The following is a 70,785-nucleotide window of genomic DNA, read 5'->3' as shown; positions in this document are numbered from 1 at the left end:
TCACTGGCTCTGCAAATGGATCCCGGCCGTGTGCTGGCAAGTGGGAGAGCCTGCCCAGAGCCAGCGTTCAGGAATGTGACTCCTGGGCAGTGCTGGATGGTGGGCTCATCCCTGGCTCCCCCCACACAGAAGGCAGCCCTGGGCTGGGGACAGGGGCAATATCGCACAGAGAAAGTCTTTCTTTGGACCAGGCACAACCAACTCCCCCCCTGGTATTGCTGCTACTGCTTTATTAAAATGCATAAAGCAGCCAGAAGCAAAGACACCAATAAATTCTTCTGTAAAAGCAGAAATGTTTTTTTCAAATGGCTCCCCTAACACTAATAATCACAGCTCTCTTATGTGTACTTGACTCTGGTTAACCTTTTTCTGGCACTTTTTAACTTCTCCAAGTCAGGTACTAATATGGAACTAATGTGGGGTTTATTTTCCCTATAGGAATAGCAGAAAGAGCACTGCACATTAGCGTAATCACACCGGCTCCTTCCAGAAACTGCAGGACTTTACATCAAAGCAGCCGCATTATGGCACAGGAAAAGAATTTAATAACAATTGGGGGACTAAGCATTTTTTTAATGTTAAGGGGGTTTTATTGAATATTAATCCTATAAAATGCTCCTGAAAGTTGGCAGAAGGAAAACTGATGTCCCAAATAGTTACCGCAGCCTTCCACGGTGTTGGGATGCAACTGCAGAGTAATCAGAATTCATCATGCCATTAGCAGGAGGACAACATGAAAGGAGACGCTTCCTCCCGCATCCTGCTGCTCAGAACAACCAGAGCTGTGAGAACAGGCTCATCACTGGCAACCTCAGCCAAGCTCTCAAAGTTTGCACTATTTGGGGTTCAGAGCTCGCAGTTTCTTTTAATACAAGTCAATATTTGCACTCTCAGTTTTATCTTTCTGTTAAAGATTTGCATTATATTTTCCTTTCTGAGGGGCTTGGAGATGCTGGGAACAGGTCTGCTGTGAAGAGGAACAAGAGGCACACAGAGTTTTTCCCCCGTTTCTAACTGCTGGATACTTTCCTTTTCCTTTTTGCTTTCTTTTTCCAGGACGTCACTCCTCTGCCCAACACGGCTGCAGCCGTGCTCCAGCCGTATTAATCCCCGCCCTGCTGAGCTGCTGGAGAAACAGGAATTCATCTGGCACCAGCAGGGGAAAGACAGAAGGAAAAATGAAAGGGGAAAAATGAATAAATAAATAATTCAAGCAAAGAATGAATACTTGAACAAAGCAGGGCCTGTGCACGACGGACCGTCAGGCTGCTCCGGAACAGGGAAGAGCACCAGCCCCCAAAGGTGCACGTTATCAAAGCAAAGCCAGGTCACCTGCCAGGGCACAGAGTAGAGCTGTCCCCAGGCATCACCTGGACACACACTCGGTGCCAGGGGGAACCTGCTGCCTGATGGCAGGAACCACCCTGGAGTGCCTGGCACAGCCCCTCCCACTGGCATGTGCCCAGGTTTGTGCCAGTCGGGTCAGCTGCTCCTGCTTAGAGACACTCGGCACAACTCCTCCTTTTAGAAGTGCCCAGTGGCCCCTGAACCAGGCCTTAGGATGTTCAGGGTAGCTTCTGAGGGCCACCCCTGAGGGCTGGGTAAAGGATCCACATGTGCAAAAGGCCCTGTGCTTTGACCTCCATCTCAAATACCCCTTTCCTCTCTCATTCCCAAGCTCACCTCTGAATGGGTGGTTTCATTCATTGCACATGCCAGAACAGGTTAGGGACACAGAAGCCACTGGTGTAGAGCCTGATGCTGCAGAGCAGGGCAGCACAGAGCTGCACCCCACAGGGGCTCCCCACACTGAGGCAGTGTCTTAAGGCAGACTTGGTATTAGCACTTTGTTCTGGGATGCCTCTGGCTTCTCCTTTACTGGAAAAGGAAACTCGTTCATTATGTATCACAGCACTGTGTTAACAGCTCACAGCCTGAAATGAAGCAAGTGCAGAAAACACTTTCATCACTGTTTCCGTCTCATCACTTGGGAGTTTGCTGCACTCCCTGGAGACGTTTTCCCACCTGTTTATCATAGAGATACTCCAAAACAATAAGTGGAAGAGTGATGAACCAGGTCCCATGCCAGAGTCTGTGCTGTAAATGCTGTTGTCACCCATGAGCTGCTGCAGTGGTGCCTTGGAGCCGCCCCGGCCCTGCTGTGCCTGATTTACCTGTCAGGAGCATCGAGGGCAGGGCTGAGCAAAAAACACATTAATAAATCTTGATATCAGTGTTTTATCAATGCAGCCTTGTAAGTTTATGAGCATTTGGCTTTATTTTACACCAGACAACTCCAGGCCAGCCTAGAGCAGGCTGCCAGATGTGCAGCATTTACCTCTGCAGCCTCATTGCCTGTGACGGGTCAAGTCCAACAGAAACCTCCTGGGGAGGAAAATCCAACAGAAACCTCCCCAGCTGCCCCACAGCAACACCCTCCCAACAGGCTGACCACGTTTGTGACCTCTCTGGGAGTTATTGCACAGACAGGGTGGTGACACTGCCCAGCATCTGGGCCTGGGATGCAAAATTACAGTTGAAACATCTTAAGGACCAAGGAGGCAGGTGCTGCAGTGGAGAGTGAAGGCGTGACCTCCATGCGGACCCCGAGAGCTCCAGAGGAAGTTTTCATCCATATCCACATACAGGTTTCTCAAGATAAAAATGTTAAGGTTGCACCTATATAATACCAAAGAATCTGTGTGCTATGAGGTGCCTCCAGGAATCTCTGCACTTTTGGCATTTGGGAATGGTGAGGACATCAAATGGTTGTAGACATCTTAGCGAGATCCAGCATTTCACTGTACTCTGTAATCTGCTGTTTTAAAACTCCCTAAAACCTGAGTTTTCTCCTGTCTTTGAGAGACTTTTGCTTAGTTTTAAAGATTTCATTATTGGTTGCTTTTCTCCTACCATTGTCTAAAAGTGTCTCTTGTTAAATTCAGCCCCTCACCTTGGGTTGGTAAGGTGGGCATCCTGCTGGAACCCAGACCCCATGGCTGCTTACAGCCGAGGGCATCCTTGCATGCTTATGTGGCTGCTTAGTCACTGTGGAGCCAGGCTGCAACAATTGACCTCTCTTAATCTCTTCTCATAAATCAATTCTTCCAGGTCCCCAGTTCTCTTTGTTGCTTTTCTGTGAACTTGTTCCAGTTTGTGAGCAGAGAGCCACTGACGTGTTGCCAGGACGGAGCATGATTTTCCCAGATGCAGCCACGGGGCACTAGGGGGGTCACTATGATTTTCCTGCTCTTTGCCATGATGGTTTAGTGCAGGCAACCCCAAACTGTTCATTTTTCCTACATGATACTGCAAACTCTTGTCTCACTCGGTGTCTGTTGTTACCCTGAAACGTCTCTGAGCATCGCTGCCGCTCGAGTCCCTTCCCCTGGAACGTGCCTGTGATGGATTAGTACTTTCATACGCAGGCAGCTACATCATCTGTATTTTTCAAGGCTGAATTTCATTTTCCCCCTTTCCTAACTTCTATAAATAACCTGGTATTGTACCTGTATAAAACCCCTCAAGACTCATCATTCTCCAGAGTTAGTCTGATGAGGTTTCCTTCATCTCCCAAGTTGTTAAAAGTTATTAAGAAGTTGTTGCCCAGAGAAGCTGTGGCTGCCCCATCCCTGGAAGTATTCAAGGCCAGGTTGGATGGAGCTTGGAGCAACCTGGGATAGTGGAAGGTGTCCCTGCCCATGGCAGGGAGTGGAATGAGATGGGTTTTAAGGTCTCTTCTCACCCAAACTATTCTGTGATGCCATGATTAAAGAATATGCATAGTATTAACCCAGGACCAGCCACGTGGCAGTGATAACCCACCCCCACAATATTTAATGTTTTGTCTTTATGGTTGTTCTTAGTCTCTACTCTTTTATTGAGTTTTCTGTTTGGCAGGCAGAGCTGCCACCTGTCCCACCACAATTCACTCTTCAGACATGAGTCCATGGGCAGACGAGGGCTGTTTCACTCAAACCCACCACAGGGAATCTGCTGCCTTCACAGAACCACACAGAATCATCAGGGTTGGAAGAGACCTTTGAGATCAAGTCCAATCATCACACCAACACCACCATAACCACCCCTAAACTATATCCCCAAGTGCCAAATCCAGATGGCTCCTGAACACTTCCAGAGACGGTGACTCCACCACCTCCTTGGGCAACTTATTCCAAGGTGAAGATCTGGGAGTGACCTTCAAAGAACTCAATTATCTGTATTTCTAATGAGGCTGCAAGCTCCAATCCCCAGCACAGGGATAATTATCAGTGCCTGGGCCACCTTCTAAAGACTGACCCGACTCTGTTCCCACTGTTGCTGTTGGGAATTGTTTGAAAGTTGGGAAGGCACATGAAGCAAACATGACTTCTCCTGCCATATCTCCTGCAATCACCTAATGAATTCTGTATCAGTCTCATAAAAAATGCTGGGATAGGACTCGGGTGAGGTCACAGCCCTTAGCTACAACCCCCACATCTATGGGGCTGCTTTGAACCTGCCTCAGTTTTATCACAGCAGCATCTTTTCCCCACCAAAGAGCACTCAGGGAACTCTGAGGTGCTGGTGGAAAGCCAATCAAGTCCCCTGTTTGCAGCTAAGCCCAGCAATCTTCCCCATGCAGGAGATACACGCACCCTGCCCGGAGCCGTGCCCATGGGCTTTGTCCAGATCTGAAGGAAGCCAGCACATTGCACACTGAACCCTCCAATTTCAGACTGTGATAGTTCTGTGTTATCTTTTAAACATTCAAAGAGAAAACTTCAGAGCAACCTAAAGGTGGACATTTTACTGTAGTGGGAAAAAGTCCTCCAAAGGGAAATGGTCATCTTGACAATTTGTTCCAAAACTCAGCCCAAGGGAGAGCCCATGCCTGTGTCCCTGTTCCAGCTGCTGCACAGCCCAGCTGAGTTACAGAAACAGCACACCCTCAAAACCTGTCAATGGCTGAGGAGCTTTAAGTTGCTATAAGGCAGTTTTTTGGCAAGTGATCCTATATTTGTTCTGGAGACTCTGCATTGACTGCAGGAGTAGTGAACACAAGATTGTAGGAGTTTTGTTTGAACATGGAGCAGAAGGAAGTGAGTACTCTCTGTTTCCCAGCAGTCTGTCCCAGCTTGGCCTCAACCACAAGAAATCTCTATTGGCAGAAATAAACTTTAGTCTTATGGCAGGTGGCTTAAGGGAAGAGCTCGTGACTATTGCCCTTTTCATAAGACCTTTGGAGATGTCCAATCTCAGGCTACCAAACACCTTGAGGAGAGTGAGAAGACCCTGGAGGGGGGCAGGGACAAGCCTCCACAAATACCTGCTCTATGGAATGCCAGCATCTCAAAAGTGCCTTTTCTAGTGAGAGCTCCAGACCAACTTTGTGTTACAATAAGGGAAAAGAAACAGGAATTAATACAGTTGTTGATGTTTTGAGGTGTTGGTCACTGACAGAAGGCAGATGTCAAAGTCTGGGCTGCCCAGACTCTGGACAGAAAGGAGGAGTGTGTTCAGCATAGAAGGACCAAAAGAAATTCCAAGAACTGGTTAATTATTGGGTGGAGATGATTATATTATTAATAAAGGAGCAGACAGGGCAGGAGTGGTCAATAAACATTTTGTTAGGAAAGACTCAACCAGCACACTCAAATCAGATGAAGCCAACGAACCACTCTGAGGATTTCTAGGCACAGGGAGTAATAAACAATCTAAAATCTAACAGCCTCTGGGTGCCCTGTGCTCCTGCATCGTAAGAGAGTTGCTAGGAGAGATCCCTCATCTGTCAATAGGAACAGAGAAAAGTTACCAGAGCAGGGAAATCACAGAACACTGGAAAAGCTGCAGATTATCTCCACATTCACCCAGAGCAAGTGGGACTTGTAACTACAGGTTACTTAACCTGACATCAATCCTCAGCAGAAAGTCATGGAAGTTAATACAGAATTTGATCAATAAAATATTAGAGGATGGGAATAAAATTAACTCAAGTCACAAATGTTTTCTACAGAGTCTTGTTGAGCAAACATTGATTTTTTTTTTTAGGTTTCACAGTGTTGTTTCAATTGACTGACTCTGAGTCAGAGCCTTTGGGCAAACAGGGCTGCCCCATGCAGCAAAGCCCTCCCGAGGCTTTCCCTGCCCTGGCACCAGATGACCAGAGACAGCAGGTGACTGTCAGCAGTGCAGGGGCTGAGATATGGCCACCAGGCAGCACACGGGTTATCACAGCCCAACCAGACCTTCGCTACCACAGCCAGCTACTTCCCGTTGGTTTAAGGGCAACAAATCCCACCCTTGACTTAAGCTGACCCTCTCACAGAATCACAGGATGGGTCAGGTTGAAAGGGACCACAGTGAGTCACCTGGTCCAACCTCCCTGCTCTAGCAAGGTCATCCTAGAGCTCATGGCACAGGATTGTGTCCAGAGGGCTCTGGAATCTCTCCAATGAGGGAGACTCCACATCCTCTCTGGGCAACCTATTCCAGACTCAAGTAGACCTTGGAGTCCTGTGTCACACCACTGACAGAAAAACATGGCAAAGTCCAATAAAATTCGAGTATTATCACCTAATGGCAGTAGGAAAGCCTCTCCCCCCAAAGAACACATGATGGTGGAGACACTCTCACAGCCACTGCTACCGTCTCAGCCGCCCCTTGGACAGAAACGCCACCACAGCCAATTCTGCGGAGAAAACAAGAAAGCCAAACGGAAGTTTGGCCTCGATCCACTGAAAGCAGGGGCTCATCTTTAAGTGTTACAAGGTGTTCCCATCCCACGTTATGGCTGGACTCCAAATTGTGCAGAAGCTGAAATAATGGCTTTTATTAAAGGGGCTGAGGCCAGTCCTTGGCTCACTCCTGCGCCAGCTTCCGGAGGAGCAGCGGCTTTACGCTCGCTCAGAGGAGACTGGAGCTGATGTATCCTCCCAGTTGCTCAGGTAAACCCAACTTGAGGCTAATTTTTATTAGTTAAATAAGTTCTCCTTGCACAGATTTACAACACATGTGACCGACACAAAACTTTAATTACAAACAGAGAATGATTAAGCTGCTTATTTGGAAGGAAAGACGGAGCGAGCCTGGTGGCCCTCTCTTAGCACTCCATAACGGCATGGAGAGGCCTGGGCCAGCACCCGGCTCTGCAGCCTCGCCAGTGGGGCAGCACAGGAAGGATAAGCAGCTCCTGGAAGGGCTCCAGTACTCGTCTGGGCCTCCAAAGCCATTACTGCCTGGAACACAGGGAAAGCTGGGAGGAAGCCGGGGTCCCTGCACACACCAAGAGCAGGTACCACGCTCACCACGCTCTTTCCAAAGGGAGAGAAGAGTAGGCAAGGGCTGAGTTTTGGGTGGATTTTCTTATTTAAGAGCATTTTCTGATGCTGCAAGGTCATAAAGTCATTTCAACCGTGGCACTTTCACTGCACTCACTATTGCCAGTCTATTTGTAAATTACTTAATAATAATTAAAAAAAAACCTCCAACCTGCCTCTGCAAACTCCACCACTTCACACCCCCCCTCTACTGCCAGCCTGACGCAGGACACCCACCCCCAAACAGGCACAAGCCCCCCAGATAACGAGATCCAGCAACTGAAAGATTCAACTTCAAAGACATTAAAAGACATAACATTTTATTTGCCTTCTGCTTTTTAACTTTTGGGGTCCACTCAGGTAATGCTTTTGAATTTTTAATTAAAAATAAAAGCAAGGCTGTTTCTGCTGTCATTTCTCTTTGAAGTTGGACATTTAAGTACAAAATCTGTTACCTGAAGACTTTGCTAAAGCTACGAGTTTAGGAAAACTCTGCCCAAAACATATGTCTCAGCAGATCTGGACACTTATTTTGGTGTGAGCTAGTTTTATTTTGCCTAAAACTCTTCCCATACATTCTTTCAGCAATTTTAAAGTAATTTTGAATTCCATGCAGTTTTTCTTTTTGCATTTTAAATTTAAATTAGAATCGTGGAATGGTTTGGGTTGGAAAGGACATTAAAGCTCATTCTGTTCCAGTCCCTGCCATGGGCAGTGACACCTTCCACTAGACCAGGTTGCTCCAGCGTGGCCTTGAGCACTTCCAGGGATGGGGCAGCCACAGCTTCTTTGGGCAATCTGTGCCAGGGCCTCACCACCCTCACTGGAAAGAATTTCTACCCAGTATCTTAATTATAGTGCATGTTTTTGGTATCATCACGACAAATTGCCTCCATTTCCATGCAGTCCTGACCCCTTCCCGCTGTTGCTGTGACAGTTCCATGTCCAGACTGACCATGTGAGGAGACAGTTCCATTGACACTTGATTGAAGAGCAGGGCCAGGGGCTCTGCCTTCATAACACCTTTTCTTCCAGGTGGGATCGGTGCCCACTTCAACAAATCCCCTGCAATTCACACGGAGCCTTCTCCAGGCGAGCAGCAGCGAGAGAGCAGCACAGGCCTCCAGGCTTTAGTTCCCTCCTAACCACAAAAGTGCACCAACATCCGACAGCACCCGCTGTAATGGGATCCAGCATCAAAATACTCTTTCTACTGGAGGACTGTTATATTTCACTGCTGAAAGAACTCAAACTTTTGAAGCCTCTCCTTAATTTTCAATGAAAAGCATTTGGTTCCAGGGTGACAGACGAGGCTCTTAAGAGCTGTTACCACCTCGGGTAATTATAAAATGACGGAAGGGAAAGAAAAAAAAGTGAGGGAGCGCCAGATTAACACTCAGTGTGTTTGTGCAGGGCTACAAAGGCACTTCCACGGCTGCCTGTGCTGAGAGCTCAGCTACAACAGCTTCCAGTTGGAAAGAAAATTGAAGAAGGATGGAAGTGAGGAAAGAAGAAATTGCAATTAAAAACTGAAATGAATTCCAAAATAACATATGAACTGGAACACTACAAAATACTTTCAGGAAAAAAAAAAAAAGAAGAAAAAAGAGGCTTTTGTTGCAAACCAAACCCAGCCCAGATTGGAAAGAAGAGTCAAAAAACTCTTGTGCAAGCTTGGGGCTGGCTCATGCCCTGGGAGCTGGAGGAGGGCTGTCCTTTCCCTGGGAAGCAGGTAAATCTCAGCAAATTGGAATTTCATTTTGCCACTTAATGTACTCTGAGTATACTGGGAAAAAAAAAAAACAAACAAAGCAAGACAAAACCAGGCAAACAGGCTGAGCAAAGCCCTATGAAATTAAATGGTTCCAGCAGTAATAATTAGTTCTTTAATCCCAGAATGGTTTGGGTTGGCAGGGACCTTAAAGCCCACCTCATTCCACCCTCTGCCATGGGCAGGGACACCTTCCACTATCCCAGGTTGCTCCAAGACCTGTCCAACCTGGCCTTGAACATTTCCAGGGATGGGGCAATATGGTGAAACTCAGATTTGTAACAACACATAGACCATACAAGAAACACAGGACTAGAGGCACAGTCCCTTGGAATGGGATAAAACACAGCAGCTCTTAGTGAGCAGAGCTGAGCCCCGAGGTGCAGCCACGCACCGTGTGACTGAGCAGGGCAAAAGCAGGAGACCAGGGGTGTCACTGAGGTTCAGTAGCCTTCAACGTCTGATACTCTGCCCCTAAATCTAAATTAAACCAGACTAAAATGCAGGATTACTAGCCTATAGGTCCACATAATAAATTCCTCCCAAATTTTGCCTCCTGCCAGCAAAGCGTTTATAGCCCTACACGGGGAAAAGCTCGGAAAATGTGTCTTTGGAGTGGCCGCGCTCGGTGCCAGCCGCCAGCGCCACGGACACAGCTGTGCCCGGCCCGGACTGGCGCGCAAAGGGGCTGATGGCAAAGAAAGGGCCTTTAATAAACCAGCAGCATAATCCAGGACTCTGTCCTCTTTATTTTTTAATAGAAGCCTTTCACGATATGGAACTAATTATCGCCATCTGCCGTCCCCGGTCTTATATTTCCTCTCTCACAGCTCATTCTTCAAAAACTCAGTAGCTTCCTCCCTTTACATTTGTAAATGCTGTTGACTATGGATAAAATCCATGTTTACTTTGTATTCAGGGCCCATAGGAAAGCTTGTTTTAATCATCAACAGATGTTACATTCTGCTCTGCTGTGCTTGGCACACAACTTCAGAGGGAAATAAAAGAAAAATCTTTATTTTAAATTTAAATTGTAGATTGTTACAGACTAAATAAAATGCCAAATTGTTATTGGAAACAACATGGCCACTGTAATAACTGTAACTGACATTTACTTTTTACAATTAGGTTTTTTTTCTGGTGCTGTTTAACACAAGATGGTTTCCACATTTTGCAAAGGACTTTCTTTCCCTTTGCTCTGAAATGATTTGCAATCAAGCCACAGACATTTGTAATTTATTTTTATTTAATACTTTCCTACGAGTTTATGAAATACTGGGATTATTATGCCATATACAGTAGATAGTTTTTGAATACGTACTCTCCCTCTGGACTCGTATTTCAATACACATTATCCCCTTGAACTCATTTATAAACACCCATTATTCCCCCAGACCCTGCTATAAACATGGAATATCTCCGTGGACTGTTCCAGCCTTATGGTCCTTTTTATCTCTGGCTTCTTTCCTATTTATATCCACCTTTGATGTCTGATCCTGCTCCCCTGCTGTGCCCTGGGGGTGCGGGTGCCCTCCCGTGCCGGTGGCAGCAGGACCCCGCAGGTACGGCCGCCACTTCCGTTACTCCTTCTCCAGCTGCCAGAGAAACTGAGCTGGAGACAGGGCTGGCTCGGGCACCTGCTGCACGTGTGGGGATTGCGGCGTCCCAGCATTCCCTGCTTGTGGCATCCACTGGTTCTTTTCCAGGCACTGGGTGAGAATATGATCCTCAAGCCTCCAGCACCCAAGTGTTCACCCTCCACCCTCACCAGGTACCAAACTGGTGCTTTCTTTGAGTGTTAATTGCTCATTTTGGTTTTATTTCCACACCGCTGCAGAACCTAATTGTGAAATTAGTTAGAGGTTTAGTATTGCTCAGAAGCAAAATGAAATAAAATATTTTGCCAGTCTTTGCTTGATATTGAATATTTGAACATAATATTTGTACACTTTACTCCTACAGTAACAAAATACAGGAAAAAAAAATCACAGAATCACGGAATGGTTTGGGTTGGAAGAGACATTAAAGTTCATCCCATTCCACCCCCTGCCATGGGGCAGAGCCACCTTCCACTAGACCAGGTGCTTCAAGCCCTGTCCAACCTGGCCTTGAACACTTCCAGGAATGGGGAGGACGGATTCCTCCAAAAGATGCCAAAAGATGTTTCATGGCAGAAGTTTCATGGCTTTATACATCAGAGCATCCAAGAGTTTTTCAAGCAAGTCCATAAGGGAGCTGAAAGAGCTGTGCTGGACCTGAAGGACATGTGACACCACTGTAGCTTTAAGGATGGGGGTTTAGTTGTAAGATAATTCGTTTATAAAACACAACAATGCACACTAAATTACTTACAGTCAGATGCTGCACACATTTGGGCAAATATTAACCACAACCAAGTTTAAAAATTTCTTCTTAGGAAATTTTGAGATCTAAAAAGGAAATCTCAGAAGGAAATAAATCCTTTTCCTTTAAAAATTGCAAACTCCAGCACAATGCAAACCAGCTTGGAAAGCAGCAGACAGCTATTTTACATCGCTGCTGAATACTGTTATGAATTAACAGCTCATTAAGCAAAAAAACTTTGCAAACCATGAATCTCAAAAGAAAGTCAGAGAAACTGTCATCTGCAATTTCCAGTGTGTGAATAAATCTAAAAGCCGTCAGGGGACAGAGCTCTGCCGAGAGCCAAACAAACAGGTGTCCCCTGGCCTCCCGACCCCAACATCAGCAGCGCAATAAAACTCTTCCCATTCCAGGACCAAACCATTTGGTACCAGCACATGGGATAATACCTGCTCCTTAAAACACGGAAATGTGGATAACAAATGCCTCTAAAGTCCCAGAAGAAACAGAGACGTGCACTGTGAAGTATCCCCCCAGGAATCCTGTAAATCATACCGAAATTTCACTTGTCCTGGAACAGGTTTGAAAATCTGTTTGTGGTTTCTCCTACATATTTTAAACTGTATCTGGTCAGGTCAGAAATGAAAGAGTCCTTCAAACTCCAGTGGAAAGCTCTCTGTATGTGTTATTTTAAAATAGCCTTAAACTGCAGACAAATTTGCTCTGAAAACTCAATTATTTTTATCGTTTTAAAAAATTTTTACTCTTTTTTTATTGTATTTGATTGATCAGTAAAGTGTCATTACTTCATCCATTCATTCCTCCCTGTCAGATTTGGCTGTGCTGGCACCGTAAGGGCAGAGCTACCACAGTCCTGGGTTATTTTAATTCAACTTACATAAATGTGTTCATGTGCAGTTTACACATAGAAGGCAAAAAGGAGCAGAACGTGGGTTCTAATCTACACAGGTCAGTATCTGGGCAGAAGAAAACAGAATATGAAAGGAATAATATCTGAACAAAATACAAATAGATCCTCTGCCACAAAAACCACACACTCAGTTACATGGGTTGGTTTGTGTACTTCAAATATAATCATGTATGGAAGGGAAGGAACTGGAAAGTAAATGGGAAAATCTGAAAGAGAAGAGGAAATAAATATAAGCAAGAGGAGAGAAAATAAATACAAGCAAGTAAAGTGAAGAGAGTATCTGAATAAATTGTTTTCATGCTATATATAGCATAGATACAATAAACACTACTGCAATTTTTGCAGGCATTAAAAGAACTAGCAGTGTCTCGGTCTGCAGATGTAGTGAAGAAAGGACATGTGGAGCGAGCCCAGAGGGGCAGTGAGGATGGTCCCACCACGGCAGCCACGCACAGACCCCCATCACCATGGACGGCATCACCGCCCGACCTCGGGAGCTGCACACCTGGATTACAGCCAGCAACACACGGCACAGCTCGGAGAACCATAAGGAGGGATGCAACAGGAACCCTTCACTGATCCCATCGTCACCAATCCCCCACAGACACAGAGATCTCTGTTGGCCAGGATGGTTAGTGCCATGTAGATCCCAAATGGAAGCGTCTCCTAGAGCAAAGGTACTTTGGCAAGACCTCCCTGTGGAAAGCGAGCATGCTGAAGGTCAGAGCATGTGACTCATTTCCCCTCATGAATACCAGAATCTGGGTTGCTGGAATCACCACTCTGAAGGAGGTTTGCATCCTGAGTTCTGAGCACCTCTGAAAATACATCTCATGTAGCAATTTCCCAGCAGGTGAATCTTGTTTATGGGCCCAGACTGATGGAGATCTCCTTAGATATAGACAAAGATCGAGGGTGTTTATCGTCATTACAGAACTCTGGGCACAACACATAATCACTTGATGATACAAATAAATAGGTCAGGTGTTCTCCTGTACAAAAACCTCTGCTCATGCAGATGGTCACCCACACTTAATTTCTGTGACTACCTTTCCATCCATCCATTGATTCCTCTGCATTGAAATGTAAAGTCAACTTGGAAAGCTATTCCAAGATAACCTTCAAAGTCACTCCCAAAAGGCCCCCTCTGACTGTGGGTGACAGTCCAGCCCCTCTCTGGGGTCCCATCTTTGTGACCATCACTCACTGGATTCACTCAGCACTGCAGCACAGTTTGGCAAGAGGAGGATTTTTACCAGCACATGTTAGTGAGCAGTTTATTGACATGGAACCCTTCATCTCCACGGGTTTATCCCATCAGTGCTCATTCACACACAGGTATTGTAAACACCACATAATAAACCAGACAAGCCAATGTTGTGACAAGCACAGGAGACAACAGAATTAGAGCTGGGAGTGTCACTCCAGCCCTGCATAACACCATGTGTGACACAGGGTGCCACCACCACATAAAGCATGGGAGAGTTAAGAGAAGAACAGATAGGGATACACGAAAAGGCAGAAACATCAAGGATATTTTTTTTATTATATTTTTCTGACAGTTCATCACATTATCATTTATTTTCTGTACTTTGATTCACCACCGAAGAAATCCCCGCTCAGACAATTCACGGTGATGGAATAAAACGTCATGAAGAACCTGGGCTGGGAGGACTGATGAATTATTCAAGAAGCAGGAAATTATTAGAGGTCGTGTTTATTCAGAAACAAAAGTGCCTTGTTAATTCACAGGACTCAAGGTAATGTGATGATTTCATCTGACACTTTGCATAAACAGACCACTGGAATTTTCTGTATTACTTCCAGTTTAAAGCTCAATACCTGCACTTGAGCTGCAGGTTTGGAAAATCATCTGCCATAACGGCCTTTAAGTTGTTCCAGTGATTAATCACCTTCCCTGATTAACACGTATATTATTTCTAGTCAAATTTTTGTCTACCTTTAACTCAATTCACTAAATCTCATTATACTTTTTTCTGCTACTTTTAAGAGCTCTCTATTCACTAATTCCTTTTGCCTGTATAGGCACTTACTGACCACATTCAACCACCTCTTTAGTGCCTTTCTGATAACAGAAGAGGCTTGATTTTTTTTTTTAATCTGTCACCATAAGATAAATTTTCCACTTCTTTAGTCACCTTTGTGGATTTTCACTGCACCCATTTCAGTGCCCTTCTCCAAGTGTCAGGCCAAGAAATGAACAATGGCACGTGAAGGAAGGCACCAGAGGAGCTGTGGGGACTCCCAGGATTAACTAAAGGGAAACTATCAGCATACAAAAACTTTTCAGCAATTATTTTTAATTTTTCAAAGGAGCCGCATACTTTTAAAGTGCATTTCAAAAAAAGGCAGTATTTTTTGTTTTTTACAAACAGACAACTTTGAAATGTATTCTCTTTAAAAATTATACCACTTCTTCACATCTTAATTAATGCCAAAACTTGAATTTCTTTTTTAGTAGTGTATTAGAAAACTGCTATTAATGTAATTTAATTTTTGTGAGGAGTAGCATTTGTTTTCTATTTAAAAAAAAATAGGTGGTTCTGAAATCCTGGTCTGTCAACATCGCTTAAAACGTTCCCATTCCATGCCTCTATGTAATAAATTAAATCAGTGTTTTAATTGTGCCCATGCTTTGTGGTTCCTGGCAGTACAAAAAGATCTTCTGTGAACGCACGTCCCAAAAAATCCTACTGAGTGATTAATTACTGATCTGGAAGATATAAATATGTTTTTCAGGGAAGCCAGTATGGACTGCTGGAAGCTTTGGCCTTATATATGGCTGGAGGTGTCTCTCGCCCAGCAGACATCATCCTAATTCAAACAAGATCCCAGTTTCAATATTCACTGGCAGTATAAATCCCTCCCCTTCCTACTTGCCCTATTTAATTAATACAAGGTATATAGACTTGAAATTGAGGAACACAAGATATGTTTATTCATATTTTTGATTTCTCCAAGTTCTCCTCATCCTTAAATAAGCCATCAGCCCAGTGTCTTCAGTGTTGCATGTTCTGGACAGCAGAGCTCCTCCAGAAGAAGGTGTTTATCAGCATGGGAGTAAAGCCCAGCCCAACTGTCAGTCCCAGCTTTCCTCCCCACGACTCTGGGCTGTCACAGTCAGCGGCTTTGCTTTTTCCTTGAACTCTTTTCCAGCCCAAATCAATTCTCAGAGAACCCATTGGTACTTGCAGTGTGCTCCCAGCATGTCATACAATAAACACACAAGGAGAGGAGCTTTATTTCCCTTCCCACCAGAACACCATCAAAATTAAAACCCAAACTCTTCCCATCTGTAGCAAGTCAGTGCCGCTCCAACCGGGTGAGGGGGCCAGTCGGAGGTTCCACCACCCCCAGGGAGCATCTCCCAGCGGGATGAGGAGCAGCAGGCAGGGGATCATTCAACAGAAGGAGAACTAATCAAAAACTGCAGCAAGTTAAAAGGACCTGGAAGCAGCGAGGCGATACCGAACTTCTCACAGGCCAAAGTAACCCCAGTGAAGATTACTGCCTAATGGCCTCACAGGGGGACTGAGGGATCACAGTCCAGCTCCGTGTCGTAAGGAACATGATTTATGTCACTACAAGCAAGAACATGACAAAGACAAACAAAGACTAACTCCATCCTTACTCTTTGAAAAGGTCTGTCCATAGTCAAGGAACAGAGTGAGATGTGACAGAGAAACATGTGCCTGTTTGGAGCATAGAAGACAAGAGTTTTGCAATCCTCTGAGCACCAAAATTCTCTGAAATCACTGGGGCCATTGTGATTGCTCATTAACAATACACATCTTCCAACTGACATTTTTCATTTGGACCTTGTGAAAACCACAAATCAAACATACATAAGAAGGTAGCCAACTTCAACTGAGGAAAGGTCTTTAAAAAACAAGAAAAAAAATAAACGTTTGATAAAATAATTGCTTCTACTGTTATTTTTTTTGCTATTGCTTCAAAAACAATTTCTCTTTCTTTCTTGTTCATCTATCTGGTGTCCTGCTGGTGAGCAGATGAAAGGTCCAGTCTCTTTAAAATTTCATGCAGGGCTCTTTAGAACATCTCAGTTTTAAATGCCCATGGCAAAGACAACAAAATGTGCCAGTAAATGGAAAGCAGATGAAACCTCTGTTTATATACTCCATAAAGGTAGTGTGTGTGACAGAGGGGCTGTTTTCACACCCAAGCAGAGTGGCAAGAACCGTTCTTAAAATCACTGAAACACATCACTTATATTCACCAAGTACTGATCACAACTCAGCATCCCAAAAACTGCCCATGACTTAGCAAACCCAGGTGGGTACAATTATATCACCTGGTAAGGAAAGTTTTCTTCTCCTTCTACCCTTAGAGTGCCTGAAGGGAGTCTACAAGAAAGATGACTATTTACAAGGGCCTGGAGCACCAGGACAAGGTGGGATGGCTTCCCACTGCTAGAGGGCAGGATTAGAGAGAATATTGGGAAGAAATTCTTCCCTGTGAGGGTGGTGAGGCCCTGACACAGGCTGTCCAGAGAAGCTGTGGCTGTTCCACCCCTGGAAGTGTTCCAGGCCAGGTTGGATGGGGCTTCTGGTCTAGTGGAAGGTGTCCCTGCCCCTGGCAGGGGCTGGAACGGGATGAGCTTTAAGGTCCCTTCCAAATCACTCCATGATTCTCTGATATCACTGGCATTTCCTTCACGTGATTCTGCCACTCACAAAGAGTCCATTTTGACCAAATTCAAGACAAAAGTCTCACAACCTATTTCATGTTTGTACAGCTCGTGAGCCAGCAACGGCAACCACCATAATCTAAGGCAGCAACATCCAAGCCTGACAGGTTTGTGTGGGTTTGCAGCACCTTTTTGTATCTAATAAGTCTTAAGTATTTTGCCAGATCAGTCACTAAATTTCCAGCCGGAAGCCACAACATCTGTTTCCTATATCTCTGCTGTTGCTGCTCTCATTTACAGTGTTCACAACTCTGAGCACTCTCAAGAAGATATTTCTTAGTTCACTGTGGATTTGAAGCACATGAGTCACATCTGTGTGCTGAAGCACCATGGGAGGAACCAGTGGAAGCCCTGCCCGAAAGTGGGAACAAGTATAATTAAAAAAAAACAGAACAAAACACACACAAAAACCATCAGAGGAACCAGTTGCCAAACCCTGAGACACTTGAAGAAGGACAAAAATTTATGGACTGCTTTTCAGACAACTGTTCCGCTATTTAATGGAAATCTAAATTCCCTTTAGGAACAGGGTAGTTTTAGCTGCATAAACTCATTATGAGTGCAGTTGTGTTTTGTACACTAACAATTAAAAGAACAAACAACTGTATCAAAGTGGACGAGATGGAAGGTTTGGACTCTCAGCATCCTGACACAGAAAATGTAACCCTGCAGGAGTCACTTGCACTAATCAAAATACTCTGGTAGTGAATCCCACACTGAGAACAAGGGCCAACCACACAGGGGCATCAGGTGTGTGATGGGGATGTCTCAAAGTGAAGATGATTCAGCCAGGAAACATCTCTGCCATAGTCTAAAGGTCGAGTTTGGAGAGCACTGTGCAACATCACCCACAACAAGGAAACTTTTTGTTTCCAAAAGAGCTGCTGATCAATAGGATCATCCTGGATAACCTTGTGCCAAGGCAGTTCCAAGGAGACAAATCAAAACCATCAGATGTTCAGCAGAGCAGACTTGCAGATGAAGGATGCACGAGTGAGTCATGGGCTACTCAATACACAGAAGTGAGTCAGCTCAGTAAATGTGTTTCTCTGGCCACATCCCTTCGTCACGTAGTGCTAATAAGACCAAAAAGCCCCAATTGCATCAGTCATGGCAGAGGAAACGATAAACTCTTTCGGTGAAGCCTGAGCTCATGCACCCAGAACAACACCTCCCCCAAGGGATTTTGCAGCCAAGTTTTGTGAGGTTATCAACAGGAATACAAAGCACAAACCATTTTCTCTATTACCAAGTAACTACGGGGGTGAAGAAGCCCAGAGAGCTCCAACTGGGAACAAGTCCATCACAATTTGCTCCATAGGATTTGCTCCACGAGTCCTGCAGAACCACTGTCAGGTGTCTCTGTCCCAGCTGGGGTGGACACACTTCACTTTGGGCTTTTAAGGCTGAAAATAACATGGGTGATTTTGCACAATTATCTGACCAGTGCAATATTTTCACCCAAATCGCATCTGTAGGACCTTAATGGAATGTGTAAGTAAAAGGAAATCTCTGTTACTCATCCCAGAGTTTAATCAAATGAGAAGGATAAATGGTGTTTTCTTTGAAAATCGTGTCTGTGGTACATAATGTGCTGTCACACCAGAACAGCCTTAATACAAAATGAAAAACTCTGGGCTATTTTCTGTAAGCAGAGAAATAACTTGGGGTTATCCTTTTAGCTTACTCATGCATTATGGGTTCAATAGCTTAGTCTGTTTTTTTTAATATGTTACTCTTAATTAGACACGGCATAGCCAGAGGCAGAGAGCAATTAGAAGAACCAGCAAAGATCCAGACTCAACACATCCCACTCCACAGGACCCTGTCACTGCCCAGCTGGACCCTCACTGCCTCTGACTGCCCAGGAGACACCTCTGGGCTCTCTCTTTTTTAGTTGTAAAACAAAAGATAAAACTATAACAATATCAAACAAGAAACTCACCTATTCTCTAAAAAAAAGCTATGAAAAGCAAAATGTGTAAAAATAAGCACAAAATTAATACAAAACATGTGACAAACTTGGGCCAGAACCTCACTGGCTGTAAAGCTCGTGTCCTCTGTCCATGAGGGATCTGTGACAATGGCTGTGCTTCCATCCTCCCACACTTGCCATTCTCACTTGTGTGTCCCAAACCCCTCACAGGGGTTATGGATGGATCACCAGTTACTGCATCTCCCAAAGATAACTCAAGCTTTAAACACTTACATTGAAAAAAATGAACAACCAAAGCAGGCTTTGCTCCTGCCCCTCTAGCACAGCAAGACACGAGCAGCATCCCAGCCAGATGCACCGGGCGAGTGGTGCTCAGCCCCAAGAGCCACTTGGTTTCAGTGCTAGAGTGGACCTGGGTTTGCAAAGAGGGACCATCCCTGGCTCCAGGGCAACCCATCTGTTGCTGGCTCTGGAAGGGACCACGATAAAATAATAAGTATTAAACCACCACAAACTCCATCCCGTGACCCTGAGCTGTTCCACGGTTCCGTGGTTCCCAGCCAGACTGCAGCACTGAGACCCGGCTTTCGGCTTTACAGGCAAAAAAGCTTGAACAATAACTGATGCAGTTTTCCAAACACATCCTGAGTTATCTGCACATTGATTATAATCCTATACCAACCCCCTGATGGTGCACTGCTGAGGGAACCTTTCACCAATGCTTTACAGGACCAGCTGAGTGGGTGACGCTTTCCCACATGCGACCTCTGGGAGCATCCGACCCTGCTCCGGTGATGTCCCGTTCCTAATCCCTGTGCCCCCCAGCTGGCACATCCCCCACAGCACAGCACAGCCCATGGACAGCCGGGCCCAGCACAGGGCTGGCAGCACAGCAAGGAAACGAAACCAGCCCACCTGGGCACAACCAACTGGGCACGACCCAGGAGCGTTCTCATTAACATCCTCATCAGCCATTCCGTGCAATTAGCTCCAGGTAGTTGAAAGCACAACTTTCTGCAAACCTTTCTACATCTGTGTTTTCCCCAAAGTCTTGACTACCTGGTTTACTGCTCAAACACTAAAACTCAGCTCTCCTTCCATAAAGTATTTTAATCTAAAAATAATTCAAACCATGTTTATTTTTAAGAACTTTTACCCTCCCCAAAACAGTTTTTAAAAGAAACCAACTTTAACCATGAATACAGAGTAAATAATTGCTGTTGCTTTCCTTGCAGATAAATCACTTTTACGCTGAATTTTTTTTCAAAAAAAAGATCAAAAGTAATATTAATCATGCTGGCCAGGGAGCAAAAGGACATTCCCAGACATTAACTGCTTTCCAAATATGAAAAACATATTAAATATCTCTCTAAAACAAGATGTTTTCCTCATGTTTCCTTTGGGGGAAATCTGCTGGGCACATTCCTGCCTGGATGAGGCCGGGGGGGGCACCTGCTGTGTGCTGGTACCATCCCCCCCACACACCTGCCCACAGGCCTGGCATCTGGCGGGCTCCGGCACCAGGATGGCGATGCTCCAGTGGCACATCCACACGATGTGCCCACGCCACCTCACCTCCCCCTGCCTGTCACCGGCCCAGTGCCAATGATCCATGGTGCCAGGCTGACACAGGAATTCTGCACTGGGAGTCATCATTTTTCCCAAACTTTTACAGGAAAGCACACATGCGGATACTCCCACTCCATCCAGCTGTTGCCACAGCACATGTGGCTCAAACACCTCAGATTGTGCTTCTGTTTAATGGTGACCTGTGATTCCTGTTGCCATAGGATTGGAGGCAGGAGGGAGAGAAACCCGCTTTGACAGCACAAGGAAATATAATTAGGGTCAGTCCCAAGTAAGATCCAGAAAAACTGTTTTTCCTTCAGCTTGGGCTGCCCAAGCTGGCACAGAATCCCAGCACACCCTCAGTCTTCGTCACCTCCACACATTAGGGAGTGGAAAATCCTGACTCAGAGGGAAGGTGCTGCCTCGGGCCCACATGTACAGTAGCAAAGCAGCCTTAACCCCACAATGTGGGTTTGTTATTAGCACAAAAGAAGAGGGGTGATGCTCAGTGCTGGGTACCAGCCACAGAGCAAAGGCCATCAAAAGCATCACTTCTCCAGAGAGGCTTTTCCCTTCCCCTTCCCACCCCCAAAGACTTTTTAATGATTTAAAGACATATCAAGAAAATGCAAATGCTTTCTTCCCTTTCTGGAGCTGGGGAATTGTGTGGTCCTGTCTGCCCCACAGTGGGACACACCAGGTGCCAACCACAGGGATGGACTACACGTGATGCCACCAGCAGGTGGTGACACGGGTGCAGCACTCCAGTGGCATTCCATACCATAGTACCCAGTCTCCAGAATGCCCCTTGCACTGATCCTTAGGAACTGACACATGTTAAACCACACAGCTCCACCCTGGTGCCTGCTGTCCCACCACACCTCCACGTTCCTGCTTCCAAGAAAGAGAGCTCTGCGTAAAAAGAGAGGGATGAGTTTGTTTTCCCAGCACTAAAGGCTGCTCAGCACCAGCAGTGACTCCTCTTCCCCTTCATTTACCCCACTCCCCTAGGGGCAGGAGGGACCCACAGCCAGGGAAGGCTGCAGAGCAATGGTCGAGTCTCCTGTTGGATTTGCTGTATGTATTTTATTTGTTACTGAAGTCCCCCTAATTACTTCAAAAGCCTGTGAATTCTGGTCACTGGAATGAGAGGTTTCTGTCAAAGTAATTTTCCAGAAAAAGCTGTTTCTCTGGAATAAGCTTCTCATCTGCTAATCCATGAGTGCTGCAGCCGCTGGCCGGCCCAAACAAAGGAATACGGTTTTCCTCCCAGATACCCCGAGGAAGAATTTTATTAGCAGCGTACGTGTATGATTAGAATAACAGAAAGAGTTTATTTGTGAAAGAACTGACATCAAACCAATACCCAAGTCCTCCGAGGACAGGGGAGATGCCTTTGAGCAAGAAGCTTTAAAAAAGCTACCAGAAAACACCCCGGTCCCTCACTTTTTCAACCTAGTTTGTTCTCTCTGCCTCACTAGAATCTCTTTTTTTAAAAGGACTAGTAGTTGAACCTGTACCGACTCCTAAAAATTAGGATTTTACATGTCTATCATCCCTTCTAAGAAAAAATTCCCATATATCCAAGTGGTAAACAGCACACAAAGTAAAGTGATAAAACTTGGTGGAAAGTTCCTAACTATGAATCTTTCACATGTTTCAAGTTAAGTAGATGATAATGCAAAAGCAAATGGAGCGAGCATCCTGGGATTTGTAACATAAAGCTGTCTGGTACCTCCCATCCAGATGTCACAGATCCCATGAGAGCAGGAATTAGCTGTCCCTAACTTACCTGCCAAGACCAAGCTCTGCTGGCCCCGTGTCACTGCAGGGCAGGCGGGTGCAGAGGAGGCTGCAGCTGAGGGGTCTCACAGCATCAGGGGTGGCAGAGAGGCTCCCTCTGCATCCTCCACGTGTCCTGGCTGGAAACTGACGGCACCAATGGAGTCTGGGAGGTGTTTGGGATCACAGCAGGACAACCTGACAATGCCTGTCCCTGGCTGTAGTGAGAGCACAGTCCTGAGGGTACCAGCGGCTGTGCCCAGGCTGTGGGAATGTGTGCCCTTGGCCGAATTAAAACACGAAAAAAGGAGTCTACAGGAATTATTATTGTTTTCTGATTCACTCTTAGATTAGTACTCAAAGATATACAGTCTCAAATTATTATCCAAACATAAGGAGAAGAAAAAACAAATATTTAATATATCGATTTTAACTTCTGTTGGACAAAAGTACTTAAGAACATACCCTGAGCTGTGGGTGTGTCTGTGCCACCGACAACTGCCAAGAGACGTGGTGCAGAATTGCTACAGTAAAAAACAAACAAAAAGAGAAAATACAAATAAGTGAGGCTTCTCCTCAAACTGTTTTCCTTTCCTATGAAGGAGACAGTTATCCCTCCTCCAGCAGGATGGAGATAAGCACACACAGAATGCCCACAGGCTACAGTTTTTCATTTTCCTCTTGGCGGATCTACAACTAAGCTGCCAAAATAAACAAACTTCCCCTTCCAGTCAGGCTCAAAATGAACAAAACTGAATTTTTATGTCATAAAAGGAAGTAAAAACATAAGCAGGAACAGTTAAAATGCTTAAAATATCAACACTTTTTTCCAGAAGGGAAAATAAATTTATGAAGACGAGCTATTACGTGCTGATTTCAGACACTAATTACGTAGTTCCCAACACATCCAATGCAATATCACCATCACAGTTCTCTTCCTAAAGTCAGTGAGGAGAGAAAGTTTGGCCTCATGACATCAGGGACCAAAAAATAGACTTTTTAGGTCAGAAGAGGACCAAGCACATATTTTGACTGCTACCTCATCTGACTCATTCTTTGAAGAGCAACAACTTCACTAAACAACGAGGGCTTTGAGTGACATTTTTGCTACCCAATGAAAGCTCCAGAAAGAACCTGGAGAGGAACTGAAGTCTCCTCACTGACTCAGAGCTGCAGGGATGCCCCAGGGTCACCTGGGCAGCCAAGAGCCAGCTTGGCTTTAAAAAGCTAGTATTGATATTGTCTGGAGTCACTGAGATTTCTCTGGAGGATCCAGACTACTTTCATTTTCAGACCTAACATGAACTTTAAATGATTAAATGTTTCATTGTGTATTAAGACCTGAAGGATGAACTTTTACAAACTGCTGAAAACACAACAAGGAAGATGAAGACATAGACACGGAGACTACAAGGGTGCCCTCCCACGGTGCAGTCAGCAGATTTCAGCAGGGCTTTGGCACAGCTCTGCCTCTGGCAGGCCAGGAACCACAAGGAGAGCTCAGCCCAGCCTTCACAGGCTCCCCCAGCCAGCACCAACACAGCAGCTCACACGTCCTGCGCGGCCAACGCCACTCAACAGCTTCCCTGAGCCGCTGTGCCGTGCCCTGACTCTTGCAAGGGATCTCTCCGACCACTTGGTTCGTTACAAATTGCTCCTTTTAATTACATCATGCAAATGACTTGCTCTTCAGCGCTGGGAAGAGCAGTCACCAGGAGGTCACGCTGACCACTCCAGCAGGAACGTGTAGCCCATGGAGCGTGTTTGCTCCGGTGGTTTTGGCCATGCGAGGGGGGAGAGCACTAAAGATTAGTCCAGCACCCCTCACGTCAGCCCAAAAAGCATTAATAACAGGGGCAGACAAACATCCAGCCCAAACACAGAGCACAACATCGATCACATTCGGTTCCTCTTGTACTTCATGAGGATGTTGCATTCCCAGGACACCAAGGCAAGACTATTTTTACTGGAAACAGGCTCACTTGGACATAGAGCTCAAGGTTTCGGCAAGGACAGGACTGAACACTGAGCAGGTACTCCCAAAAAGCACGGACTGTCCATCCCTGTCCCTGCCCAGAGGAAGGTTTGGGTCCCTTGGTGAACACAGGCATTACTGAGCTCCATGGTGGGACCACGGCCACAGCTGGTGGTCCCTCAAACACGGGTGCTCAATGTTTGAGTCACACCCCCAAGATAATTCTCTATTTAATCTCGTGGACATTCTGACTGACCCCTGCCTCTGACATTCCCATAATTAGAAGTGTCTGACATTACACTTTACCAACATTCTTCTTAGTTGGCATTTTTGTGTGCAATTAATAACCTCGACTAAAAATAAAATTTATGTATATATACACTGTGCTGTGAAACCCGAGATATTTTAAGATAGTATTTCATCTGAATACTTTCTTGAGGTCATGTGGAGCATCTCTCTCTTTATATGGATAACTAGAAGCAAAGAGGAATCCGTCGTGATAACATGCAAATAAGTACGGTGCATTCATACGAGACCAAACACTGAAGTAATAAAAAGGAAGGAAAACTACACAGCAGGACAGATATTTCCAGCATTAATGTAGCATTTTCACCTGCTGTGCAGACACAAATTCTGTGTACATGAATTAACACTTGCTCTTATTTGTTTTCTCACCTTCTTTATAGACTAGAAGCCTTGTGTGAGACTTTACTTTCAAGTAATATTAAGAAGCATCCATGGCTGCAAAGATTATTTCCATTTATTCATGTGAAAAATGGTGTTGTTCTGTGCACTTCCTGAGGGAAAAAATTTAAAGAGTTACGCCAAAAACTAAGAAGAAATGTCTGTTAGACTCTCAGCATTTTATCACCAAGATACCTTTAAAAAAAAATAAATCTTACATCCTCAGAATAGTCACCCAAATGCCAATAATAAGGGCTAAATCAATTTAATCACAGAACTTCTGTACTTGCAAAGCTCAGCAGGAGCTCCTGGGCTTCATGAAGGTGGAGACTGGACTCTGGTTTCTTATCTTAATGTTTTATATTAACATTCTTTTAATATTAACACGAGCCTGAAAACAGCCCTGCATGTGCAGCTGGGTCACGTGCTCATTTCCATCAGCATTCCTCTTGCAACTAGTTGCTTGTAGATAAGATTTCTAAAATAATTGATATTTTCATGGAGCCAGCTATGTTTTAACATCGAAACCACACAAGGAGATGGTTCTCAGAAAAAAAAATCATTACCTAAACAGGTAATCTTTACTGAATTCCTGAGGGGCTCCAGCACAGGAATTCCCTCAGCTGTGCAGTACATTTGCTATCAGAACATACATGCATTGTACCTCACTCAGCCTGGCACATAAAATCCAAGTGTGTTCAAGTCTCTGGTGACAGAACAGTCCTGATTGCCTTTGTTCTGCTAATTAGCAGGGAAAAAACCCTTGGAATAAGTTTTTCCCAGTGAGTGCATTAGTGAACACACAGTGCAATAACACAGCACCACGAGAAACTCCTGTAACAGAATTCTGGTTTCCTGCTTTCTTAAGCCTGACACAAAGCTGGAATAATTAGGGTGATAAAGTCAAAGCAGCCCGAGTAAATTCAGCTAAATCTGGTATCACCACAGTTGGGACACTTATTTGCATGTTTAAATTACTCAAGTGACTCATTTTCTAATTTCCTTTTCAATTGCTGAATGCCCTACGTCTCAAACGAGTCCCTGGGGAGGAGAGGCTCAGTGCACAGTGTGTTAAACTTACAAACTTGTTATACTGCACAAGATTAGCATAATATTGCATATGCTATTCCTTATTTAATAAAAATTTAATTGTGCATATAATTTGATAATTCAATACCAATAATTTGTTGTACAAATCTAGAATGCACTCATTTGGTTTTTTCTTGGAAAAAAGTTACCTGTGAGGTTTCTGTGACTAAACATTCTCACCAGAACTCCCAGTTTTGCCATATTTTACCTGCAGCTTTCCTAAGCAGGACAAAGCTCAGACCCAGGGAAATGAAAGCCTTTTGTTGGCACTCAGATGTCCATAAATCCAGCCTCCTGGTCTTAGTGGGGAAGATACAGAACACTGAGGTTACAGTTCTTAATTAATGATGTCCTGATGATGCTCCTTGGGTGCATCTTGCACGCAAAGCCAAGGAATGACCATGGAACGTCCTGACCAGGCCAATTTGCGGGCACTGGAGACAAAGTTCTCCAATACACACCGATGTTATGAGAGGATTTCAGTAACACACTGCAAACAGCCACTGAAAACATCTTGAAAAGCATTTGGAAAATCCCTTGTAATTACATCATTCCCAATTAGTGTTCCTGGCAAATCAGCCTCTTGACTGGTTTGTTGACGTGCAATCTGGTTTTCCATATCCTGGGGGAAACAGTGATCTCGGGAACCTCCTAATGAGAGTAAAACTCACTCTACAGGGTCACAGCAATGACAAATTCATTCTCTTCTGTAGAAATTAGGAGAAAATACTTAGCTCATGTGTTCTATTGACACATTATTTCTTCCCTGTTTTCTAGCTTGGCTCTCTGGAGCTCATCCAAACCTCTAAAGACAACAGGGACCACTGGTAGCGGCTCTACCCCCTCCTTCTCGTGTTCCCCATGGTAGCCCTGGAGATTTAACACCCACCCCCCTTCCCTCACCCAGAGTCATAGCAATGTATTTTAATCAAGAGTAATTACTCCACTAACAGAGGAATGCCAGAGGATGCATTTTTCCATTTAAAAAAAAAAAGTCCTAATAAACATCCACCTCCATACAGGTGTTAAAACCATTAACCCACACACACATCTAAGCTGAGAGAGGAAAGGGTTCCTTTTTCTCACATGAAAACACTTTTCAGAGAAGGCAGTTTTTGCAGAGCTGTATTAACATTCTCCCACAAAGGTCAGTGCAGAACACCCCGGGATCTCCTGGAGCCTGCGCTTGGAAACCCACTTTACATCTGCCAAGCCTATGTGCAATCTCAGTGTAACATACAGGTGACCTTCCTAAGCTTCTCTACCTTCTCTAAATTTAAATTAATTGTATCATTTTATTTAAGTTTCCAACTTGCTGTGGTGCATTAGCATATTAAAATTAACTCTGCAGGCTGTAATCATTTTACCTTAATAAAACAAGTTACCAAGGCAAATTTGATAAAATTATAGTACCCCCTTGTGGTGTTACCTTCATACCCCAATAGAACATCTTTTAATACTATATTCTAAAAAAAAATATCCTTTTTTATCAAGCTCAGTGGATAACTAATTAACCTTTTCTAGAATCTAACAGGAGCAAAGGGAAATTAAAGGGACTATCACAGGAATCTGAGAATGAATGAGCTAGAACACCACTTTTCACAGTCAGGGAACCTTGCTGGGACAGCCTGGACACAATTGCCAACTATTTAAAGTCATAATATACCAAGTGCAACCCATGACCTTCCATTAGGACAGAAGTCAGGAAAAAAATTAACATCTCCTGTCCATGACACATAGAGCTTTGTACAAACACAACTTCATACATTCCCCATATTTGGCTGCAAGGTAAGAATGGAAAAGAGAAAGTCTGGAAGAAATGCACCTAAGGAAATGTTACTCAGGGAAGAGAGGACCTCCTGCTTCACACACACATTAAGAATTTTACAACCAATTCACATGGACCTGCATGCACAGAACATGTTCTGTGTCCCTCCCCAAAGCCCTGATACAGGAGCCCAGCTCTAACTGGACAGGTCTCCTTCTGCTGCAGCACTCAACTCTGCCTTTCCTTTTCCCACTGCCTCTCTGAAATTCCATGGAAGGACACTGTTGTTAAACAGCAGTGAGTGTTACTCTCCCAGCAGTGCAGTGTCACAGAAGGCTGTGAGCTCTTAGCTGAATTTATTTGAAAAATAAAGTTTGTTCTTTTTCTCCAAGATCTTTCTTTAAGCCAGCATGGAACTCTTGTAAAAGAAAACTGCCCCTAAGTACCAACTACCCAAGGAACAGCCTTTTTATTTTATTTTTTTATTCCTTGCTCACCATGACAACATAATAAATGAGCCCTGAGAGACTTGCAGTGCTTAACTATTTAAAATTGTGTATTTTATCTTTCACTGTAGGCTTCCAGACATAACATCCATGATCTATTTTTCAAACCCTCTTCAGTGTCTCCGAGTGAAATAAGCCAATTTTCACCTGCAATATGCAATGATCAGAAGGACACCTTGAGCGGGGACTCTGGTAACACTTTACAGAACTACTCTTACAGTATTTTTGTGATCCATTAATAATTACTTGCTCCTGTAAAAGAAAAGCAACAAGGCCACAGTTTCACCATCTGCTTTTTCCATTTTTGTTTGGAATTCTGCTGGATGGCTCTGTATTCTTTCATACATGACTAATAGGAAAGATACAAGACTAATAGGAAACACAACTGCAACTTCACTTAGGCTTGGTTTCAGTTAACAGATGGGCTTTAAACTATCCAACATAAAAGCATTCATTTCAGAAAAACTGACCCCAAAACTGCTTCATAAAATGAAGTATTTCCATTTTTTTTTCCCTCAAAGCTTTAGGATCTTTCATGACACTACAGTATAAGAGGCCCCAGGGTTAAAAAAAGAATAGCACACACACACACTTACAGTTTCTGACCTTAAATATCAGAGACTAAAGGTTTTGCAATAAAAGTATCAGCAGTAACATACACAGTTCTGCAAAAAGCCTCCTAGGCCACAGCTTTTCTTGCTAAATTTCAAGTGCCAACATAAAATTATAGCAAAGAGATCTGCAAAATCCCTTTTTTGGGTCAACTGAAGCTCTAGTTTTCCAGCAGCCAGTACAGGAGCTGTGGTGGGAGTTTGTGGCTGTTGTAGCAGAGCTTCCCTCTGGCTAAGTAACTGCTCCGAGTCAGCCAAACAAACTCTGCGATGTCTCAGTCCCACCCTTTCCCAGGCACGAGGGCTGGGGGGCAGTAGCACCAGTCCTACTTCCACACTACTGAATGTACGACACAGTGAGTGCAAAGTTGGTCGTCCCACACACCCTGGACAGCTGGAAGAGCATTTACCCAAGATCAATAAACAGGTTTGGCAAGATCCCTGGAAGTGCCCCAGGCCAGTTTAGATGGGGCTTGGAGTAACCTGGTCTAGTGGAAGGTGTCCCTGTCCGTGGCACAGGTTATGGCAGCAGCCCCACTGAAACCAAAACGTTGCCAAAACTTCACACAGGTTTACATTCACAATTAAAGATAATCAGAATTATACTGGAAAGCACTTTTTGCAACGTGGTTCTCCTACTTCTGTCTCGGAGGTGCCCGTGCCACACCACCACGCACCTGACCGTGACAGGGCTTCCCAGAACTTCCAGGCATAGCCCGTAGGTGGCGGCATTTTTATAGGGAAAAAACCAGAATTCCCTTTTTTCATTCTCACTGTGCAGTGGGATTTGAGCCCGTTGCTCACACGCAGAGACACCGACTCTGGCCAATAGTTCCTCCCCCAGCAGGGCTGGGCAGTGCCCACACAAACAGCAACATCTGGCTCCGGACAAGAAGCCCATCTTTTCTCTCCACACGCGTTACAGAGCGGCCCCCCCAAAGTCACTCAAACACGAGTTTAGAAACAGAGGAAGCAAGGGAAGTTTTCCAAATCACACTGTACTCCATGAGCATGGCTCTTTATTTTAAATACATTTTATTACTTCCTAACCAGAACTCTTTCAGCTTTGCAGAGAGGTATAGAATCACCTTAAAAAAATAATAAAAAAAGAACACCACACCGAACAAAACCCCTCAAACCATCTAGTTTGGAAAGTGCTGTTAAAAACTCCTACAAGAATCAACACTGGAGAAAACTTAGTGAATAAGCCAAAGTAGAAGCAAGTTCCTGTCTTTCAGACAGTGGGGTTTGCCAGATGCATCATCACATCTGCATGAGAGCAATTTTTCATTATTTATAAATGCGTTACAGGAACATGGCCAAGCTACAAGCCAAGGAGTCCAACACACATTTAAAAAAACAAAAAAAAACAAAAAAACCCCAAAAAACAAAACCCAGGGAATGTGTCTTGGTTATAGAACAAAAGAATTCATTTTATCACTTGGCTTTAGCGCTGCAGAAAATGGCTCCTGGTGCGCTGAACCCCGTGATGAATGTGCCCCCTCCAGATCTTTATTGCCCCTGTAAATCACCGCACTGACAGCACTTAATAAGAAAGCTTTGGAGTGGGTTTGAAGTTTTGCTTTGTACAAATAAAATCTCATATTAAAGAATTTGCTAGTCCTCAAGGTGTGGAAAAATGACTATGACTAGAACCTGTTGTGCTTGCTTTTTTTAACTGTTTGTTTCCACCATTTTTTTTTAAATCATTTTGTAGCGAAGGGACCAGAATAACATAAGGAAATCACTCTGTATTGAAATAGAAAATTAGAGTCGGGACTTAGTTATTAAAACCCCTTATTTCTGGTGTTTCTATGCCCTGTGATGTCTGGACAGGGCAACAAAATCAGATGCATAGAATATAAAACATGAAATACTTCCCATAGTTTGATATGACATGTTGACAGTACTTCCAGCTTTTAACTAAAGAAATTGATGATTTGACATCCAAAGTTATCAAAATTCCACTGTTAGAGAAAGGGCAGGGTTATCCCAGTCACCTGTTACAGGTACAAAAGGCCTTAAATCCCTTGGCAGAAACTACAGCAATATTCACAGATGGACCAGTTGTGGTCAGTAACATGAGTTCTACTTTATACACATATATTTAATTTTTTATATATATACATACACACACACGCACACACAGAGCTTTGGTCAAGCAACAGCACTCTATAAGGAAACAAAGAAATAAATTATTTCTACACAAATATGTAAAGCTTATATCAGCAAGCAAAGAGATCTATTTATAATGACGGATTTAATAATTTGCTTTAGAAATGACATTCTAGAACAGATATTTGAGGTAAATAATGGTTATTTGGAGGTGTTCAGAAGGAAACTGCAGTTTGGTTCAGGCCATCATGTCCTGACAGTGTCAGCATGTCACTGAATGACACTTTAACCAAAATAAATCACAATTAATGTGATGGTGGCTTTCTGTTTTGCTTCCATGGCTTGCATTATCCTTGCTGAATTCCAGGCAGCACCATTCCTTCTAAACTAGTTTATGGCACACCTTGGACAAGGAAATCTTAACAGGAAACTACAGTTATTTGGACAAAGCTAAACATATTTATAGGAAAATAAATATATTTCCTGTTCAAACTGGGAGCACAAAGGTATTATGTGCCAAACTATCAACAGGTCTGGAGAAAGCCCAGCTTCTCCTGATGGATTTAAACACATTTTAGAAGGCACCTCAAGAAAAATACACGTTAGTGGACATGGTGTCTAAGTGTTCAGTCCCAATCTAGGAAAAATTAAGTAAGGTTTTTCCTGAAAAACAAAACCAACCAATATTAAAGGAGCACATTAATAAGCGTAATTTAGGATTAGGATCCAAAGTATCACCTATCAATATTTCCCAGCTGCACGGATTATTCCCCTGGATCTTTTTCTAACTCTCATCACTGGAAAGAAGACAAAGGTGCCCCCTGTGTCACCAGTCAGAACAACCTGGCACTTGAGGAGAGTCTACAGCACCTAACCAAGGAAGAGAATCAGGGCAAAAGTGGATTCCAAAGAAAGTTTCAGGTTCCTCGTGTTCACTTGGTGCAAACAAACCTCCTTTTGCAGTGCATTCCTGGTACCCCCTGACCAGGACATAGACACAGCCACAGCCCCCTCCCCAGTCCCCCTGGGGCTTATCAAGGCACTTAGAGGCTGATTTAACACTTATAAGGATTAATTTGATTTTTAAACTACTTTATGATGATTTATTCTTATTTTTAAATTTGGAAACCATTCTTAAACCTCTGAAAACAGTTCTGTGTAAGGTTGGGGGTATTGGTTGGGGTTTTTTTAATAAAATTAAAGCCCAAGAATAACTGCTGGAATCACTTGTTCCACTTAAAGAGCAAAATGCAGCTCCCTCCCTCCCTGCTCACACCAGGTGAGGTGCCGGTGCTCGTGTAGGGCAGAACCTCTCAGCTCTGGGTTCCAGCTCAGCACTCTGGAGCTGGATCATCCCTCAGTATTGATGTTTGCCACTCCACAGCTCAATCACCTCATTAGCTGCCTTTTATTGAGCACCAACATTCATTACTTACTTTTCAATTCTTTGATTAAGCGCCGCATTGCCGGGATCCCCAGCCTGCATCTGCCAGCTGATTAGCTCAATAATTCTGATAATCTGCTCAGAGCTGGGAAGGCACTGAAATCCCTGGGAGCTGCCTCAATTTACTCCTTTTGTGCACAACATCAATACACCCAACTCCCAGCAACACAATCCAGCAAATCAAACTTCAAACGCGCCAAGTTAGGGAGTTAATTTCAACGAAAAGCCACAGCAGGTCACTAAAATGCCCCGTAATTGTCTCTGGGTTGTGCTGTGGGATCCTCCCACGCCCTCCTGGCACGCTGCGAGTGCTGGAGGAGCCCGGAGCAGCCCTGGAGCGGGACTGTCCCACACGGAGCAGGGGTGGCAGAGGTCAGCACAGCCCTGCCCACCGGCCCCAGCTCATCCCTCGTTGTCCCTCCAGCACTGCCCGACATGATTTAACAACTGTAATCCCTTATTTAACGATGTCAAAGGTTTTTAGGAAATTGACTGTATTTCACCAACGATATATTTCTTCTCGATGACAGAGTGGTTAAAATGATTTTTTAAACCAAGACAGCAAAATAAAGCAGTAATAAAATCAATAAAAGGTGCTTAAAACATTCCTTCTATTAGGTAATGGCATTTAAAATATCCGTAGCTTGTAATGGCACTTAGGATATGCCCGAAAATCAATGAGCTAAATTACTTATTGAACTAGTTAATTTGAACATTGAGTTTTATATGTATATTGATAAAACAAGCGACAAGAGCACTGGGGGTGTTCGAATCCCACGGTCAGATATCCCCCTCTGCTGGGAAAAAAAAACCTCTGGAAACTCCACCAGAGATTCTTTCTTTTTAAAGCAGCAACAGTAAAGGATGTAACGACTGAAAACTCCACAAGAGGTCTCAGATGCTGCAGGGCTTGTAAATTAATGCTGCTTTTGCCTAAATCTGTGAAATTTTAAGATGCTGAACAAAACCACAAAACTTTCAATTTTGCCCAAAATACCATTTGGTATTTTGAAATACCAAAATATTACCTATATATAGAAATATCCAAAAAATGTGGGGAAAGTGTAGAAAACAAGAGGTATCAATGCTTTAAAACTGTGAATTATCGTCAACAACTTTGATAATATTTTTCATATTAATAATTCCTCCATGTAGACTCAAGAGTAACAGCCCCAGGTAGTATTTTCTTGCAAGAAATAAAAGTATAAAAGACAAGTTCTGTGTCAGCTTCTGCTCTTAAGGTGCAAAAATCCTTCTCCAAAGTCTCACCTGAGCCTGTGTCTCCTTTACACGGAGGAAACTTGGGAGGAAAAACCCTCACAAACTCCGAGAGGCTGAGGGACGACAGCTTTGCCTGACATGGACCCCTGGGAAGAAACCAAACACTTATAAAGATTTCTACCTATTTTCGTGGCCTTTTATCGCTGAGGCACCGGGGTCCCTGACGTCTCTGAGGCTCTGGGACGAGGGGCAGGAGGTGATGGAGCTTTTCCAGGCCGGGTCGCAGGGGCAGGAGCACACCTGGAAGGGGAGGATTAAACCTGGAATTGGCAGTTTTCTCTCTGTCAGGGGAGCAAATGGCTTTTGGGCCCCACTGTTGTGTGGCAGGGCTGGGATTGCCACAGCACCATCCTGAGGGATTCCTCACTTTCTGAGAGGTCATGGAGACTTTTACACCTGGGAAAGGCAAAAGCATCCTAAAGTTCCACAGGAGGAGCCGAGGGGGCTGGGGAAGGCTGAGAGCCCCAAAAACACCGTCCTGGGGGGATTCTGGGGCCACTCAGGGGAGGGGAGGGGAGGGGAGAGGGAGGAAAGGGGGAAAAGGGGAGGAAATGGGAGGGGGAAAGGGCGGAAATATGGGAGAAAAAGTGGGAGGAAAGGAGGGAGAAGAAGAGGAACGGGGGAGATAAGGGGGAAAAGGAAGAGGGGGGGAAGAGGAAGAGGGGGAGGAAAGGGGAAAAAAGGGAGGAAAAAAGTAGGGGAAAAGAGGAAAACGGGAGGGAGGGAAAGGAAAAGGAAGAGAAAGAAGGGCGGAAGGTGGAGGGAAAGGGGAGGAAAGGGATATGAAAGGGAGAGAAAAAGGGGGGGACAAACGGGGAGAAAAGGAAAAAGGGAAAGGGGAATGGAGGGGAAGGAATCCCAGTGCGCGGCCGGAGCCCTCAGCCCAGGGCCGCCCCCTTCCCTCCCTTTCCCTCACCTCGGGGCGGGGCCACGGCGCTGCCCCAAGATGGCGGCAGAGCCTTCCCAAGATGGCGACCGCACCTTCTCAAGATGGCGGCGGTACCTTCTCAAGATGGCGAGCACACCTTCCCAAGATGGAGGTGGGCCCAGAGCCCTCCCCAAGATGGCGGCCCCGCCCCGCGCGGGGCAGGCTGGGCGCGGGGGGCGGGCTGAAGGTGCGGGGCTGCAGTCGGGCCTGGTGCGGGGTTGGGCCGAGCGGGGCCGGCGGAGCGGGAGCCATGCCGGAGCTGGCCGTGGACAGGGGTGGTCGTGCACCCGCTGGTGCTGCTCAGCGTCGTCGATCACTTCAACAGGTGCTGCCGGGCGGGAGCGGTGCCCCGGCGCTGAGTCACGGCCGGGCCGGGAGGGGAGCGGGGAGAGCAGGACCGTGAGGGGACCCGGGACCATGAGGGGACCCAGGGGAGCATGTGGGGACACAGGGCTGTCGGGGGCCCCGGGCCGGGCGAACCAAGGCTATCCCGGGCCGGGAGGGGAGCCGGGGGAGCGGGAGGGACCCAGGGCCCTGAGGAGACCCGGTGCCTCTGACTCCCCGGGTAATTCGGGCCTAATTCCGTTCCCTCGCGCCGGTGCCGAGCGGTTTTAATGTCAGAAAAAAAGCCCCAAATCTCCGGCGGTGGCCGAGCCGCGATGTGAGAGTGACACGGGATGAGGAGCCGGTCGCTGTTCACAGCCCCGTGTGGAGTCACGGCCCCCGTTGGTGACATCGGACCCTCCTCCCCTCCCCAGGGGACCGGGTTCGGCTCCGAGTGCACCGAAACTCCTTTTTCTGTCTGCAAAACACCATCAGTAATAAAACAACCACAACACCTTCTCTCCCAACACTCGCTGTTTACCCTGTGCACACGAGGCCCCGTTCCTTCCTTCGCCTTTTTGAGGTAGGAACTGACAGTCTTTTGTCCATTTAGAATAGGAAAAGTGGGAAACCAGAAGCGAGTGGTCGGAGTGCTGCTGGGATCATGGCAGAAAAAGATCCTGGATGTGTCCAACAGTTTTGCAGGTGAGTTTGGGCGTCCTGCCCCTTCCAAACCCACTGAATTCTTTCGCAGGTAGATTGTGTTGGAGTTTTTGAGCCACCCTGGCAGAGCACAGATTGTTTCCTCCCTCTACAAATCAGCCCATATCCAACAACAAATACAAACGGCTTTCAAAAACACTCCTAATTAAATCCCACTCTCCTCTGGCAGCCAAAAATAACCAAAACACAACATTTCAATAAACACATTCGTTCTGGAAGTTGGAGTCTTAAATCCTGATGTTTTGTTTTATTCCCAGTACCTTTTGATGAGGATGACAAGGATGATACTGTTTGGTTCCTAGACCACGACTATCTGGAGAACATGTATGGAATGTTTAAGAAGGTCAATGGTGAGTTGAGCTCTTCTGGCAGTCTGGGATATGCTCAAAAAAACTTTTTGGGACTATGGAAAAGTGAATTCATATTAATCATAAAATCACAGAATCATTAAGATCACCCAGTCCAACTGCCAGCCCAGCACCAGCACCGTGTTCATCAATAAACCATGTCCCCAAGTGCCACATCCACATGTTTTTGAACACTTCCAGGGATGGGGACTTGCATCTCAGAAGTCCAAGCTGTCAGATCCTGATAGGTATAAAATTAATAATATTAATTAATAAAATTAAATATCCAGCTGAGTTCAGGAGCCTGGAGTGAAGTTATAGGTGTGGGCAGTGAGTGCGATTGGGGAGCTCTTGGTCTCTGGCCAAGCCAGTGCCTTGTAATTAATTTCCCCCTCTTTACACAGATCAGACTTTTACCCTCGATTTGCTGATCCAAATCTCTCTGCTGGGATCTCCCCACAGTTCTGATTTTTAATCCTTTTCTGCTTTTGCTCAGCTAGAGAAAGAATTGTGGGGTGGTACCACACAGGCCCGAAACTGCACAAGAATGACATCGCCATCAATGAACTGATGAAGAGATACTGCCCCAACTCTGTAAGTGGGACCTGCTTTGGGGTTGTTTTTCTCTTACCCTAAAAGGGGCATCTGGGAACCCTTTGCCCCCACCCTTGTGGTGACACAACATGGTGGCTGTGAAGTGATTGTGGAAGTGGGATCAAGAGTCTTTGGGCTCAAAGTCTTGTCTCAGTGCCCAAGTGAGCAGCCCCATGCCAGTGCTGAGGAGGGAAGTGCTGACTCGGGTATTTTTTCTCTACTCTTTGACTGAAATCCGGTTTTCCAAAGCATTTGCTCTCTCCCTCAGGTGCTGGTAATCATTGATGTGAAGCCAAAGGACCTGGGGCTGCCCACAGAAGCCTATATCTCCGTGGAAGAAGTTCATGATGTGAGTATTTACCATGTAAAATAAGAGTCACAGATGGGAGCATTTTTAGGATGTCACTTGTAGGTGTTGTTTGCCTGCATGTGTGCTCAGGTGTGTCCAGGTGTGTCCATTCTGCACCTGCCAGTGCTGAGGAGGTGGGTCAGGCTTGAGCAACACCAACTCATCACTTGCAGCCCTGTGCAGACAAACACCACCCCACAGTGAGTCAGCTGTAATTGTTTAATATAAATTAATTCTGGATGTATATAAAAAAATAGGGTCTTTTTGCCTTTCTGAGGCCTTTGCTATGGAGCAGAAACTGCTCCCCCAAAATGCAATGAGGTTGGATCAGGGAAGAGAGAATTGTGATATTTAGTGAGAATTTCCATTGCTCCCACCCGGGCACAGACCAGCAAAATGCAGTAATTGGAAATTATCCAGAGCACGAGAAATTGCTGGGACAGTGGGTGACACTGATGAAATCAAGGAAACTCCAACTAGAGCCATTCCTCAGATTCCTTGTGGCCTGTCTGGAACTACTTTGCTGGTTTCATTAGTACAATCCCTCGTGCTCTGGCTAAAATTCCATGTTCAATGATGTGTCTCCTGGCAGGATGGCACCCCGACCTCCAAGACCTTTGAGCACGTGACCAGCGAGATTGGAGCAGAGGAGGCTGAGGAAGTTGGGGTGGAACACCTGCTACGGTGAGTGTGGAGGTGTGAGGGAGCCCTGCACTGTAGTGCCCTGCTCCATCCAGCTTCCTGGGGCTGGAAAAACATGGAGATTGTTAAACACAGTTCTGGGAGGTTCACTCCTGTCCTCTCTCTGCTGTGCTCACACTGCTCTGAGCTGGAAAGCTCTCAAGGGACTGTGCCCACGTGCAAAGGGAGGTTCTAATCCTGATTCTCTCTGGGTTCCAGGGACATCAAGGACACCACGGTGGGAACGCTGTCCCAGCGGATCACAAACCAGGTCCATGGCTTGAAGGGACTGAACTCCAAGCTTCTGGACATCAGGAGCTACCTAGAGAAAGTAGCCATGGGCAAACTGCCCATCAACCACCAGATCATCTACCACCTCCAGGACGTGTTCAACCTGCTCCCAGACGTGAACCTGCAGGAGTTTGTCAAGGCCTTCTACCTGAAGACCAACGACCAGATGGTGGTGGTGTACTTGGCCTCACTCATCCGCTCCGTCGTAGCCCTGCACAACCTCATCAACAACAAGATTGCCAACAGGGATGCAGAGAAGAAGGAAGGACAGGAAAAGGAAGAAAGTAAAAAGGAGAGGAAAGATGAAAAGGAGAAGGACAAGGAGAAGAGCGATGGCAAGAAAGAAGAGAAAAAGGAGAAAAAGTAAAAGGTGTAGGTTTTTTTATTTGTAAATTAAAAAAACTTGTAAACTAAGTCCCTCAGTGCTGGGGTGTTTTGTGCTTGCTCAGCACTCAGCTCTCTGCTGGTACTGGCTCTGTCCCTCCTCACCTGGCAGGGCAGCTCCCACCTGGGCAGGGATGGGGGGAAGCCTGGGGGAGGGATTTTATTTGATTTGATTATACTTTTAGCACAGCACTTTTCTTTCCCCCAGTGCATCCTCGGGCTTTTTGCTCTCAGTTCACACCCACGGTTGGCTCTCAGTGCACACATCTCCATGTTCCAGGACTAATCCATCGCCATTAGCCAAGTTCATGCACCACAGACATCCCTGTGTTTAACTGGCTCTTCTGTGCCCAAGGCCCCTGTGGGTGTGGCACAGGGGCACATCCTGCTGTCACCTCTCTGTGCCAGCAAGGCCCTGGCTGTGCTCCTGCCTGGGTGGCCCTGCACTCTCAACACTGCCCCGGCTGCTCCGGAGCTCGGTGGGGACAACACTGGTGGCCCTGTCACCCCTTGGCCAGGGTTGAGCAACTTCCAGGGGTGCAGGTGCTGTGAGCCTGGGAGGTACCTGGGCTGTCAGTGCTGACAAAGCAACACACAGATGGAATCCACAGGATTTGTGACCCTGGTGCTGTGCTCCAGGCACCCATCATGGCCCTGGCCCTGCACAGACCCCCTCGTGTGACACATGGCCCTGGGAAACACACATGGATGTGGGACACACAGAGATCCAGGACATGCACAAACCCAGGACACACACTCACACACACACACACACACACACACACACACACACACACACACACACACACACACACACACACACACACACACACACACGGACTTGGGACACACAGACAGACCTGGGACACACACACAAGCAGATCCAGGACACGCACAAACCCAGGACACGTGTCCACACGGATCCAGCACACACCCAGACACAGGACACCCCCAGATGTGGGACTCGCACACCTCGGCAGCTGCTGATGGTTTATTGCACACGAAGCCGCGGCGGAGCAGGCGGTGCCGTGCGGAACTGGCCGGTTTCCAGCCTGGAGCTGGTGCCATGTCCCATCTTCACAGGCTCCCAGATGCCAGGGACACCAGCGCACCAGGTCTGTCCCCTCCCCGCGCACACAGGGCAGGGGTGGTGGCAGAGGTAACATCCCGGTGGTCCTGCCCTCGCTGCAGCTCCACGAGCTCCTGCCACCAGCCCAGCCAGCGACAGAGGGAACAGGGAGTTTGGGCAGAACCCACGATCAGAGCAAAGGCCGGCAGAGCCCCCGAGGCTGCTGTGGAGCACCAGCTCCGAGCAGAAACCACATCACTTAAATACAACTGCACAGGGGCTGTGGGCTGCAAATGGGACATGTCACGGATATGAACAGCCAGGCCCTGGCTCTGGTGTGGGAAGGGGCCCTCCTGGTGCTCAGGTGGTACAAAGACCCCCTGAAGCATCAACATGGGGAGTCCCTGTTACTTTTGCTGGGTGCAGGATAGGGCCCAAAAGTCAGTCTGAGAGCCATTTTCCCCTCTCACCTGCAGCTATTGAAATGCCATGAAAAGGCAGAAAACATGAGGGGAGAACAAAAGCCTGTGCCAAAAGCAGATCTCACGTAATGGTGTCTGCAAGGGGGGCCCGGGGAGCCTCTGTGCCCCCTGTGCTGCCCCCCCAGGGCCCAACCTTTGCCCTGTCCCCTCTGTACCAGCCCATGCCCCTCAGGAGCCGAGCACTTGCATCCACCTCTCCATCACACCTTGGATTTCCTTAGGGAGGGAAACACAGCCCCGCTTCCCCCAGGGCTATGTCAGTGCAGATCTTGCCCGGGAACAAGAGCAACAGTGTCTGCAGGAGAGGGCTCGGCCTGGGCTCTGCGCCGGCCGGCAGCGCTCCGGGGCCCTCCCACCCCGGGAAAGCACCAAAGCTCCATCACTCCTGTCCAAATCCTTCTGTCTCCTCGATGGCATAAAGCAGCTTCTCCTTCAGCTGTTCGTAGCTCTTGTAGGGAGGGAGATCCAGGCGGTTGAAGCTGGGGACAGAGCAGGGGCTGTCAGGGGCCATGATCCCGAGCCCCCTCCCCATGGCAGGGTCCTTCCAGTGCAGTGAAAGGCACGGCCAAGAACGGGAGCTACATCCCATGGGATGGGGAGCACCCAGGGACCGGTGCAGCCCCGCAGAGCCGTGTCCCTGCATGCTCCTGCCAGGCCAAGGGGCAGTGACTTACCACGTGTGGCTCCGCGGCAGCCACGTCTCTTTGCCAACTTTATCAATGCAGAATTTCTGGGGCCCATTGCTGCCTGTTAATGGCAAGCACAGCAAAGCTCATTAAACGACCAGGAGCTGAAAAAGAAATCCCCTCCCACACACTGTCAGCCACCAGATCCACCATTACATCCCTGAGATCCCAGAGACACACGGGGCATAAATCCATAAAACCACTGGCTGTTTGCAGAGAGGATGTACAAAAACCAAAGGAGAAAGCAAAATGCAGATTCACAGCACAGATGGGCAGCAGCACCACCTCTGAGCACCGTGGTTTCATAGTAAGTGCTCAAACCTATTTATCTGTAGACTCTCAGGATTGTGTCTGTCTACCCGAGACTTTTAAAGGACCTGGCTCAGGAAGTCTGAGTCACTGAGGTGGCTTTTTAACAGATTGGGAATCCTGGAGAGGTGCCAAGGGGGTGGAAAAAGCTAATATTCCAGCAAGAATAACCGAGTGGGTTAAGCGAGCTGGTGAGCTGAACACACATGCCAAGAAAGTCAGGGAAAGGCTGGTACAGGCCCCAAAAAGCAGCAAATTAGAGGATGAGAGTGGAATAATGCCATACTGTGGTTTTCTGGGAAAGAGGTTTTGTCACACGAGAATCAAAATTAAATCAGAAATCCAATCTCATTCAGAACGAGATTACAAACCAGCCTGACAAAGTTAACCATGGTAGCACCAGTCACAGCCAAGGAATGTATCTGGGAATGGCACAGCACCAGGTTGGATCACTGCACTCAGGCCTTGGAGCTGCTTCACTGCCCACATGCTGCCATGTACTCTGTGCTGGGGACAGGGACAGCCCAGTCCCTCCCCAGGACCCCCCACCCAGGCTGAGACCCCAAACGCACCGATGAGCTCCGCGAAGCCCCCGACAGGCAGGCGGCAGGTCCCTGTCACGAACTGCAGCAGCCGGATCCTCTTCTCATTGTCCATCTCTTTAACCACCTATGACAGCACATGGCAGGGGAGGGGAATCCCTGTGATCTCTGAGCCCACAGCCCAGCCTGGGGCTCTGTCCTGCAGCACAGCTCCTGCCACAGACACCCCGTGCCCTCAGCCAAGCTCAGACCATGCTGGTGGTGGAACTGACCTGCCAGAACCACTGGATCTGTTTGCTGTTCTTGGTGTAGTGCCTGTAGATGGTATTCTTCTGCCAGTCGTTCATGTCGATCTCCTGCATCCCACACAGCATCAGCTGGGGACAAAGGACAGTCAGCAGTGGATGCACATGGGGCCCTGCACCCAAGCTTTGAGAACCAACCCCTCCAGTGCTGGGCTTCACCCAGCACAGGCACCAGCACTGAGGTGTCTGGGAGAAATTCCTCACCTCCAATGAGATGTTTTCTTGCTAACGGACCCAAGGAACCACCAGCAGACCCAACACCTGGGGCTGTTCCCCCATCAGCAGAGCCAACAGGCACGAGGTGTGAGCAGAGTCACCGTGTGCCATTCTATGCCCACGTCCCCATCCCAGGTGCCAGCTCACCTCCAGCTCCTTCTCGTCGAAGTACCGCAGCCACTCCAGCGGCACCACCTCGTTGAAGCCGTCCAAGAATGCCTTGGTTTGCTCCTCCACGCCCCTCGTGAACCTCCAGTCTGTCAGCAGCCTGGGAAAGCAGGGGAGTGGGCACAGAGCCAGCACTGCTGGCACGGCACAGGTAACCCCCACCTTCCCTCCCACCCACAGGGAGGGCCCCAGGAACATGAGGAAGGGGAGAGGATCTTCCTCAAATCACCAGGGCTGCCCTCAATAGCCACTAGTGGGTTTCTCTCTCTGCCCCCAAGCTCAGAAGCAGCATCAGCCCCGAGCACAGCCCAGCACCTCTGGGAGGTCCAGGGGTGCAAAACATATGCCCCAGCCCGCGCCTGGCCCTGGCAGCCCCACACAGACCCCAGGCAGGAAGGGTGAGCAGCCATGGGACAGCAGAGCAGCCTCACCCTCTCTCCCCTCTCCTCTTTCCTGAAAGTCCTGGCAGCTACCCAGCCCACAGCAATCCAGACCGCAGCAGAGCCCAGCCAACAGCGCCAGCCCGGACTTGTCACAGGCCACGTAGCCCAGGGAAGCGGCCACGTCCCAAGCCCCACGTTCCCACTCCTGCAGCCGGCAGGGGTGGGCACCCAGCGGGACCCTCGAGCTGGCCACTCACATAATGTACTCCTCCTTGTTCTCCTCTGTCACCCGGATGCTCTCACCACCCTCCTTCAGCTCGTGGGTGGTCACCTTGCCCAGGATCTCCATGTCCTGGATGAAGTACAGCTCCAGGCCGCACTCCTCCAGGCTGTTCTCCCTGTGCAGGGACATGGGGATGTGGTTTCTGACGGAGGCACTGGCAACAGCAGTGAGGGGCCATGGGGAGAGCTTTGCCTGCCCACAGCGGGACAGGAGGGAGCACAGGGCACTCACTTGGTCCAGACAATGGAGTTGTAGAACTCGGGGTCGATGGACTCCAGGTCCTTCAGCGTCGGCCGCTTGTTGAGCATCCTCTTGTAGAAAGGCAGCGTGAAGCCGGTGTCGATGAACTTCCCGTGATACAAAGCCTGGGGCAGGGGGTGACACCGGGTCATGGAGACCCCAGGAAGGACTCATGGGGTGAGACAATGCTCCATCCTGGGGCAGCCACGGGGCCGAAGGGAACCATTCCCCGGTTCCTGAGCTGTGGCCTCTCTCCCAGCTGGCACACACGGTGGGGAGGAGTGGCCTGCCCCCATCAGTGCTGCCTGGGGCAGGTGGGCTCGCAGCCCCTCTCCCCCCCACCGCGAATTCCACCCCATCTCCCTCTCCACTCACAGCTCTATTGAGTACTTGTTTAAACAGAGCTGTGCTGCGGCTTCCCTGAATCCCTGGCTTCCAGGAGCCCCGAGGCAAAGGCAGCCAAAAATAATGCAGACGCTTGTCTAGAACGGCCCAGCGGTGAGTAATAGTCTGGGGTTTTATTGGTGTCCTGCGAGGCGGGGCAGGGCAGGGCAGGACAGCGGGGCCGGAGCCGCCTCCACGCACACCCTGCAGGGCTGAGGGCCAGGGACCCTTCCCCAGGCTCAGGGACCCTGAGAGCCCCCCTGGTAGCCCAGGGCTGGGCAAACCACAGCACTTGGTTGGCCTTGGGGAATCCGAGACAAATGGGAGGAGCTGCTCTGGAGCTTGGGCAGCTGGAAAATCTCACACTGCTGGGGCTAAAAATAGTCCCTTGAGCTGCAGACCCGACAGCACCTGGGGTGGCAGCCAAAGACCTGGAGCCATCCATTCCCGCCACACAGACCCTGGGAAACCAGGTCTCCTCTGGCCCCACAGTCATTCCCTGGATTTAAATTGCATCACCCCACAGCAGCCCCTCAAAGGCCCATTTCCCGCAGACCTACACCTGGGTGAGAAAGGGCTCATGGAGGGCAACAGTGCTCAGCCCAGCACAGACCTGGCACATGGAGCTGCCCCTCACCTTGCTGCCCACCCCTGTCCCCTGCCCAGTCCCTGCTCCGTGGGGGGGACACAGAACCCCCCCAGTGCCACCCCCAGGCGCTCACCATGGCGATGAAGCGGCCGATGAAGCGGAAGTAGGTGAGGTGGTCGGGGTTGATGGAGGAGGCCGGGTTGATCTGCAGGCAGTAGTTGTTCTTGCCTGCGTACTCGAAGAGGCAGTACATGGGGTTGAGCACCTCGTGGGACAGGAGGAAGAACCATTCCCTGGGATGAGACAAGGGGAATGTGGTGACAGGCGGCTTGGGGAGGGGACAGCGTGTGCCCCTGCACACACCTGCACATACCAGTGCCCACCTCCTCAGGGTGCTGGGGCAGGCATTGGGCCCTGGCGTGACTGGGCAAGGGTATCCCCTGCCCTGGGTGCTGTGCAGGGCCTGTGAAGTGTTTCAGGAGACACCACTTTGCCAGAAGCTCCACTCAGAGCATCAGGGCAGTACCATACGCTCCATCCCACCCAGACTGTTACACACATACACACACACCCCCTGCTGTGCACTGAGTGTCCCACACAGGCTGCCCCAGGAAACCCATGCCAAGCTCAGAGCAGCGTGACAGTCCTGGCTTTGCTCCCCCGGCCGTGCAGGGATTCAGGAATCCTTGGATGCGGAGGCAGCCCCGGCATCCCGTCCGTGGTTCTACCCTGTGGTAGAACAGCATGACGTAACCTACCATAGGGTAAAACCACTGGCAGGACACGGAGAGAGCGGAGAGCAGGAGCCCCTGCACCAGAGCCGGGGGCAGCACCACACCAAGGACAGCGGGGGGAGCGGGGCAGGGGAAGCACCAGCCCAGTGTGAGGGAGTGAGCTGGAGAGGGCTCATGGGGACACAGGTCCCGCCTCTAGCCGAGGCACAGCCCATGCCCTGTGGTAACACCATCCCAGGGGCAGCAGAGGGGCTGCAACAACCACGTCACAGCCTGTCTGCCCTGGCACACACCGACTGTCCTGGGAACACCAAGACATGTTGGCTGTGGGGAGAAGAGGCCACTCAACCCACCACCCCCACACCTGCAGCCTGTGTGGAAAGCAGGAGACTTCAGACAGGTCCCCCAGGGCTCTCAGTGCCAGGGACAGGCTGGTGCAATGCTTTCAGAGTGTTCTGCCATTCCAAAAACTCAGTTTCCCACTTGAACACCCCTAAACTCCTCTGCCTGTGGGCTGGGACCCCAAGTGCAGCTGCCCTGTGCCTGCACTGCCCTCGTGGACTCATGGCACAGGCAGGGTACGGCTCCATGGCCTGGCACACCGGCGCTCACCTGGCAATGCCACCGTAGTCCAGGCCCTCCTCCCCGCGCATGATGATGTACAGCCGGCGCCGCAGGTCATACGGCTTCATGTTCATGATCTGGGGACGAGCAGGGCAGTGTCACCACAGCTGGGGCCAAGGCCAGGGCCAGCCCCACACCTGACCAGCTCTGCAGCCCCAGCACCTCACCTGCTGGAAGGAGTCCTCGAAGAGTGTCTGTCGGGACACGCTGATCTTCACATGGCTGGGCAGCGCGTTTGACTGCGGGCAAGGCAGAGGCACAAGGCTGTGTGAGGCTGGCACAGTGGCTCTCCTCGCCCACACCTACCCATGGGCTCAGGGCACCCACCACGACCCACCCAACCCTGCAGCCGCCGGATCCTCCAGGTACTGCACTCACGTGGCAGAGGAAGCGGAACTGGTGGTACTTCCAGCGAAAGCTCCGGTCATACGCCCCTGGTGAGCCGCCATGCTTGCTCCTGCAAAACCAGCACAGGCCACAGTCAGCACCCCCTGCCCAGAGCACCCTCATGTCAGAGCCCAGTGTGGTCCCCAGACCCCCTGAGCGGGGCTTACCCAGACTCAAAGCCCGGGCGTGGGTCCTTGAAGGTGGTGGTGCGGGTGTTGTGGTCCACAAAGTACCGCACGCTCTCATTCGTGTACTTCATCTCCCACCCGGGTGGCAGCGGTGGCTCCTGGATCATCCTGTTGGCAAGGAAGGGGTCAGCAGGCAGCCCCTCAAGCATCTCCCCCCTGAACTGCAGCTCTTGAGGACCAGATGCAGCCAGCAGCACCATGCCAGGCAAAAGGAAGGATTCATGGCATGGGATTGGCACTGGCCTGCACCCCAAGAGAGGAGCCCTGCCTGGGCAGCACTCTGGCCATGGCCAGAGCACTGGTAGGGCTTCACTCCCCATCTGTGGGAGACGTGGCCTCAGTTGAGGCCTGGGCCAGGTCCCTGGAGAACCTCACCTTCCAAAACCACGTGCTCCCTCCCCACTCCCCCCACAGCTCCTACCCCTGCGTGCGAGGGTCTTCCCACTGTGTGGTCCGGGTGTTGTGGTTCACGTAATACACTCGCCCATTGTCCTGTCTCTTCTCTAGGAGAAACGGGAGAGGAAGCGTCAGCTGGAGTCCCAGGAACAGCCATCCCCTTCACAGGACGTTTGTCACCCTATCTCACCTCCCCAGCTCACTTGGAAAAGGCAGGATAAACCCTACATTCCTTCCACATGCCCAAGCTGCCTCACTCCAGGAATGCCAGTGTGCAGGAGATGCCAGGGCAGAGGCCAGTTCTCCCAGTGGGATGCCAGGCTGGCACAGGGGGTGTGTTCACCACACACCTTGGTGGCACATGCAGCCTCCTAGGACACGCACCAGCATCCTTCCATGTGGATTCCCAAACTCCCTGCATGGCCCTGCTGCTGGTGCCTGGCTTGTGCGCTGCACACGTGTGTGAACACACACGCCCTCTCCTTGTGCTGCACACAGGCACAAAACAGCTCCCCACACACCAGCCCCTCTGTATCTGCAGCCTCACACACTTCCCCAGGCACCCCTTCCCAACACTTCCAGCACTATTTGCACACTTGGAATGGTGAAAGCCTCCCAGTCATGGCTGGGCACCACATGCCCTGGCCCAGTGGTGATCCTGCACCCACGCCTGCAGCTCTTCATCCCACCTGCCCACACCACCCCCTACACACACCCACAGCCTCCCCACCACTGTGTTCCCCACACCTCCTCCTCCAGGTGCTGCGTCACTCCCACAGGTCGGCCCGGCTCCATGAGGGCAGGGACACGCTGCACGCACACTCCTGTCACCTCCCTGTCACCTTCCAGCCACCACCACCCCCTCGCTCTGTATCACTCCCAGACTGTGGCTCTGGCAGACCTCACGTACAATGACCAGGACTGCATCCATCCTGGGGAACCCACTGACCCCATGGACCTCATCCATCCCAGGACCCCCACCCCAGGGTGCTCAGCCCCATGCAGCCTCTCCAGCTGACACTGGGATGGGTCCCTTCTCCTTGCTGATGGGAGGTGGGACACCCAGCAAGGGCTCCAGCACTGCCCCCATGGAGACCCTGCCCTTGGGGACCCCCTGAGCAATGTGGGCCCATCTATCCTGCTCCAAGCTCCCACTGTTTTAACCCCTCTACTGCCCTCCAGGGCACAGCACAGCCCAGCTGCACCCACGAGCATCCCAGCCTGCCCTCTCCAGGGATGCTCTCGCCATGGAGGGGGTCTCTCTGCCCTGGGGGTGGCACAGGGACATTTCTAAATGTCCTGGCACACAATGTTTGGGCCATGGGGGAACAGCCAGCCCTGCTCCTGCCAGCTCCCAGCCCTGCTACAGACCAGGGCAGAGCATCCCAGGAAACAGCACAGCAGCAGGATGGATCCCTGCCTGTCTGGGGACAAGGAGCTGGATCCTAAACCATCCAAAGAACAATCACAAGCACTTCTGCATTCAGCAGTTGAGAGAGGCTGGGAACTCCTCCAGGAAAAGGGGAAAAAAGGGGGGAAAAAAGCTGGATTTCAAATCAGAGACTGTGCTAATCACAGGTAGACTCAGCCCCACGTGCAGCCGAGCACAGGGAGCGCTGGTTCCCAACCACCCTTCCCAACCACACCAGGGATGGGAGCGAGGGAGCGCTGACAGCACCATGCTCCCGCAGGAGTGATCCGAGTGTCCCCATCAGAGTGTCCCCATCCAAGTGTCCTCACTGGGGCCAGGCAGGTGAGGCAGCTCAGTACTTACCCCAGCCGGGAGGAAGCGGCCCGAGAGGATCATTGTCAGATGGGGCGCCGGAGGACTAGAGTTAACAGAGAAGGCAAAAACACGGAATAAAACCCCGGGCAGGGAGGCTGGGAAGAGTAGAATGCTGAGGCGAGCTGGCCAGCCTCGCTCCCACTCACCTCCCCTTGGCCCTCAGCTCCCAGGGAACTAAAAAAAACTTGCACATTCAAGGGGGGCTAAAAAAGGAAAAAAAAAAAAAAAGCCCAATCCAAGCAGGGCTGGCGAAGCCAGGGGCGCGCTGTAGCTGCGTAGCTTGGGCAGGGGCTCTGCCGCTGAGCCGGGCAGCGGGACGGCGCGGAGTAACTATAATCAAGGCTGTCAGTATGTGCGCGGTGTCGAGTCTCCCTCGCCGGTCCCCTCCAGATTCACTCCAGCTCCTCCAAGAACCACACAGCAAGAGGTTGGAAAAAATATCGCACGGGCTTCCAATGAAATCTTCCCAAGCGCTGTCACGCCGCGCGCTTCCTGGCGATGGCGGCCCTCTCCAACGCGGGACCGGGCGCGGGGTGCGGGATGCACTGAGCGCGCATTTTCATCCGCGCACACGGGCGGCCCCGGCCCCCCGCCCGTCCAGCCGCACAAGGCCTCTTTCTGCTCCCAGGCGGCGGCAGGCCGGCGCGGGCCGCCACCCTACGGCCCTCCCGGGCCGTGTGTTCCGCGGCGTCTGCCCGGTGGTGCCAGCCCCCCGTCACCAGCTCCGCTGGGAGGGTCCCGGGCGATTGGAGCACGCCCCACAGTGGGGGCTCAGGAGAGCAGGAGGCCTGAAAGTACTTTTAATGGTTAAATAAGAAACGTATCATTACCCAAAAGGCATTTTCACCTCCCAAAACCCAGCTGCCGGAGGGGGGCCGTGTCCCAACCCACCGCACCAGGATAGATCAGAGTCGGCCTGGGCTCAGGGAATGCCACCCGCAGCCAGACCCGGCCCTCCCGCCTGAAAACAGGGACAAGCCCCACTCCAAGAGAGACCAAAACTCGAGGCACCCCATGGCAGCCCAGGACCCCAGGGATATCCTGGGGCACGTCAGGGACGGCGCTGGTGCAGTGTGTGCCCCTCCAAGCTGTGTGTCTCATACCCAACCCCGTGTGCCAGGATTGGGGGCAGAAGGCATTGCCTGGCACAGCTGGCAGACTTCTGGTTTGGGGCAGAGTCTGCTCCCTCCCTGCTGGCACAGGCTGCCCACACGCGCAGCCGAGTCACGTCCAGAGGTACCACCTCATTGGGACCTAAAAATAGCTAATTAAAACTAACAGGACAGAGCTCTGGGCAGCTCCTGCAGCTCCCCACATTCCTGGGGAACAACCTGGGCCCCCATGCCAGAGACCCTTCCCTGCGAGGGATGTGGCACAGGGGTGCCTGCTGGGCCAGTGGTCCCTGGCTGCACCCCGGCCCCCCGAACTGTGCCTTCCCGAGGCTCTGCCTCACTGCTCCTCACCTCCCCACCATCCTCTCTGGCAAAGGGGGCGCAGGGGGGCAAGTGAAACAGAAAGCCCCCGCAAGGCAGGAGGCAGAGCAGGAGCCATCACTGCTGGCAGGAGAGCTTGAAACAAAAAGTACAATCGTTTCATCAGGCTAAATTTGGAGCTTGAGTCCCTCCCTCAGCGCTCCACAGAGCCCAGCCAGGGCGTCACTCAGCGCTGGAGCAGCTCCAAGGCTGGTGCTGGCAGGGAGCGAGTGACAGCCCTGGAGCCCCGCTGGCCACGGTGGAACCCCCTCCCACAGCCCCCACCTCCACTGAGGTCCTGTGAACTGTGTGTGGGGAGCGTGGGCAGGCAGAGGCAGCAGTCATGGGGGTCCAGCTCCCGCTGTAAGGCTTGGAAGGGCTGGTGAGGCACCCAGAGAGGGACAGGCAGGGGGAGGAGAGGGGCTGAGCAGCTCCCACAGCCCCAGGAGCGGCCCTGGTTGTGTCTCACGCAGAATGGACTTTGCACTGCCTGCACCCCCTCCCAGAGAGCTCCTCCTGGAGCCCTGAGCTCACTCTAGTCCCAGCTGGGACTCCTGGCTTTCTCTGAGCAGCTAAGCACTGATGAGAGGTTGGTCTCTCTGCTCTGCCCACCTGCCCTCCTTGCCTCCTTTCATCACAGCACAGGCTGGATCACCACTCCAGGGAGCAGGAACATTCCAGCCTGGCCCTTTCCCAAGCAGTGCTCATCCTGCAGCCCACGGCCACCAGCACTGCTCAGCTCAGCAGAGGCGCTGGTCATCCCTGCAGCCAGAGCCCAGCTCCACAGCAAAGGCACAGCCAGGACAAGAGTGGTCCCTGCCCAGGAGCAGAATGGTTAAGAGACTATTCCCTGAGCAAGGAAACGCAGATACTCAGCTCCAAGTAGGAACAAGGGGCAGCAGCAGAGGGAGCAGGAGGGAGCTGGCCAAGTCCAGCTTATTCCTTGCATTCTCTGGTCCCTGGATGCTGCAGCCCCTCACAGTGTCAGCACTTGTACCCTGGGTCTGCAAATACTGCTGCCCCCAGGACCCAGCCATGCTGCCCTGAGCCTGATGGAGACCCAGGGAGGAACGAGCTCAGCCCTCAGAGCCTCCCTTCCTTCTACAGACCAGACTCCCACACTCACTCAGCTCCCACAGCACACACCTGCCTCACAGGTCAGCAGCAAGGCTTGCCTGATGGGAGCCATGGGAGAAAGCCTGTGCCTGGCCACACTGACACTGGAGGGACACCAGGGACAGGCTGCTAAGGACACCTCCCACCCTTCAGGGCTGCGCAAGCTGGTTTATAAAAAGAAAGTCACTCCCCCACAGTCTCTGCAGGGAGCTGAGGAGCTTGTGGGCTCCCATCCAAGCGCTGCTCCACTGAGCTTGCTGAGTCCACAGACCCCACACAGCCCAGCAAGGGCCTCCCCATGCTCCATGGCTCCCAGGCCAGCCCAGGTGAGATCAGCAGGAGAGCCAAGTGAGACCTCACCACCCCCAGCTCTCACCTGGTACAGGAACCTCTGGCTGAACTGCTGCATGGCCCCCTGGAGCTGGTTCCGCTGCGACTGCCACTGCTCGTAGTTCCTGACATACTCGGCTGTGGGGCGCTGCCACGTGGTGGTCCGGGTGTTGTGGTCCACGTAGTAATACCTGCCTCGAGGATCCACACGTTTCTCCCACCTGGAAGCACCCAAGGAAGCTGTCACTGTGTGTCCTCAGACAGCCAGGCAGGCCCTGTGGACTAAGACACCCTCCAATACGAGGGCTCCGTGCCGAGCTCCAGCACTACCACCGGTTTCACAGCTGAAGAGACTCTTTTGGACAAAGATCCACCAAAAGGAAATATAAAGGACTGGTAACTGTTGAAGCAGCTCCTGTAAGGGCACACGAAGCCTGACAGGATGCTCAGGTACAAGCAGAGCTCCCACCAGGATGTCATGAGCATTCCTCCAGGACAGCCGACCTGTGACGGAGGCAAGGCACTGGTTTGGAGACCTGGCAGGAGGGAAGGAGCACACCTGGGCTACTCCCAAACCCACCTCTCCAGGTAACAGCCTCCCTCTTTTAACCCCACACGGATTTGAGGCTGTGGTAGGACCAGAGATCACAGCCTGGCTGCAGACAGTGCGTGCCCACAGGAACCAGAGGCTCCCGGGGAGGACATGGGTGGGTTTGTGTTTCCCTTTCACCCGTCACACCTGGGTCACTCCAGCCCTGCACAAACTCAGTCTAGAGAACAACAGCAGTTCGTACTGAGTTCTCTGCTTCTAGGAACACAAAAAGGTGAGAATTCCGCAAACTTCTGGAAAGCAAATGGCCTCAGGGCTGTGACCTGAAGACACTCCTGCAGGGGAAGCTGGGCCCTCATCTATAAGAGTTCTGCAGAGCAGGTCTCATGGAGCTCAGCAGCATCATCTCCTTGAGCACAAGCAGACCCCAATGTGGCTGAGAACCCCAGAGAGCCCTCAGAGAGCCCAGGGTCCAGCTTCAGGTTCAGGCACCCTGAGGTGCCCGTTTGCTCACCAGGAGCTGCAAGTCAGATCAGTGTCTGAGGTGCCAGCTGCCCCCACACCCCTTACCCGGGAGGAAGGGGTCTCTCCCACGTCGTGGTCTTGTTGTTGTGGTCTACATAGTAGACTCTACCATTTGGCAGCTCCCGCTGTTCCCACCTGCAACAAAAACACAATCCTGAGGCAGGTGATCCTTGCTAGAACCAAGAACATCCAGAGAGCTGCACCTGGTGGGTCAGTGAGCCCCCCTTCTCACATCCTCAGTGTTCCAAACTTTATTTGACAGGTCTGCATGGCAGCTGCTGGCCTTGCTAGATGGAGACTATGGGAGAGGGGCTGTAGCACTCTGCCCTCTGGAACACACAAAACTTGGAGCAGAAATTCCTCATTTCCCCCAGAAAGGTCAGCGTAAGAATTCACACAGGGTCAGTTTTACACCCGGTGTTTTTGATGTCGTTTTTGTTGGGTTTCTCCTAATATGTCTTTACAGGGAAGCCTTTGAGTTTGGGCTGGGTTCTCTCCCTGGCAGCCCCAAGGCTCACTGCTGACAGCCACGGCTCAAACACACCATGTGGCCATGGCACTCAAGTCGGGATGGCCCCCGAGGACAGCCTGTGTGACAGGGAGCCTGGCTTTACTGGGCCACACTAGAACCATTCTCTGCCTGAACTTATTAATGAATTTACCCTGGCAAAGGTAAAAGCTCCATGGAGCTGTGCTTTCCTGTCAGCTTTTATCCTGCAGCAGAGGGAGGCAAGCCAGCAGCTGCTGACAGATAAAGTGTTCTCCTGTCACACTCCTGCTCCCACAGGCCTCCCTACCCATTCAGTCTTCTGTCTCTAATCATCACAAAAAGCTCAAGCAAATTACTACACCAGCTTCTGTTGTGACAGCAAGGAAGCCAGCCCAGAGTGGCAGAGAGCAGGCAGCCCTGGGGAAGGAGCTGCTCCAGGCTGTAGAGACCAGAAATCCCCTGATGACGATTCCTCCAGGTTTCTGGATCCCTCAGATACCCCTCTGGGTGCCCTCATGACTGCCAAGAGCCACACGGGATTTGGGGGAGTTGCTGGTGGTGGTAGTTACTGACTGACATCCTCTGCCCCTGTGTCACACTGTACAAACACCGATGAGCTCACAGGCTCCTCACCAGCAGCTCCCTGGTGATCTGCAAAGTAAATCTGCTGAGGGCTGGTTCACCCTGTGGGCAGCAGTCCCTTGCCATCAGTGATGAACCGCAGTCACTGCTGACACACAGCAACAGCCTGGGAGATGGGGACACTGGGGACATCCCATCCTCACTCAGACCACCCTGCCCAGCTCCACATGGCCACCAGCAAAGGAGATCCATAGTTTTGGGAGCACTGGATAGTGACAGCTCTCCCCACGTGCACACACTGCAAGCATGAAGCGCCTGACACGATGGCCCCCAGCAGCTCCCCTCCAGCTACCCACAGGCTCATGATGGCCATGGATGCAGGGAGCCACGGGCACTGGGAAGTGGCAGAGCTGAGACAACTCGGCAGTCCAAACAAAACGCCCTCCTTATGTAAGAAACCACAGCCCTGTGGCTCCTGCCAGGCAACATAATGCACCTCTTTGTGCGGGCGAGACAGCGCCATGCACACACCCCCCTCCTGGCCGGCTGTCCCTGTGCAGGATCATCCCTGATAGGATCCAGATGCAGGAGCCAGGGGCTCTTATGTCTCCCTGCCCCCTTTTGTTATCGATCTGCTCAGAAACCCAAGTGAGAGCTGGGACCCTGTGCCCAAGGCCTCGGGCACTGCGGCCGCTGTGCCGGTTCCACACGCTCCTGGCTTCGCAAGGGAACGCTCTGCCTGGAGCGTGTGAAGGAGGTTTTGGGCACTGTTGGGGCTGGAATTACTCAGAACTCCTTCCAGCACCCTCCAGCCCTTAGGACAGACTCTCAGTTGTGTGAGGGATGCCTTTGAGCCACCACACCTGGTACAGATGTTGAGGCCCAGAGATCTGAGCAGAGCAAATCGCTCCAAATCCCCACATGAACCCAACACTCTGCCTCCGTCTGTCACAGCCCAGAACACAGGCTGAAGAGAGTGCTCCCCATGCTCCCAGGGATGCAAGGAAGCATGTGGAGAATGAGGCAGGGCAAGCAGGAGGGACACCATGCCTGGAATGACTGGCAGCTCTGCAGGGAATGTTGCTCCTGCGAGTGGTAGAGCAGAAGCCATCCCTCACGGGCTCTGCAGTGTTCCCTCACAGACATCCCAGCAGAGATGGGCCAGCGAGGGGCTATTCTGCATCCCCATCTCCCACTCAGGGCCCCAAACCACCAGTCAAAGTAATTCCCTGGTGTGGTGAGCCAAGCAAAAACCAGCCGTCTTAGATCAGGGCTCAAGAGAGCCCCAGAAGCTCCTTTACACCACCCCCAGGACACAGTGTGTTGTGCAATCCCAATTTAGCAAATCCCTGTTAGCCCAGGACCTGGTTTGGCAGCTCTCAGGGCTTCAACGGACTCAACTCTCCGCTCTCCTTTACCTGGGAAGACCTTGATCCCAAGCAGGTGAGTGCTGCCCAAGCCAGCCCAACATGGCACAAACGCAGCACATGCCAGAGAGCTGCTACCCTCTTCCCCCTACAGATCCCACTGCCAGGAAGGGAGGGACTGGCACAGAAAGCACTAATCAAAGGTGTCTCCAGATATCCAAATTCTGGGAGCTCAGCCTGGAGGATGGCTCACTACTCCTCTACCGTTCCTCTCCATCTGTCTTCCAAAGCGCAACAGCTTTATCCTCCTCCCTGCTCCGACACACACAATTCTCTGGTCTGTGAGCTCCACAGGGAGACAGTGGTGGGGAGGACGGGGCCACCCTTATACCTGGTTGGACCAGGCAAATCCAGCCTGGCATGTCTTAGAAAGCAGTGCCTGCAGCCTACTGAGCCTTCAGAACCCCGAATCATGAGATATCTGCAGGCTCCTCCACCCCAGGAAAGAAACAGCCTGTTTCCAACCCCAGGTGGGGAAAAGGAGCCCTTCAGTCTACCTGGTAGGAGCAGAAAGGGGCATAAGCTCTGCCTGGAATAAAGGCCTTTTTGAGAGCACTGGACTTTTCCAGCTGCCTGGAAACAGGAAGCGCCCAGGCCAGGAGAACAGAACCCCTCACACACCCGGCATAAAGGCACACTGAGCCGTTAACCCTAATTACCTGTGACTGACATGCGAGCGGGCCCTGACCTTTCAGGCATCGCCTCAGCCAAGGGAAAATAAACAGCTCCCTTCATCCCAAACACAGCCCATTTCACCCCCGCCCAGAATTCAAGGTGTTTGATACAAGGGGAGAACGACCCAGCTGCAACACAGAGGGGGCTGAGCCCAGCCACCCCCACAGCCAGCACATCCACAGGCATTGCTCAGCCCCTCCCTGCTCTCCTCCAGCCCCGCTCTCCTCCTCCCCCTTCTCCATAGCCCGAGAAGGAGGAGGAGCATCCGAACCAGGGAGAAGGGGCACTGCTACTGGAGGGTCCTGCCCATCTGCCCCCAGCAGTGGCCAATGCCCCGAGCATGTCCGTGCCCTCCTGCTCAGTGGGAGCTCCCTGGAAATCCACGCTTGCTCTCCCGTGTGTTTTCCTCTGCCTGATCCCTTCAGCAGTCCCAGGAGAGCAGAGAGCTCTGCATGGACGCTGAGAGGCTGCTTGGCACTGCGCTGCCATCCACTGTTTACTGCCCCAAACCTCCGCTGGCACAGCCCAGCCCCTGGTCCAGAGGATCCATGGCAGCCAATCCTGAGCAGATGGGCAGAGCAGGGGGCACAGGCTGTGCCAGGTGAGCAGGGCACAGGGATCCCCACAGGTGCCCCAGGCCACCCCTGCTCCACTGAGCACCAGCATTCCCACCAGCTCCCAAGGCAGCACTTCCCTCCCTCAAACAGCCTCTCCTTCCAGGCCACAGCAGTGTCCCAGTTTCTTCCTGTCCCCACCTCCAGGGCCCTGCCTCCCTCCCCGAGGGCCGCAGGAACCCACTATGCAGAAGTCTCAGGCAGAAAGCAGAGCTTACCCAGGGGGCAGAGCATCCAGGGCGGGCACTGCTGCCCGGGCCGGGGGGGCACTGGGGCCGGACGCTGCCTCCTCGGCCTCTCCAGAGCCCGGCAGGGCAGGAGGGGCAGGAGCGGTGGGGCCGTCGGTCGTGCCGGACACCGCCGGGGCCGGGGCCGGAGCATTCGCCCCCGCTGCTGGCCTGTCCTCTTCAATGTCCACGGCACTCACGGCGTCCCCGTTCACTGGAAGGGCAGAGAGCAGGGGGTCAGCACCCAGGAGGGGATGGGATCTGGCCAATCCTCCCGGGAGCAGAGCTTGGATGACAACCCAAGCACGGGACTCACAGTGCTCCCAGCCTGCAGCAGAGGCAGCACCTGTGTGACCCGGATCCCTCTGGGAACCACTGCCTCTATCTTGAGACAAAAGCAGAGGGTACTTTTTTGTGCTCAGTTTCTCTTCAGCCACTTGAAACACACTGCATCCCTGATGAGAAATCAGGGAATAAGCAGGACCTCCGAAACTGTGGGTGCAGCATCTCCCCCGAGGCAGAATGAAACCTGGGCTCAGCGAGTCAACAGCACTGGAAAGAGCTAAATGTTGCTGAATTCCAGTGAACTTTTGAAAAAGGTAAGGGGAAGAGACAGAGCAAAGGAAAACTACAAAGAAAAATGAGGAGGAGGAAAATGCTAAGCAAAAAAATGAAAGGGAATTTGTTTGAGGAATACTTATTAGATACCCAAAACCCTGAGACCTGGCAGCCCAGCTGAGCAGAACCTTTGCTACAAGACATCCTGGCTGGAGTGGTAAAGCAAAAGTTTTAAAAACAACCCAGAAACAAGGAACAAAATATGGGATGCAGACAGAGCTCCACGATTTAGAGCTGAGAAATGGACAAAACCATAAGGGAAGCCCAAATATTTAGTATCATAGGAAAAACCAGTATGAACTACCACAGATGGGAGACTGAAGAGCTACAGACACTCTGGAGAAGAGGCAAGAGTGCTCAGGACTCTGCTTGGCAGCTGGAAGGTGGCAGGACAACATCCTCCAACACCAGAGGGATCCTGGGACACAGCAGCAGTTGAAGGTGTCCCCAGGCAGCACTGAGGGTGAGGAAGATTTTCAGGTCAGCAGCAACTTCCACCAGAGTCCTGTGGCAGCCAGCTGAGGAGGTCCCTGACTGCCCCTCATGTCGAGCAAGCCTGGGAAAGGGCAGTTTTAGAAGCCTCAATCATGCTGTGCCAGTCTCCAAAGAGAACCTACAGGATGACCCAGTTGAGTATGCCATGGTTGGTTTGATCACAGTCCTGGACAAAGCAGGGAAAAGCTGATCCAAAGTTCACCTGATAAGGAAGGGCTCCAGGGGGAACACAGCAAGAGCTGAACAATGTGACTGTGGGGAAAACACGCCTGGGAATAATCTCCTTTTATTGAAATTACAGCTGAGAGTGACAAATGTAACAAGGACGTTCTTGCAACAGCCTGCACGAAAAACATGGCAACGTCACCAAAATGTACCAAACTGAAGGGCAAGAGGATGGTTTGTAGAGGCACTCCAGGGTGTCCAACACTAATCCCAGCCATCCAAAACACTCCTCTCCCCATCCTCAAATCATCACTGACAGGATTTGTGGGAGGCACAGAGGGTGTGAGCGGTAAACACCAACAAGGACAGCACAGTCATAAAGCCACTGGGGAGGCTGCGGCTGGGCCAGTAAAACGTGCTTCAAACAAACCAAAGCCAAGAAGCCAAGTTGTACTTGGGAACAAAATCCTGTCCCCAGCCTGAGGGAGTGTCCACAGAGTGAGGAGACTCGAGAGGGCTGGCCTTTGGCAAAAATGAGCTTTGGCAAAATTGAAATTGCGTTGTTCCAGGTCTTCCCAATGAAGTGTAAAAAACCCCCAACTTCCTTCTGGCTTAAACAAAACATTTCCTTCTCTCCTAAACGAAACACTCTGCTTTTCCTTCCAGATCTCCCACAAAAGCAAACTCAGTGCGGAGGAGTGAGAGATGCCCATGAAAGCTAGAGAAGGAAAACAGATCAGTCACATGTGACTTTGTAGTCAGGCACTCAGCAGGCCCCAGTCCTGCTCCACAAGGGATTCAGGGCTTTGTGGACAAACCCAAGAAAACACAAGAGAAACCTTTCCAAATATACCCTCTGACGCAAGAACCAGCCCCCCCTTTGAGAGGTGGGTTTGTGCCTTTGCTGATGCTCCACAGGCAGCTGCTCCTCTCACTTCAGATCTTCACTTAAGGCTGATGGGAAATTCAGCTGAACCCTGAAAAGAGTCCACTCAGCAGTGACAACTGTCCTCCTCATTGTGGCGTCAGTGATGCTGCTGTCCCAGTATCCTTTTAAACACCTGGAGCTGGTGGCTCCAGAGTGGAGCCACAGGAATCATTCCTGACAGGCAGCACCGATCCTACGAGAGAGCTCTGCGGAGCTGTGAGGCATATCAGCAGTAGAAGCAATAAAAAAAAAATCAATCGACTCACAGGGAGGACATTCCTAGGCACTACAAGATCCATCATCTCAGTGGAAATGAATTTTCTCCACCATAAATATCCCTGAGCTCTGGTCCCCACCTCCACGAGCATTGGCTCACCTGTGCTGTTGACTGCTCCATTGGCCATGGTGTTGGCTGTGCCATTGGCAGTGCCATTGGCTGTGCCATTGGCTGTGCCATTGGCCATGCTGGCATGCTGTGTGCTCTTGGCCTGCTGCCGGTGCCGGCTCCTGGCGCTGGGACTTTGCTCTCCACTCCCTGTGTTTCCCCTGGCCACTCCGGCCGCGTGTCGGTGCGTCCTGCGAGGGAAAAGAACATGGGAGGTGAGAGACATCACATGGAAAACCCCACTCCTGCCTTTTTGCCTCAGTCTTGTGCCGATTCCATCCCTGGCTCAGGTGCAGCTGCTCCATCTCTTGGGGGTCTCTGTGTCACAGTGGAGCTCACCTGCCTCCATGTCCCCATGGCCAGAGCAGCCCAACCTCTGTGGGCAGAGGACCTGCAGCTCCCCTGGCAAACTTCCCCTCAGACCACCCTGGGTCCCCAAGGCAGCACAGAGGCTTCCCAAAAAAGCTCAGTTTCACCTTAGGAATTTGTTACTGCGAGTGGGCAGGGAGACAGGGTGGAGGGGGGGGATGCTGCCTTTCCAAATCCGGGGGCAAGGCAGAGGCAGAGCCCAGGTACCTCCACCCAGGCTGGCAGCCAGGGCAGCAACCATGGAGAGTGAGGACTGCAGGGACCAGGACGTCAGTTTGCCCCAGCCAAAATCTACCCTTAAAAGGGCAAAACCCACAAACTGTCCCCGAGTGTCAGTGCTGGTGTTGGGAGGGGACAGCAGCTTGGCAGCGACAGGGCACAGATCAGTCATGCCACCCTCGCCAGCTCCAGCAAGCCCTTGGTTCCTCCCACTTATTCCAAAGCCTCTCTCCTTGGGGAGCAGCTCATGGCAGGACTGGGATCGGGAGGAGACATGGGAAAGCAGGAGATGGTTGTTGAAAATAGATCAGATAAGAGCCACAGGGCAGAACAGAGCTGTTGTGACCCCTTCGACCAGCCACGGACTCCCAGGAGGGCAGCCCCACCCAGCGGCTCCTCAAGAGGCCCCTCAGACCATGAATTCACCCCCGACATCCTGGCTACCCTTGGACACGGCTCCGTGCTGGAGGTTTGCTTTGCCCACCAGCACCTGGGGACATGGAGCATCTGCAGGTGCAGAACAGGCTCCTCTTCCCTGGTCAGGAGGTAAAGGTGGCCCCTCACTGCCACCTTGGCAGGGTATCCTGACATCACATGCCTCCCGAAAGTTGGCTGGGACCCCTCCCCACAGTCACCCCCTCCCCACAGTCACCCCCTCCCCACAGTCACCCCATGGCGAGGCCAGAGGCAGCACAGGCCCCAGAGCCATGGCCAGAGGGCAGTGGGCAGGTGGCACCAGCCAGTCCCACCAGGAGCAGCCCCCTCCGCACGGGACAGATCTGGTCCCTGCCCTTCCAGCACAGATGAGCTCAGAGCTGCCCAGGCAGTTTTTAGAAACCAAAACAGGATGTTTCCAGGCTGCCAGGCGGAGGCACAGGGTTACCAGCCTGAATTAGCCAGCCCGCCGCCCAGCCCAGCCCTCCCACGAGTGCTCCCATCTGGGCATTGTCTTTTAATAGACACTGGAAACAAACCCAGGCCACGGAGCACGGCGGGATGGGAATGTGTGCCTAAAATAGGAGCGGGGAGAAAATCAGGCAAGGCACAGACGGAAACAGATGGTGGGACGGAGTGAGGTGTGCATGGGGCAGCCCCTCTCCCGGGGGGAACAAGACCCCATTGCACCCCATCGACTGGGGACCTCAGGTGGCTGCCCCAACCCTAACCTGGACCAGGGTAGATGGTGCCAAAGAGGAACATGGGATCATCCAGGTGACATCAACCATTCAGCTCTCCCACTTATGCCAAGGCAGAGCCCCCACACGACAGTGGCCAACACAGACCCTGGCCATGTAACACAGGAATGGCCAGTTTCTCCAGCTGAGGTGGCCAGAAGGTCCCAGCATGAGATACCAGCAGAGGTGGCAGCATGTCTTGGTCTCACTCAGCACATCATCCCCCAAACTGTGGCTGAAGAGGAGGAAGGGCAGAGCACAGAGAGCCAGCAGTGGCTGTGGGAGGTCAGGGCAGGAAAGCCCCAGTGCCATGTGGTCAATGGGAGTTCAGCTCCCAAAAATACAGAGATGAGAAATTCCCCCTGTCCCTGCCAAGAGGGGAGGAGACCAGCACCCAAATGAGAGAATCATGGAATGGTTTGGATGGGAAGGGACCTTAAAGCTCATCTCATTCCACCCCCTGCCATGGGCAGGGACACCTGCCACTATCCCATTGCTCCAAGCCCCATCCAACCTGGCCTTGGATATTCCAGGGATGGGGCACCCACAGCTTCTCTGGGCAACCTGTGCCAGGGCTTCCACAAGACAAACAGGGCTCGTGGCACCCACAGCCCCAGCCCTCAGCTAAGGGCCCCTGGGCTCTGTTTTCTCCCTGCACAGAGGGCTGTGGAATTTCACACCCCACCACCAAGATTAGCAGCAAATCCCAAGATGACATTTGTTCAGGAGAAGAAAGAGAAGCCTGACCAAGCTGTTTCCCTCGTGGGGACAGTGTAGAAATAGCTGAGGAGCAAAGAATGGCCCTTTTCTTCCCATCCTGCCGGCAAGTGAGTTTGCCAGCATCCATCACCAAGCCCAGAAAATAAACACGGCTCTGTGTATAAACACAGCAACCATCACACAGCATTCCCAAGCGCAAGGGAACCGTGTTCCACCCCGGAGCAGGCAGTTGCCTTCACGGTGGGTACATCCAGCAGTGCTCTGTCCCACAGAGCAGTAACACATCAACCTGAGCAGGTATGTCCAGAACACCCTAAATTCAGGGGAGTGCAGCACAGATTGAGGACTAGCTTATAAGTTTCCCATGCCAAGGCAGCCATGGGATTGGAATGATCGGAGGCACACCTGGCAGGTGTCTGAAGGTGCCCTGCAGAAGTCCTGGCCAGACTTCAGCACTCAAAGAAGAAACTCCTCACAGCCAACGGAAAAGCAGCAGGGAAGGGGCAGCAGGCAGTGACCAGGCTGAGCCTCCCAAACTAGAACTTTCTTTGCAGGTTTTCTAGCACCTACTGAGAGCTGTTAAGTGCCTGCCAAGCCTAGCTCTCTCAGGTCACTGAGCACTTCCCACCTCTGAGAATGATTTAACACCTGGACAGCAGGAATCAACAGGAGCAGCCACCACAAAAGGGCACAAACTGTGTTCACAGCCTACTCCCAACACCCCATCCCTCTCCCTCCTTGGGTGGAAGATGAACACACAGCATGGAAGGACATGGTCACTTTTGGAGCCAAAAACATCATCTCTGGTGTGTGCCCAGGAGATGAAGAAGGAGCAGAAGAGCTCGAGGTGTGGGGCTTGTAGCTGAGAGTGCTACTGAGCCTGGGCCATGCAGAACCTCCCACGGGCAGGCTGCAGGCGCCCTCTCCACAGCCAGACTCCTATCCAGAACATCTGTACAGGCTGCTGGGCCACTGCCACACTCTGGAAATATAAATAGGTGTTAAATTCAACTCCATGTTGACAGTGTGACACGTCTCCCAATAACCACAGCTCCAAAAGGAGCAGCGCTGAGCCACTCCAGCCCAGCAAGGAGGCAGGGCAGGGCACTGAGCCAGGCACAGGATGGCCTGTTGCCCAAGCATCTCATTTCCTCTGGAAGCAGCTGTTATTTCCCTGCAGCTCTGCTTCTCCTGCTCCTGGACTTTCAGAAGTGTCCTCTTGTGACCATTGTCCAGAGGACCATTGTGCTTCCCAGTGCCTGGCCAGGGCAGTGCTTGAGGGAAGAGCTGGGGTCCCCATGATCCACATTTGAAGGGATCCCACTTTCTTAGTTTGCTTGGTCACAGCCTGCCCCACTTCCAGACAGAACATTCCTTCGGCTGCCAGTGGAGCAACTGGTGAAACTCTCTGGGCCACCACAGACCTGATACTCCTTGAGACAAACCCTTTAGGAGGGGCTCAGGCCAGCCACAGCCTGTCTGTACAGTCACCCCCTGTACCCCCAGCTCTGCTGTCCCCTGGGACAGGCCACCCCTGCCCCATCTCTCCTGTGGGCTGTGGTAGGGGCTCACTGGGAGATCTGAAGTGGGGTGCACTGCAAAAGGACAGGGCCACAGCAACCTCTCAGTAACGGACACACAGCCTGGGGCCCTCACCTTGGTCTGCTGCCAAAGCAGTTGGTACTGGGAGGCTGGTGTCGGCCCTCCGTGGCTGCAGCCGCGCTGGTGGGGTCCCGTCCAGGTGCCTGGGACCCTGCATGGGGGAAGAATGGGAGGGTGAAGAAAAGGACTGAGACACCTACTAGCTCTTCCCTCCTCCTCACCTTCCAGAAAGGAGTCCCAAAAGCACAACAGCCCCACCTATTGCATGACAGACCCCCAGCACCCAAGGACACCTCACCTTCACGCTGGGTTCTCTCCTCTCCCACTGCTGTGTGAGGGCACAGCCCCCCCTGCCCAGCACCCTGTAGCTCCAAGCAGAAGGCAGGACTCTGCAGAACTGGCAACACCAGGAGAGCAGCCACATCCAAGATTCCCAGATTTCACAAGTTTTGTTTCCCAGCAGGGAAGAGAAGGAGCCAGGGGAAAGCAACACATTAGCCCCTGTCCAGCACAAGCTCTGCTCCCTCCCCTGGCAGCCTCATGGGTCAGCCATCAGTACATGTCCCCATGGGGAGCCCTGCTCAGGAAACACTGAAACCATTTCCACAGGCCACAGGAACAGCAAGGGAAGTGGCTGATCCATGTGGATGGCTGGAGAAGGGCCTGGAGAAGGGCTGCTCCTCCCAGGCCATCGACGCTCCTGCTCCAATTCTGCAGGAATTCGTGAGTATCCAGGGCAGGCGGGGCTGGCACCGGAGCCTCATCTGGGAGAGGAGGCAGGTGCTGGCTCTGGATCACTGGCCCAGGGGTGCTGGGGGCCGTGGGCTCAGCCCCCTCCTCTCCCCACTCAGCGCCTCGTGCCTGGAGCCACTGCGCGCACGTGGGGCCGGGCACTCACCCTCTGTGCCGGCACTGCCATCGGGAAGGCTTCCCAGAGCAACAGCCGGCCCGTCCAGGAAAATCGTCAGCTCTCCGCCTGACACAATGCTGCCTTTGTTCTCCGTCTGCAGGTCCAGGGTCAGCTGCCTGTTCTCCACTGTGGGAGAGAGGGGACAGGGAGAGAGACCACCGGTCACCACTGGGATCCCAGCTGCAATGGACGTGGCTCCACCAGCCCAGCTCCCACGTCAGGCCCCTGGCCCACCCCCTGGTGGGTCCCCCACAGGCCTCCCCCACCCCCCAAAGGTGCCTGCTCCCTCAGGGCCAGTTGTCCCAGTGAGCACCACCAGCACTGGCCTCACACCTACAGGTACCTTCCAGCACTGCCCGAGGATCCCCAGCCAGCCTCATCACCTTCTCCCAAGGAAAACCCTCCCTCACCAGCCACCCTTTTACTGGGGCTGCAGCTGCCCCAGGGGCCCTGGCTTTGACACAGCCAAGACCCTCATTGCTCACAGATCCAGGAGCTGGGGCTGTAGGGGCAGATCCTGGCAGGAAAGTCAAGGGATTTAACACAACACACGGGGCAAGAAGGGTCCTTCATGATGGCGACCACCACATCCCCATGCATCAGTTCCACTGAACAACAGCGGCACAGAGGGCTGTCCGCAAACAGGAACACTCCAAACACTGTGCTGAGGCATCGGACTGCCTCCACAGAAGGTTCTGGAGTGTGTGGCATGGTCTGGGAGGTTCTTGGAGACAGTTGCCAGCTCCACTCCCACCCTTGGGAACCGTTTTGGCTTTATCAGCTTTAGCAAGAGTTTGCTGGTCCCTAGGGGCAATGGGGGCACAGGCACAGCCCTCAGCCCCCATGGGCAGGCAGGGCTGGTCCCCTGGGTGACAGCACCCACCCCAGCACAGCAATGCCTGCCGGAGCCAGCCCAACTGAAACACCCAGCTCCGCCACAGAAGGCCAGAAAAATGTGGCTGCGCCAGCCTGGGACAGCAGCCCAGACACTTCCTGACTCATTTGCTCAAATAATATTTGTATTATACACGGATTGCTCATGACACAATGGCACCATTTTTTAGCAACCTGCTTTGTCCTGGTGCGATGCGGGGACGGGGTGTGGTTCCTGCCAGTGGGAGCAGGAGGGAAGGAGCACACACCTATGGACCCCTTGTCCCACCTCTATCTTCAAGCTGTCTGTGCTGGGATTCAGCACCCCCTCTTCCAAGGCATCCCAAAACCCAGCGACATGGGGTCTGTGGCAAAGACAGGGCTATGAGACAGGCTGCACTTGTGGATCTCTGGGAAGTCTCTGGTTTGTAGTGCCAAGGATACAGGTACCCCTGCACAGAAGGGGCACATGCTCACAGGGGTACAGCAGAGAGGCTGGAGTTCAGCTGTCACTTATCATCCACCCATCATCCAACAAGGGATTCTACTGAGCCCGGTCTCCCTCCTCTGCCTCACAGAGCTGTTCTCCGCTTGCTTCCAAGGGGAACCGACCTCACAGGCGGTTTTAAGAGCCTGAGACAGAAGATGCTACTGAGCACGGCCAAAAACCAGAACAAACCCAGACCCTGTTTCCCCCCTGGCTCCTCCAAGCCATAGGAATCCGCATTTTCTCTGGGGTCCCTCCATCCCCCTCCGTGAGCGCCGCACTCCGGGGCCGTACAAGCCCTCATTGTGCGGGCACTCGGCCGAGGCGCAAAGACAAGGTGTCTCCAAGTGGAGGATGTGAACATGAACCTCCCAGCCGGCTTCCTTCTCCCCCCCTCCAGCTTTTTTAAAGAAAATAAACACTCGCAGAACCTTCCCCTCCCTGTCCCCGTCCAGCGTGCAGGACGCACAAAGGGACATTGCTGCTGCCCCGACGGCGGGTCCCCCGAAGGGCCGAGCACAAAGGCTGCCTCTGTCCCGCCGGCTGCCAGAATGTCAGAGGAATTATTATTATTTTGGGAGGGGGTCGGGGGGTGATTTGGTCCTGAATAAGGTCTCAGTTCAGCTGCTTCCAGTGCCCCGCACACAGCATCAGAGCTCCCATTTAGCGGAGGTGAGCTGGAATTCCCACCCAGCCCATTAAGCGGATTTACGGTTCCAAGAAATGAGGCTGGGAGCAGCCGGTGCGATAACGGCCCCAGGCTGAGCTCCAGCCCCCGGAACCCCCGGGGACCACACATGTCTGACCCCAGGGAGCTGCCACACGGGACAGGCAGCCCCTCTGGAACACCCTGTCTGAGATGGCTCCATCTCCATGCACACATCCAGGAAGAATTCCAGACAGCCAGCCAGATGGTGCTTCCCACTCTCTCAGCTCCCCAAACCCTCTTTGCACAGTCCCACTGGATGCAAAGGCCAGGTCCCATTCCAATAGGTCCATGTGATTGTCCAGGTTTTATCTGGGATGGATCAAAGCTCTCTGGTGCTGAGCAGGTGAAGACTGGCTCAGCCTTTGTGAATTTCCACAGCCAAAGGAACGACCTCAAGCTGTGGCTACAAGTCCCTATGGGGAGAAGCAGGAGGAAAGCTAGACCTTCCACAGCCATTCCCAAAACAAGGAAGAACCCAGAGCTTACAGGAAGGGATAATCTTTACTGTCCCGTGAAAGTCTCCCCAGGGCAGCTTTGCCCATGCTGCTGACCCAGCCTCAGCCACCAGCAGCTTAGAGACAACTATGTCCCACCCCATTTATCTGCCAGGGATAACGAGGAGAGCCTTGGACATCTACTTCTTTCCTCTGAAAGGTGACATAGGATGGGCATTGTCTGCCCCCCATGGTGACCTACTGGCTGGATGACCAGTTTTATGAGATTACATCCCAGCCACAGTAAGCCAGCTCAGGGAGCTGCCAGGGCACGCAGCACAGCACAGCTCCTTTGGCATCACAGCCATTATGGGGTGGAGCTGCAGCTTTCCAGAGGTTGGGAAGTGCTGCTGGCTTCCTGGAGGGTCCCACGAGGCCATGGCTCCAGCAGCTCTGCCTGGGGCACAGCAGTGGGGACTCTGTGAGATCTGTAAAGCCCTGGAATGTGGTGCCACTCAGCACACAGTGGGACCAGCAAAAACCAGCAGGGCCCAGTATGGGGTTCCAGAGAGCCCACGGTGCAGGGCCAGCTGGGGTTGCCCCTTGGGCAAAGTAAGAGGTGGAACCAAGAGGTGTCTCTGCAGAGGTGGCACTCAGGGACCAGGGCAGGGGCTGTGCCATGGAAAACGAGCTGCTTTACAGGAGCCCTGGGAGCAGCTCAGCTCCTGGAAGGCTCCAGCTCATGTTGGTGATGGAACTCATTCTGACCCACCTCTCCACTTCCCATCCAATCCCTGCAGAGGCGGGAGAGCTCTGCCTGACAGCGGAGAGGCCCCGCAGGCCCTGCCAAGGTGCTGGAAAGTGCTGGGAGCCCCAAAGCCAGGCTGGCCCTGCCCAGAGCAGGAGCTCCCGCGACAGCCAGGCTGTCAGCTCCAGAGGCTCTCCCAGCTTTCCTGCGAGCTCAGGCCTCGTCACTGAGCTCTTTTTCCAAGCTCCAGGCCTTGGAGCAGAGACTTTTTCACCTGAAGCAAGGCGTGCTTGGCAGGAGGGCTGACAGAAGTGGGGGGAGCTCCAGCAACATCCTGGCAGGCGGGAGCCAAGGACGTCACCGTCCTGCCCACAACCAGATCCATTCCTGCCCACTGAGCGGAATGACAGGAATAAAATGAAGACCACAGCTACACTCACACACTAGTAACTCACAGAGAACCTCATCAAAACAGTAACAAGCCCAGTGAAGGCAGAGAGAGGGGTTGCTGCCTGGCAGGAGCAGCCCTGGGGAAGGATTGCTCCAGCTGAGCACTTCCCAAGACGGGGAGAGGAGAGCCAGGCCCCTCCAGTGGCAGAAGGCACAACATTTTGCTGCCTCACACACATTAAGTGTCTGACTAGGGATGGCTTGAAATCCCAGATGCCTTTTGCATGTCCTTGCCTTCCCTGGGCTGGCAGGCAGAGGGAATGAGATCCCCTCCTCCCGGGAGGTGAGGAGCCCCCAGGGAAGGGGTCTCAAGGCTCTCAGGGGACCCCCAGGGGACCCCCAGCAGTCTCTGCCCCACTCAGAGCTGCAGCAAAGCCTGAAGGCTGAGCAGTGACCTGCAGAGAAGAGGAGAGAGAAGATGCCAGCCCAGAAAAGAAGGGCAGACAGAAGCAGATAGCCCAGGCAGTGCCAGCTGCCCCCAGCCCATGGCAGCACCTTCCTGGCAGGCCAGGGCAGGCTCTGCAGCTTTAAGAGTCCTCCCTCCCAGCCCACGGTGTCAAGGAAAAATCTGACACTTTTTTTCTGGTAGATGTTAATGGACAAGCTCAAACAGCCAGTTGCCTTTTCCATTCATTTTCCACACAGCCCCCTGGGAGGCTGGGAATGAAAGAGCCGATTGTGCCCCCGCAGGTAGGGCGGGAGCGACGGCGGCTCCAGGAGCCCGGCCGGCATCAGCACACCTCGGCAAGGAAAGCTGCAGGGAAGAGTGCCCCGGGGCACAGCCCCCACAGCCCTCAGGTTGTCTGATACCTACACCCCAAGCAACAGAGCCCATCTCGGGGCACACGTTCAGATCCTCAGGGCCTTTGCGAGGTGACAGCAGTGGCAGCACAGCTCCTACGTGTCCCTCAGTGTTCCACACCCAGACCAGGTGCAGCCTGCCCAGCACATGGAGTGTGGCAGGGACAACGGTGTGGTTTCACAGCCTGAAGCAGCAGTGCCAGGGGAAGCAGCCCACCCCAGGCCCTGGCACCGTGGAGGGTCTGACCCAGCCCCGAATCCCCCCCGAGGCACAGGAGGCCCCTCTCCTTGCTCAATACCAGGTCTGTGTCTCACAAGCTTTGCTTGGAATAGACAGAGACAGCCTTTTCCAGCCCCAAACGGCCACTCGCACCACCCCGGCCCTGAATGGCCGCCTTTATGTGGGAGCTGCTGTCACGAGCCACACTCTGGCAACCGCAAACGGCAGCAAATAGCAGAGGGGTTTGTGTTTCCGAGCCGGCTGCAGCACCCTGGCTGACGTGGGTATGGCTAACAGGGGCATGGCTGACGCAGGTACGGCTTCCGTCACACCCAGCCCCCAGCCCAGCCACACAATGGCACCTTGTTCCCTCCCGGGGAACGCAGGAGCTGCTGCGGCCACCCCTCTCCTCTCCTCCAGGCAGGTGAGGTGCAGGACCCCCGCCGGGGGACCCCCTCGTACGTACGCTTCCCACCGCTCCGGAGCAGGTTGCCAAGGCTGACGGAGGCGGCGCCCAGCAGCTCGTTCCTCAGGGTATGGCAGATCCACACCTTCAGCTCCAGGTGGCTCTGAGCCGTGACGTTCCTGCAGAGATCAGAGAAGGGGGCTGTCACCGTGGCCTCATGCCTGCTCCAAGCTTGGGCAGCAGGCAGTGCCAGCTCCAGGGAGCAGAGGGAGGTGGGCAAGGCCATGGGGCAACAGGAGACTCCCCTTCCTGCTGCCCTCCCAACCTGGCTGCCCCTGACAGCATTGTTGTCCAGGGGGAAAAGCTCTGACTGTCCCCAGCCTACGGCCCAGCAGAGCACAGGGAGCCAGCCCTGGCACCAGCTTCACACCAGGGGGTCACACGCACTCACAGGGTGAGGATCTCGTTCCACAGCAGCTCGGAGATGCCCATCTGCTTCCCCGTCTTCTTGGTCTCACTGGGCAGCCCGTCTCCAGCCACCTCCACGTAGCAGTTCATGCGTGCTGGGCGGCTCTGGGCCTTGGGCTTCACAGACACCACTGGGCAGGGACAGCCATGGGGTCAGGGGGAGCCCCCGGCCCTGCTGTCACCCCCCGTCCCATCCCGTCCCTGCCAGGTCGGGGGCCAGGACTCACCGTAGTATTGGGAGAAGGGGAGCAGGAAGTGCTTCTCCCGATGGCAGCGATGGCTGCCACCGGCCTGATCACTGCCTGGCCCCCATCTTCAACCCTCCCGAGGGCTGCAGGGGAGTCACTGTCCCCACAGACACCTCCCTACCCCAGGGCACAGGAGCACGGTGGGGGCGAGGCGGTGGGGGCACCCCCGGGTCAGCAGTGCCAGGCGGAGGGGCAGAGCCGGGGACAGCTCCGAGGGGATGAGGTTCTGAGGGGACGCGGCTCCGGGTGCCGGGAGCCATCTCGCGGCCACGGGAGCACCGGCGCGGCACTGGCAGGGCCACGGAGCCCACGTCCCCGGCAGCCGGGGGGAAGCGCAGCCCAGCCCAGCCCAGCCCAGCAGCCACAGGGCAGTGCCGGGCACCCCAGCTCCTGCTTCCCCTGGGAAGGGCTCCCAGCCCGGGGTGCAGCAGAGCACACACAGACACCATTCCCGGCAGAGGGATTGCCAGCGAGGCAACAGGACCCACCTTTCACGGAGAGCTGGGACTTCTCGCAGGGCGGCCCAGCCCTGGCCCTGCTGGAGCTGGCAGCGGCCATGGCATCACCCCCGGCTGGAGGCACAGAGAGGAGACGCCTCAGCGCTGGGCCGAGGGAGCTGGGGCTGCACTGGCCCAGCCCAGGGCCCAAACACAGCCTGGATGCCACTGAGAGTAACCCACACGGCAGGAGACTGGGCAAGGGATGGGCAACACCCGGGAAACACAGGCTCCCTCATTCCTAATAAACCAGCCCTGCATCACAGGCAACACTGTGTCCTTGGGAGAGAAACCTCCTTTGGGAAAGTAACCCCCTTCAATGGCACTGCCACAAGTCAAGCTGGGCAGTGTCAGTCCTCCAGACACCCCATCTGAACAGTGCAGCTCCCCTGACCGAAAGGCCAGTGCTGATCAGGGGTCAGAGCAGGCACCAAATCCCTACCCCACAGACAGCACCTCACAAGCAGCCCATGTGTCACCACACATGGGATCCCTCAGAAGGGACATGGCAGTGGCACTGGCAGGACAGAGCAAGGTCCTGTCACAGCACAGGGAAATGGCTACATCCCTCAAGGGCAGCCCTGGTCTCATCCTAGAATCCCACAGAATCATTAAGGTTGGAAAAG

General features: G+C 51.6%; 2 protein-coding genes across 2 annotated transcripts; one reads left to right on the top strand and one right to left on the bottom strand.

Moving 5' to 3' along the window:
* Positions 1-35,010: 35,010 nt before the first annotated feature.
* Positions 35,011-38,483, top strand: PSMD7 (proteasome 26S subunit, non-ATPase 7). Its single transcript, XM_008927559.4, is given in 8 exon segments — positions 35,011-35,034; positions 35,036-35,085; positions 35,698-35,789; positions 36,065-36,157; positions 36,651-36,748; positions 37,017-37,097; positions 37,690-37,781; positions 37,998-38,483. Coding segments are annotated over 8 exon segments (969 nt in total). The 3' UTR covers positions 38,437-38,483.
* Positions 38,484-39,308: 825 nt separating this feature from the next.
* Positions 39,309-70,234, bottom strand: WWP2 (WW domain containing E3 ubiquitin protein ligase 2). Its single transcript, XM_018084396.1, has 23 exons — positions 70,151-70,234; positions 69,398-69,545; positions 69,007-69,125; positions 63,807-63,944; positions 62,963-63,059; positions 58,815-59,014; positions 56,224-56,446; positions 52,263-52,352; positions 51,189-51,363; positions 48,213-48,267; positions 46,464-46,545; positions 46,022-46,150; positions 45,846-45,924; positions 45,635-45,706; positions 45,456-45,544; positions 44,243-44,402; positions 43,128-43,261; positions 42,871-43,011; positions 42,210-42,330; positions 41,814-41,918; positions 41,572-41,668; positions 40,679-40,751; positions 39,309-40,483 (listed from the first exon to the last, which is right to left on the bottom strand). The coding sequence occupies exons 1-23, from the start codon at positions 70,218-70,220 to the stop codon at positions 40,384-40,386; spliced, it is 2,697 nt and encodes an 898-aa protein (XP_017939885.1). The 5' UTR covers positions 70,221-70,234; the 3' UTR covers positions 39,309-40,383.
* Positions 70,235-70,785: the final 551 nt, after the last annotated feature.

The sequence above is a fragment of the Manacus vitellinus genome, unplaced genomic scaffold, assembly GCF_001715985.3.
Source record: "Manacus vitellinus isolate BGI_N305 unplaced genomic scaffold, ASM171598v3 scaffold_10_pilon, whole genome shotgun sequence".
Lineage (NCBI taxonomy): Eukaryota > Metazoa > Chordata > Aves > Passeriformes > Pipridae > Manacus > Manacus vitellinus.
This window is presented reverse-complemented; position numbering and strand designations above follow the sequence as displayed.

What these genes read in the sequence shown, in the direction of transcription:
- WWP2 (XM_018084396.1), bottom strand. Translation starts at nt 70,220, where the DNA reads ATGGCCGCTGCCAGCTCCAGCAGGGCCAGGGCTGGGCCGCCCTGCGAG. An exon ending in GTCCCAGCTCTCCGTGAAAG is followed by an intron (nt 69,546 to 70,150) that starts GTGGGTCCTGTT and finishes GTCCCTGCCCAG; the next exon opens with TGGTGTCTGTGAAGCCCAAG. An exon ending in TCGACGAGAAGGAGCTGGAG is followed by an intron (nt 41,919 to 42,209) that starts GTGAGCTGGCAC and finishes CTTTGTCCCCAG; the next exon opens with CTGATGCTGTGTGGGATGCA.